The sequence below is a fragment of the Urocitellus parryii genome, chromosome 11 (assembly GCF_045843805.1).
Source record: "Urocitellus parryii isolate mUroPar1 chromosome 11, mUroPar1.hap1, whole genome shotgun sequence".
NCBI classification, from domain to species: domain Eukaryota; kingdom Metazoa; phylum Chordata; class Mammalia; order Rodentia; family Sciuridae; genus Urocitellus; species Urocitellus parryii.
Genome location: NC_135541.1, coordinates 67,361,397 through 67,433,485, shown reverse-complemented (window position 1 = coordinate 67,433,485; position 72,089 = coordinate 67,361,397).

Below are 72,089 nucleotides of genomic sequence, written 5' to 3'. Positions count from 1 at the left end.
AGTCCATTAAATAAGAAAATCTTTTTTAATTTTTGTATTGATTTTTTAAAATAAATGACAGCAGAATGCATTACATTTCTTATTACACACATAGGCCACAATTTTTCATATCTCTGGTTGTTTATAAAACATGTTTACACAGATTATTGTCTTCATGCATGTATTTTGGATAATGATGTCCATCACATTCCACCATTCTTGCTAACCCCTGCTCCCTCCTTTCCCCTCCCACCTCTCTGTCCTATCTAGAGTTCATCTCTTCCTCCCATGCTCCCCCTCCCTGTCCCACTATGAGTCAGTCACCTTGTATCAGAGAAAACATTCGGCATTTGTTTTTTGGGGATTGGCTAACTTCACTTAGCATTATCTTCTCCAACGCCATCCATTTACCTGCAAATGCCATGATTTTATTCTCTTTCATTGCTGAGTAATATTCCATTGTGTATATATGCCACATTTTTAATCCATTCATCTACTGAAGGGCATCTAGGTTGGTTCCATAGTTTAGCTATTGTGAATTGTGCTGCTATAAACATTGATGTGGCTGCCTTCCTGTAGAACGCTGTTTTTAAGTCCTTTAGGTGTAGACTGAGGAGAGGGATAGCTGGGTCAAATGGTGTATCCATTCCCAATTTTCCAAGGAATCTCCATGATGCTTCCCCTATTGGCTATACCAACTTGCAGTCCCACCAGCTTGGAGAAAAGATAGCCTCTTCAACAAATGGTGCTGGGAAAACTGGAAATCCATATGTAACAAAATAAAATTAAACCTCTATCTCTCACCAAGCACAAAACTCAACTCAAAGTGGATCTAGGACCTAGGAATTAAAACAGAGACCCTAATAGAAGAAAAAGTAGGCCCTAATCTTCATCATGTAGGATTAGGCCCCAATTTCCTTAATAAGACTCCTATGTTGCAAGAATTAAAATCAAGAATCAATAAATGGGATGGATTCAAACTAAAAAGTTTCTTCTCAGCAAAAGAAACAATCTGTGAGGTGAATAGAGAGCCTGCATCTTGGGAGCAAATTTTTATCTCTCACACATCAGATAGAGCACTAATCTCTAGGGTATATAAAGAATTCAAAAAGCTAAAAAAAAAAATAACCCAATCAATAAATGGGCCAAGAAACTGAACAGATACTTCTCAGTAGAGTATATACAATCAATCAACAAATATATTTATTTGATTGATCGTATATACTCTACTGAGAAGTTCATCATCTGTAACAATTAGAGAAATGCAAATCAAAACTACTCTAAGATATCATCTCACTCCAGTCAGAATGGCAGCTATTATGAAGACAAACAACAATAAGTGTTGGTGAGGATATGGGGAAAAAGGCACACTCGAATATAAGGAAATCTTAAAAATAGAGGTACAAAGAACCAAAGTGCTAACAGAAAGATGCAGAAGACATAAAGAAATAATTCATCCAAAAATAGAGATTGAAAACTGTCTTCAAACTTGTGAAAAAAAATACTCAGACACATGATTTTAAAAATTCTTTTCTCACCTATTGAAATTCTTTCTCTCAACACAAACACACACACACACACACACACACACACTCGCACTCAAATACTTTTTGTTGGTAAAGCTTATTGGTGAAGCTATGGGGAAACAGGCATTGTTGTTATACATTCCTGGTCAGAATGCAAACCCTTACTTCACTTCTGGAGGGAAATTAGACAATATTTAACAAAATCATTTATGCATTTTACTTACCCTAGTAATTTCACTTCTAGGGTATGAATCATCAACAATACAAAAATACATATGCATAAACTTACTCCTTGCTGTACTGATTGTAATTGCAAAACACTAGAAACAACATAAATGTCCATACATGAGCAGATTGATACATCCACAAAATGGAGTATTACACAACTGTATAAAAAAATCTCTAGAACTGATTTGTTTTGTTTCTATAACATATATTAACTGGAGGGAAAAAACACTATCTAGAGAATGTGATTCTTTGTGCAAGAGATCTGATCTAAGAAAATACACAGGTATTTCTCCTTTACATAAAAGAAATTCAAAAAGATCGACAGAATTTGAGTAAACTCAAAATATCTGCCTCAAAGTACTTATCATCTCCAAGGGACAAACAGTAAAAGCTGTTCCATGGAGAAACCGCCAGCCACCAACTTCCCAAAGTGATTCAGGTAAACCTCTCCAGTGATAAGACAAAGGAACATTATGATGAGTCCTTTAATAAGGTGTACTGGAAAAGAATGCAGGATCATTTCTGGGATCAATCATAAAAACATAGTAGACAAACCTAAATGAAAGGTTCTACCAAACTGCTGATCAGTACCCTTCATGTAGTGCCAAAGTTGTGAAGGACAAGGAGACGGAGGAACTGTCACAGATGGGAGGCACCTAGGGAGAATTAACAACTAAATGCAATGTGTTTGGACAGGCTCCTGGGAGAGGAAAATGGTATCTGCTGCGCCATTAGTGAATTTTTTTTCATCAGGTCTGTAGCTTAGTTAATAATATTATATCAATGTTAATTTCGTGATATTGATAATTATATCCTAATGAAGGGAAAGATTAAATACAAACGGAAGCAGGGTGAGGGATTAAGAGAAACTCTCTTCTATATCTGCAACTTTTCATAAGTCTAAAATTAGTTTGAAAAAAAAACAAGTTGTTTTAAAAACCATAAATAAATAAATAAAATGGATCTCTTGACTTCTATTAAGGGTTTTCTGGAAACCTCCCTCCCTCTTTCCACAACTCTCCTATAAAAGTTTCAAAACATTTCTAAAACCACTTACTACCATTCTTATGCTGGCAGTGATCAGGAGAGCAGCCTCACAGGTTGCCAAATTAGTGAGGAGGATAAAGCTAGAAGAGACAGGGGAGGAAGTAGAGCATCTGAGGCAGAGATTTTTCAATGACCTCTTTTGTGTTGCTAAATTTATTCATATCCTGGAAGGGGCTACAACCATCACAAGGACACAAAGATTGTCAGGTAAATTCAAGGGCTTTTTAAAAATGCGTCTAACCACCTCCTGTCCAAAACATTGGAGCTTAACCTTCTTCCTGAAAATGCAATCTGCTCTTTAACAACCTGCCCGCATAGCAGACTCTGAGACCTAGATCGCTACAGGAGCAGAACCATCACCTTGTCCTGATTCGATAGGTTCTTGTTACATTATCAGCTGGAGATCCTAGGGGTATGTGGAGATGTGCCTGCTCATGGCTGAAAGACTTCATGCACAACTTATGTCCTTCACACAACTTTGTCCTTAAAAGCTATTTTTGGAATCCATTTCAATTCTGTTTTCCCCACAAAGATATTAGGAGATGACTCGTTTTTGCCTATTAGAAGTAAAAAGAGAGAGACGGAGATATCCAAATGCTTGAGGTGCTCACGATAAAACCTGAGCAGTAAAGACAACACCAGACCTAGTATGTGCAGCTTCTGTGCCTTCAAGTTTTGGTCCAGGGGACTGTGCTGCTTGGCAAAGGAGTGTGAGAACAGTGACCACAGGGAATGCAGCTGTCACAGACAGGCCATTCCCTTCAAGTAAAGTGACACACTGTGGATATGTGGCTCTTTATATTTTTCAAAGCCCTCTTTACACATGGAGTTTAATTTGATCCTCAAACCACACTGTATCCTGGATAGGATGATATTTCCTTTGTTATGCTCAAATTTGGGACCCCCAAAAGACCAACAGAGACCAAGATCGACGTAAGCAGCAAAGAGGTGTTTATTGCGAGCTAGCTCGGTCCTCTGTGTGCACACAGCAACTGGTGACGCTGAGAGGCCTCGAGCCCAGGGTTTGCAGCAGTTTTATACACTCTTTGGGGAAGGCAGGGACTTCACATACATCATAGCATCTTTTAACAAATCATCATACACTGTGGGAAAATCATAAAACAACTCTAAAACATGATTCGCTGGTGGGAACAAGTTGGGTAAGGGTGATTGGTTAGTACAAGAGGGGGATTTCTTTGAACTGATTGGTTTAAGCCACAAGGGGAGTACGTGCTGAACTCCATGGTTTCCCAACATGTTATCAACCACCATAAACTACTGGGAGGGTCATCTGGCATCCCAGGTAGTTTCCCTGTCTAACGCTGATTGGTGGTTGCTAGGGGGCTGCTCTGGGTCCTCACCTAGCCTGACTGAGTCAGGGACACCTGGAGCTGCAGATCTCTCCTGTTATTTGTAGACAACTCAGCAGGGTGGGTATGAGCTTAGGAGTTCTCTGTGGGTTTTTCCAAGGACAAGGGTCACGTCCCCTTCCTTGGACAGGCTTTGCTCTGAGGTAGAGGCTGGTTTCTCAAAAATGGTGTCACATCCGTTTCTCAAGAGGAAGACAGAATTTAGGGACAAATCTTCTGACTCACAATCTAGTCATCTTCCTCCCACTAGGCCACAGCTGCATAGCAAAGAAGGAGCCAGTAGAGATTCTGGCAGGACTTCCAAAGCAAGCCCATGAATGATGTCATCCCAAAGGGACTCTCATGGGAGGCTCTGCTCAGCAGATCCCAGTGGAGCTGAGAAGAAATCGACTAGGACACAGAGCATGCAAGGAAGACCAGCCCTGAGTTATCTGTAGGGGTCTCTGTGGATCCTCAAGGGACCCTTCCAAGGACTTTAGAAGAGCCAGCTGTGTAAGAGGGTACCTACACGAATCCAACAATTAAAACTCTGAAAAAATTCATTAGGTATTTGATATAGGAGGCGCTCAAGCATAGGGTAGCTCCTGTTATGTAAAAAAATGTCATCGAACCCTCTCTCTATCCTTTACTTCTTCCCCCAGCATATCTTACAGATGTGACCTTCTCCCTGCCAACCCCAGGAAAATTGGGTTTTATAACCTAACAGGACTCAAGACACATGTGTCACCCTTCAGCATGCAGCTAGGTTCCTTGGTGTCCCAGAGCCTGATGGTGACCTTATGATATCAAAAAGGAATCAAGAAACTTTAGATGACCAAAGAAATGCAGGAATGAGCTGGATGTGCAGAGAATCACGTGCTCTGGTTCCGGGTCCACCCCAGGGGGAAACCTCTGGCCATCCCCCTAACATTCCCACAGGTCAGTTGTACAAAGTGCCCTACTCTGGCAGCTGTCACTTTGCTTGCAGGGACATCAGTAACATGATTGATTCTGTCACCAAAGGCCTACACTCTGGAAGATGTCCCAGGTGAGGCCAGCATGTGCAGGTGAACATGTCCATGTGGCTTCTGCCGTGAGCTTGGGAATTTGTGTTTCACCCCTGTTCCTTTCTATTGGGGGAAATTTCGCATGTGCAGAGCAACCTTCTGATGCCGGATCCTGAAGCTGAAGGTCACAAGGCAGAGACCCAAACTGGGAGACTCAGGGCTGTTTGGGCCCGAACTTGTAAATCCAAACAATCTCACAGTTATGAAATGGAAAGTTTGTGGGGAAAAAAACAAATGCTTTGGTTATTACAGTGTTACTACATTCATAAAATATATTTCATTGGGGGGAGTTTACACAGGGGGTAATGAGATTTTTGCTTTATACATTATTTATAACCGCTTAATCCAGGTACTGTGGGTTATTTTTTTATTCCTTCGTTTTCACAGCTACAAAACACTTCAGTATTTCTAATTTATTTCTGCTTACAATACAGATGTTCTCAATTGTGTTTCTAACTACATTTCAACCGTTATGATCGCGTTTATTTGTTTGTGTCAGCACCCATGCAGGGGTTTGAATGTTCAGAACACAATGGTAAGGCTTCCAGAAGCCTGGAAAAAGGCCTCTTGTGCTTTCGTTATCAACAAATTAAAGTGTGTGCGCGGCACTATCTTTATCATCGGTGGATTTCATCTTGGGGCGCACCCCTGCCGTTGGGTAGGCAGGGCGACAGCCCACGCTCTGTGCAGGAAGGTTGCATGCCTGGAAACAGCACTTTCAGGTTTGGCCATTTGGAAGCAACATTTGGAGAACATTTGGGTTATGTCCTCTAACTGAATTTCCAAGCTGTTGGTAACGGACTAAGGAAAATGCAGTCTGCACTGAATACGAAGAAACGAGAGTGGAAGAGCCTTGAAGGTCATGTGTAAATATTGACATTTTAATTTTATTTAGCATACCAAACTGGGGCTCTGCATTGCTTATCTTGCCATAAAAACTCCTCACCCACATGCACTGCCCTGCAGATTGTTGGGGAGAGATCCCATCAGAGGAGCCGTGGGTGCTCTTCCCTGACTTTGCTAACAAGGCTGAGTTTTGTTTGTGCAAAAATCTGAGTCAGAGGGGCGTTCCTCCCCTCTCATCCCCACCACGGACTGATGCACCTGATTAGATAACAGAAATTTGTGGGTTGAATGTGCATGTAATGACATGAAAGCCAGGATGCACAAACCGTCAGGGGAAACAGCCTTCCTCACGCTCACATGTCAAGTCAGGTGTCTAAAAACGAAAGTTATTTGGGGGACCCAATAACTAGCTAATTTATCCAGAACACGTGTGTGTGTGTGTGTGTGTGTGTGTGTGTATGTGTATGTATGTGTGTGTGTGTGTGTGTGTGTGTGTCCTCAGCAGCAGCATGAGCAAGAAATGTCCTCTGGCTCTGTACCCTTCTCACAAACCAGGGCTACACCTGCAGAGCTTATTTTAATCAGGTCCCAGTTCTGAAGGTGAGATGCCCGTAACAGCCAGTCTGCCAGCCAACTGCAGTGGTTAGGACTCCCCACGCACCTAACAACTTCTTCAAGACAGTTGAGCGCTGACCTGCAAAGACATTATTTCCCGTGCCAAAGCAAAGAGACCTGCTTATGTAGACTAGCTTGGCAGCCTGGTAATCTGCCAGAGGCTCCCGTCCCTTCAGTGAGGTCACTAGAATCATTTTTCCCCCCGATCTGTTGATTGGAATGCAGGTCCAGCAGAAACCAGGGGCCGGTGAGTTAAACACTGCAGAACAGGGCCACCTCAAATGGTCTTTGCCCTAAAAGGTTTTTTGTTTTTTTTTTTCCTAAGTATAAAGAAGAAAATCGAATGCAAAAGCCAAATGATCTTTTAATGTTTCATAACTCAAACTCTGACATACCTTTAAAAATGGGGAAATGGTATAAGAAACTGACACCGTTTTCTGCTCTCCCCATTTATGTTTGAAAGGTGCTCCTCAAACCTTAATGGTCTGGCCTCTGTGCCCAAATAAATGTCATGATTTACAACTCACGCTTTTGGTTGCAATGCTAGTCACCCTTTCCTACCCTGACTTTGGAGTAGTACAACAACTACTTGTCCAGTTCAACAACTGAAATAGTACACTAGATTAAAGAACTCTCAAACATTGTTGTTTTGTTTTTAAGCAGTACTGAATGTGCTGAGGTTTCAAGTCAAAATGTTCCCCTCCTCCATGTTCTCTGTGCTATTCTCACCCCCTTAGGAAACCGCCCATTCATTCTCAGACAAACTCGCAAGGTTCTTCCAATTCCAGTAATCCATTAGCCACTGGAAAAAGAAGCTGATAACCACTTTTATGTACTGTATGGGCCTTCGTGGGTAAGTTTTGTGTTTTGCACAAATCATGAGAATTTCCATTTTAAGGGAAGGAAAGAAAGACAAAGGAATGAATCATTACAGATGGAATGTCAGACACCACGGCACCTCAATGAAGCATAATTTGGGGCCTGGGAGTATATGGATTCTGAGCATCCTTACAGTAGACAAACCCATCAAGTCAGTACCCATGAGGCAGACTTGATGGATTTCAGGACAAGGCACTGCCCCCCTCATTCCCAACACACACACCCCTTCCCACCATGATGTTTCAGCTACAGTGTGTAATAGACTTACCTATGTACTCAGAACTTAATGTATTCACCAGAAACTCACCTAACATTGTCCTGGCTATTCTCAAGACCCAACTAACTGCCTGTTCACAACCGCCCCCCACAAAAAGGAGCGGTGGTTAAAAAAAAAAAAAATCTGAAATGGATTAAAAGCATGCTAGAGTTTCTCTGGAACCTTTAAGTAAAAGTGGCATAATTCACTGGTTTTTATAAAGAAATCGGTCCCTCTGATTAGCAGTGATTTGTTTTGACCTAAAGTCTACAGTACCTTCTTCCAGGGTGGTCTCTTCCAGTTGCTCATACTTGAGTCTACAGGGGTGGGAGGGGAAGAGGAGAAGACTTTTATTTGAAGTTGTGAAATGATGGCTTTCATCAAGTTCAATGTCATACGTTTTCAAGGAAGAAGATATTTCCTAGTGAGCAGTAGTTCTTACTAGATAGAAATTGTTCCTAATTCTTGGCAGATAAAGCATTTACTGAGACAGAGGTGTTCTCCCCAAGTCACAAAGAATACTGTGATGGTCAATGTGATTGACTATCCTAAACTTCAACAGCTAGTTTCAGACTCATGTCCTGAAACAGGAGAGAAGAACACAGACATCTTAGATGACCACCATTTTCAAAGTTGTTATTAAAAGTAAGAAGTTAATAAGAACAAAAAACTTAGGCTCCCTTTACTAGATTCATAAATAATCCCTGCAAAAAAGGGGAATTTTTTTTTATTTTATGTAAAGTTTGAAATCAATGACCGTCAGGCATCATTTGCAGGCATATAGACTAGTGAATTAGATAATGTCAATTAGTGTGCACCTCAGAACCACTTGGAGAGTTGTTTGGGCTTGGGGTTTTGCTTTTTGTTTTGTTTTGTGGCTTGTTTGTTTATTTTCAAAATCTGCAGTAGTACCTCACCACAAACCTACACCAAAATAGAATTTTAGAGTTTGTGTTTAAGAAATATGATCCTTGAAAAATTCCCCAAGTAAATTCTGAGATTGACACCTAATACAGTGACACTAATAAGACCTCTTAACTCTACCTCGGAGTGCCGTAACAATTGATCCGTCTTCTGGTCTGAAACCTGTCTATGCCTTCTTAATTTGGTTCATGAGGACACAAAAGGAGAGAGTTTAAATGCTGAAGAAAACTTCAACAAAAGTGAATACAAGATTAAAGGATTTGGAGCCCAAAATAAAAGAAACAAAGAACAGTTATCATCCCTGGGCTCTGTTCGCTCTTCCTTCTTCTTTCAGGGTCGTTTGTGGGCCTGTCTTCCTAGGCTGGCTCTGTAAATGTCTCTCTCTATTCGATGGTTCTCTTCTTTCGCCCTGAATAATTGGCTAAGTGATCTCACTTGTCTCCTTAGCTTCAACCTAGACACATTTGGCTCCTATATTAGTTTGTTGGGACTGCCATAACAAAGTGCCACAGACCATGTGGCTTAACCACCAGAAATGGATTTTCTCACAGTTCTAGTCTACTAATCCAAGCCAAGGTGCTGAAAGAACTGGCGTGTTCTGAGGCCTCACTCCGTGCCTTCACCCTGTGTCCTCACGCGGGCTCTGCACAAGCTTCTGAAGTCTCTTTATCTGCTTATAAACACACAGTGCTACAGGACTGGGACTCACCCTAACCATTAATTTAAACTTGTTACCTTTTTAAAGGCCACGTTTGGAGACTAGATGGACATTTGTTCTGTCTTCTAGTGTGAGAAGGTCCCTTTTCCCTTCTTTGAATGTGATGATTTAATGAAGTAATGTGAATTTGTGAAGATCAAATCAAGATGATCAAAATAAAGTGGAAAATCTGATGTGTCCACAGTGTGTCTACAAACCAAGCAAAATCAGAGACAAGAAAAAAGTTTAGATCTTAAAATCATTCCTTCTGGTTTAGTTAGCTTTTGCAGCACTGTGACCAAAAGATCTGATAACAGCTTTGAGGAGGAAAAGTTCATGTCGGCTCATGAGTTCAGAGGTTCAGTCTACAGTCAGAAAACTCGACAATTCTGGGCCTGAGGTGAAAGAGACCATCATGTTGGATGAGCATAAAGAAAGCTGCTCAGGACATGGCACCAGGAAGTAGAGAGAGGTGCTTCCAAATTTAAACCCCAAAGGCATGTCCTAGTGACCTCCTTTCTCCAGCCACACTCTACCTGCCTACAGTTACTTCCCAGTTAATCCATATCAGTGACTTAATCCACTGATTAGGTTCTACCTTTCATCATCTGATCACTTCAACTCTGAACATTCTTGCATTGTCTCACACATGAGTTTTGGGGGAGCACTTCATCTCTAAACCATAACATCCTCCCTGGAGCAATGCAATAGCAAGCCACATAGAAGACAGATGTGAACATATCAAAAATGCTGAGGCCCAGGATAAACCAACTCAGAAGTGTCTTTCTTAGGATAAAACCATCATTCGGCAAATAGGTACCCATCCTAGTTTAAGTGGAGATCTTTCTGAAAGAATCACACAGGTCAGAGCCCTGGTAGCAACATCAACAAATCTGCCCCAAGCCCTGCCTCACGTGGTATGTGCCTGAAAGTCACTTAGGAGGCTATTTGATCATATGTGTCAGCTTCAACAGACTAGGAATTAGAAGACCTGACTCCAGGTCCAATTCTTCTGATTTAAGGTAAATCATTGTCTTCTCTGAGACCCAATTTCCTCATCTATGAAACAGGAATAATGTTGCCTATCCTAGCAGCAAGCTATAAAACTTGACAGTACGGTGTGATTTAGCTATGAATTTGCTGTGAATGTAAGCCACACGGTTTAATTTATTTAACTATAAATTATGGAGTACTTTTCAAATGTATAGTGTTATACTTTCACTATGTTTTTCTATTTGCCTGAGACAACTGCCAATAGTGTATTCTATAAGTACAAGTGTTCTCACTATTAGATGGGATACAAAAGTCTTTTAGGGATGCTCTTTGACAGAGAGAGGCAGGCTTACCAGTCATACTGGGAAAAAAGAGTCCAGGAGAGACTGTCAGAATATGTAAGATACCAGATGTGAAGAAATTCCCTTCGTTAGGTATGTGGTCTTAGGTTCTCTCAATTTTAACTGCAGTTCCAACATTCACTGAACATTAGCTCTATCCAAGATGCTTATTGAAAATAAAGACTCTACCACCCTTGGAGTTCCCCCACTTCTCTACCATTGATCATATGTTTCATTAGGACAACACTCGGAAAAAATACTTTCCTAAATGGAGAATTCAGACCTTCAGAGGAAGAATTCCATGCTTCATGCAACATTGTGCAGGTTTTGCAATATTTAGCAGGTTGGGGTTCTTTGGACAGTATGCAGGGATGACTGGGGATTTCATTAGGGTTCCTCTCCATAATCTCCATCTACCTAATTCCAAAATATGTCAAAATAGACACCCAAGCTAAACTGAGTGCTTATTTAGGCAAAGTAGCTTCAAGACAAGGCCCTTGATCTTCCACTACCCATCTTCTAGCCCTTTATCTAGAAATTAGGGATTTTCCAACTGCTTCAGAGAATGAAGCCCACACAGTGTGATCCACGTCAAGTCCTGATGAGCTATGAGGGAGCTGGCATGGGAGAACTGCCTCAACTTCTAAGGGGAGCGCTCTTGGCACAGGAAGCTTGGATGAATGAGCTAGAAGAATGAGTGGAACAGTCAGAAATCAAACCTGGAAGGTAACTCTAAAGACCCAATCCTGAGTAAGAAACAGAGACATTTGTAGGAAACTTTGGAATTTTGTTCCCTTCCTGCACCCCACTAATTACTGTAACTAAGCAGCAGGACCAGCTTTTTCAGGTCATTATCACTTGCCACTGACATGCTAGACTCACCTGCTACATCTCCATACCATGCCCAATCCTATAAGCGTGGCTACACGCAGTCTGTGTTTCTGCACTGATAGCCAGACCCACCCAAGTCAAGGAAAATACTCCAATCAGTGGAGGAAGAACTAATACCATGTACTACTTTTCAGGAAACTCTTGTATTCCTTACTATTTCTGTCTTTACTAAGAAGTGTATTTGTAACCTGATCAGTATATGTTGAGCTCTTTCATAATATTCTTGTAGGAATCGATACAGTGTAGCCAAATTGGTGTCAATAGGTTACATTCTTTATTTGTCATTATTGAGGTTTTTCATTTCTTCATTGAAAAACTATTGGTTTATATCATGCCATTTGACTCCAGGTTCAAGTGCTTTCAAAGAAACTGATTTCTTAAAATGCATCCTTGAAATCCTAACAGTCTGACAGCTGGAAAATCTAAGTCAAGACAATAAGGCAGAGTAAAGAGGGGTAAGATGGGAAGAACTGGGGATAAGCAAGGAGAAGGTTAGTAAGTATACAGAGATGTTAGCCAGTCAAAGCCATAAAAGCAAACGGAGCAACCAGTAATCAAAGGTAAACAAGCACATTTTGACTTAAATTTTTAAAAGTAGTCCAATATCCCGATATTTTTTCCTTTAAAAAAAATGTAGCTATTCAAGGAAAATGTATGCTTGTGTGCATATATGTGGAACATTAAGAAAAGAGTTCCATTTCCATTTTGGAGCCTCATAAGCAATCATCCTTATCATCTTTTCATTTGTACAAGGTTTCACAGTCTACAAAGCACTTCCAAAAACATTATTTATTCATCCAACAAACATTTATTGAATTCTGCTTTTCACCAAGCACCATACTGGACACTGGAGATACAAATGGAAAGAGATAATCTTACCTTTAAGAAGCCCATAAAAGCAATCTCTTACCCTGAGCAAGTTTAAGGAAAAGAAAGTCTTAGCAAAGAATAGAATGGGACAAGGGTTTTTTCTAGGATTCCAAAATCTCAGTAATGACAGAAAAGAAAAAAAGATCATAAACTTTCCCATATGTTGAAAACACCTTCCTCTGTTTCCCCTTCATTCAACTCTATTGCTCACTTGATCTCATCTATCAGTTCAAAGGGGTATCTCTCCTAAGCCTTTTGAAAAGTTCCTAGTCATGTCCTAAGCCTTTAGACATCGCCACTTCCATACACCTGGACTGAGAGGGAGTGGTGTTCTTTCTTCTAAATAGTAACAGGTTAGGTATTACAAACAGACCTTTAGTCTATTAACTGAAAAATCAATTAAGGATCACCCATAATGTGTCATGCACCATGACTGGAATTACAAATTATAAGTAAAACCATGCCTCTGACCACAAGGAGCCAAGCAGGGAAGAAATACATACAAAAAGCCAAATAAAGTGTAAAGCAAATGCTCTGGAAGACTGGGAAGGGTTGTATCCTCTGGTAGATCTTTTTAACTCGCTAAATTTCCCTGCCCTTATCAGTAATGTCCTCACTGGACTCTGCACAGTGGGAGGAGAGTGTTGTCATAATCTAGCCCTGTGTGCTGTTTGCATTCAAATCCCTCAAAATTCTAGAACAGGTTAGGAACACGTGTCCTTTGGGCCACAAGGAAAATAAGCCAGCCTAATTTCACTTAGAAAAGACATCACATTAGATTAATCTTATTTTGATGGGAATGTTGGATAAATTGAGTAGATGCAATAGTGAATGCTGACTTGAAGGATTCTGAGAAGATCTCAAGATTTTCTGCTGGTCAAGACAAAAAAAAATAATAATTTGTACCAAGTGATACCACCCAAGATGAATTCATAATGTTAACTGCAGTGCTCTAAGGGTGCTGGCCACTCTAGAGGAACATTTCTAAAGACTTCCCTGAGGCTGTGCCCTTAGTTCTGTGTTGCCCAAACATGATACCCAAGAATTTAGATGAAGGTGTAGAAATTGTGCCCTATGGAAACTCTAATGAATTTTTTTAAAAAAACTCAAAATACGACAAATACCTGGCACTGTGCCTGGTCCGTGAAAAATCTGTTTTGCAAAGTTTCTGGAATGAACGCATTCATGAATTGCACCAGTTTGAAAAAGGAGATACCATTAGGAAGATCACATGTAATGGGATTCGTTTAAGATCCAGCACCAAAGTCTAAAAACAAAATACCAAGCCATAAAAGAGGGGGTGAGATTGTACTGAGCAGTTTGATCATGGCAGTCATCCGCCTCACCCCCACCCCAGAAAACCCATCAACAGAAGAACTCACTACTCTAATCTTAGATTACATCCATTGAAGTATAAACCCTAGAACAAAGAAGATAATCGCCTACTTTGCACTATCAGGCCATATCTGGAAGGTTTTGTTCCATTCTGGATGTTACGCACCGAACGAGAAGAGAAATAGAACGTTGAATAGGCTAAACATCATGTCATGTGAGAAATAATTTATTACGTGTGATTATCATAAAAAGAACTGAGTGCCAAGTGCGTTGCAGGCATTTTCTCTTTGAGTTCTCACAACTTTATGCCTGTGAGGCAAGTGCTATTATTATCCCCATTTTCCAAATAAGAAAACAGAGTCTGAGACAGGCAAGGCAATTTGACCCAAGTCAGACAGGCAAGAGGTGGGCGGGGGCGGGGGGGGCAGTCATGAACCCCAACAAGCTTTCCTGGTTCTGGGACCTGTGCACTTCAGAAAAGGAGACAAATATTGGAAAGACTGGCATGTGGAAACGGACTGAGGCACATGCATCTTGGCTTTGAGAGGGAGCACTAGAACCAAAGAATAGAAGTTACTGGGAAAATTGGCTCATTATATGAAAAAAATGTATAATTCTTTTAGGTGTCTCACACAGATTCCCTCCCAGGCTTTTCCACTCCATTTCAAATCAAATTGACTATTTCCTTGAATGAGGGTGATTATATTAATTGCAGAGTTTTCTATTTTCTATCTAACAGGGCTCACAGTTCAGATTTTTAAGGTGGTGTCTTTGTGTTGGCCACATTTCTTTTTTTGTCTGCCTGTATTTCTGTTCCTAATAACTACTGCACAGATCTGAGTAATGCAGGTATTAAAGATGTTTAGCTTTGACTCTACAAAATACATCAGCTGTGGCTGCCCTTGAAAGCCAGGAATCGCTCCTTCCCATAGTGCCACCTTGAAACCAGAATGGGAGATTTACAAGTCACCCTAGGTTTTGAAAAGAAGCGATCCATTTCCAAGTTGCAATCTACTTGAAATAATCTCCCAATTACATGGAAGTAATTTACTCTATATTTACTTTCTGCATTGGACTATCAAATATCTCTTGCTCTCACCCCCAGGGGCAGCAGCTGGGAATAAAACTTCTCCTACCTGCTTTGCTGGTGCCTTATTATTTAACTCTTTCATTGCCTACTTATGAATGGGAAAAGTTTCTACTGACTAATGTCTCAAGGCCCCTCTAAGCCCTAAAATATATTATTGCTATATTAATCTTATTTATTTTAGATGCAATCTATTTTAAAGACTGTTTATTATTTTTAGTACAAATTCTTTCTACAGCACTGAGGCTGACCTACATCAAATTAAGCAGTTGAAAGCAAAATATTTAAGTAACAAGTTCCCCCATGTAATGCCAAACAAATTAATGGATGTGGTGTTTTGTACCGGCTGAGGGAGAACTCTAGTACTAAAACTAGAGACCCTGTCATCTGGGTAAAGAATCACCTTTCCCCTCACCAGTGGAGGCTCTCAAAGCACAGAGAGAGGGTCCTTTCCTTCCTAATTCCCTGCCCTGGGGCAGTCTTCCAAATCTCAGCACTTCCTCTTATCTAACTTCTTATGAAAAAGAAGAAAAAGTCTTTTAAAAAATAAATCTTGACCACTCCAGAATCATGGGTGAACCTGAATTTTTTGTCTTTTTTTTTTTTTAACATTGTTAGTTGTGAATAGATGCAATACCTTTATTTTGTTTATTTAATTTTAGGTGGTGCTGGGGATTGAACCCAGGACCTCACACCATGCTAGACAAGTGCTCTAGACAAGTGTTTGTTTGTTTTTTAATAGTAGATTTTATATTGCAAAGTTGCTTTAGATTTGTTAAAAAAAAAAAAAGAACAAGAAGAAAAAGAAAAATTGAGCAGAAAGTACAGAGGGATCCCCTCTTCTGCTTCACCCACCAGGCTTGCTCCCCAGTTTCTGCCATTATTAACAATCTTGCAGCCAAAGCAACTTTTCAACAAGGCAGTCCAGGTTTGCTCTTCTTAAGTTCCCTGACCTCCAGATGATAAAGTAAGAGGTCAAGCTCTTCCCTGTCCCAAAGAGAACTCCCTCCATCAACTGCTGGGACCAGCCGCTCTCCTATTAGGAACTGTCTGCCACAACAGGAACCTGGCCCAGAGGCAACCTTCCCTAAAAACAAGCCAGACAGGGGCGCGGACAGGGAGCAGGCATCAGGAATGGGCTCTGGCAAGAGCCCGAGGACAGCAAGTTTCAACAGGGTACTTTTGAAGAGATTGTTGGCTACATTATCTTATTTAATTACAGTGGGATAATCCTTACACGGGTAAAGTATTTATTAAAAACAAGGCCGTGTGGCAATTCGGTCATCGTGGTAGTGCTGTTATCGGGGAGAGTGGCCCCCACAAATGGCTCTGTCGTGGTGTGCTGTACTGGGAAGGACCTCTTTCTGATGTCTGGCCCTTTTCCTGCATCAGCTTTTAATTGCTAATGAATTAAACTTTCCAAAGAGATAAGAATAATGTTGTTTTGTTTGCACTCAGACTGCATGACTAACAAGGACGATATAAATAAAACCCTTCCAAGCTTTATCTGCGGGTGGACGAACAGTGCCTGTGTTCCACTGAAGCCTGGGATGGCTCCCACACGAGATTAGGCTGTTATTGCGGAAGCCGAGGCTTGCACACTGTTAAAAGCCCAAGCTAATATGTTCACTTAAGACATTAGGCCTAATTATGCTATTTGTCAGTAGGCGAACCTGTTCCCCAAACCTTAAACCATCCTGATGCACCGGTGTGGGTCTGAGCTCTGTAAATATGCCAAGTGGACTCTGTAGGATTCTGAGCTAACTATGCTCCATGATGTTTATGAAAACAGGCAAGATCTAGGCCTGTGACTTCTACACCTCCAGGATGGTGTGTATTTCCACTTGGTCCTGTAGCTGTCATCACAAGTGTGAGGAGAAATGCTTGTGCTTTTATTTTTCGAAACTTACAGTAAAAAAAAAAAAAAAAATTCCTATCAAATACTGAGTTCTTTGTCCATCAAGTCGTTTGTTCCTGGGGAGGGGTGTGCTTATAGATTAGGTTTGTTCAGGGTTCAAAAAAAGGAATGCCTTTGTGAGCAGGATAAATGGCTGAAATCTAGAGTTTGAGTCATGATTTGGGCTTGGCTCTCCAGTTTTGGGAGAGTCCAATGGCTGTGGTTTGTGTTCCTTGTCTATAAGTGGGTATGGTACACTGTGATAACACCAACCATTGTTGTATGTTGAGTGAAAAAGTCCTCTGATGATAGAAAACCACTCGGAATGGCCAGAAGTAGTGTGTGTTTGTGTCTGTGTGTGTGTGTGTGTGTGTGTGTGTGTGTGTGTGTGTGTGGTATAAGGAAGAAAGCCAACTCAACCAGGGTAGAAATCGTCATCTAAGAATCACTCACCAACAGTCAAGTCATTTATAAAACTAATTTGATTCATCCGAGATGGAAGTCATACACAAGGCCTTAGGAAATCTCATGGTGAACTCAATCAAGTGCATCATTTCATAGCTCCAACTTTTCCTGTGGCTTCCAGAAGGAATCCCTCGGTTCAGCAGTTTATGAGGCAGTTGTTCAGCCCCAGCACATCTGGATTCTGACTCCAACAGGCAGAAGCTGTGTGCCCAGACATCCCCACCTTTCTTCCCAACCCCTTTTCAAATACTTAAAAACACTCTGAATATCCCTCTTATCATTTAACATTCAGCATAAGCACTTAAGCTCATTTTAAAAATTTTTTCACCTTACCTAATATCAAGATAATTTTTCCCTAAACAACATCCTTTCCCAAGTAGGCAACATTTCTTGCTATAGGACTCAGAGTCTCCCTTTTCCCTCACATGGACTCCCACCAAAAGGCGGTGCTGCTCCTGCCCTTTCACATCCCATTCTTTATTCTTCCCTATTCTTGCTTTCAGCAGAGCATGTTCTTACCCCCTCAGTTTTCCCAGTCTTCCCCCATTCAATCTATTCCTACTACTATGTTTATCTTACTTATAAACTCAATCAAAAACTCTGTCTGTGTGTGTGTGTGTGTGTGTGTGTGTGTGTGGTGTGTGTGTGTGTGTGTGTGTGTGTGTGTGTTGCTGTGGACTGAACCCAGGAGCACTCTACCATTGAGCTACATCCCTGTGCCCACCTTCCCTGTTTAATTTAATTTTAACACAGGATCTCAAGTTGCCCATGCTGGCCTTGAACTTGTGATCCTCCTGCCTCAGCCTCCTGAGTTACTGAGACTACAGGTGCAACATCACACCCAGCTCAACCAACAACTTTTTAATGTTGTAGCATGTTTCCTGCCTCTCTGCCAATCGAGCTGTCACTTTTCCTATTATCTATTATTTAGCCTTTTATCCAGTAACTGTCTGTCCATCCACTCATGTGTTTTTCAAGCATTTATTGAGCACCTGATAAGCACCATGTACTTCTTTAAGCATTGGGAATTTTTAAAATGGAATAGGATACAGTCCCTATTCTCGAGCTCACAGGGGAAGATGAACATGTATGTGTCACATGGCAATGACCCAGTGTGGTAAAAGCAACAAGAGGAGTACAGAGGACCAATCGAGAGCATGGATGGAGGAAGAATCACGGCAGCCATCTCCTCCCCAGCAGACTCACCTCTCCCCTGCAACCTAACATCATGCCTTTGCATGCGTCTTCCCAAGTACCATACCTGAAACATCCTTTCTATCCAAATCTTGTCCCTTTTATAAGATCATAATCCCTCGGGTTTCAGTACTCATCTCCAAACCCTACTTACCTTTTTCTTTGGGAAATTTTGGACTTACCATTCATTGAGACCAATTTAGGAATTGTTTCACATGTGTTGCTTTGCTTTCCCAAACAGATTGCGACCACTAATTTGAGGGGAGATGGCTGTGTCTCAGTGCTTCGTTGGTATTCCTCACAGTGTGGAACACAGGCACTTGATTGACAAACATCAGATGGAAAAAAAAAAACAGATGAACAACTGATAACTAGAGTTTCCTGACCATCTTCCCCTCCTTTTATCAACATGAGTAACACAGCCTCTGTACATAGTAGGCACTTAATAAAAGGAAGACAGTGTGAGATATAGGAAAGCATAATGACTGTAAAGTCAAACAGGCTCAAGTTTTAAATCACCATTTAATGACCCTGCTTGTTAAGTCTTGGCCAGTTTAGCTTTACTGAGCTTCAAGTTCTTTAAATGAAAAGTGAGAATTACTAAATACAAATTTTATTTCTATTTAGGGGGTACTTCTAGGAGTCTGTGATGGAAAATGCCTAGCAGGCGAAAATTTGGCAAGAAACAATAGAGATATTTAAAATGTTAATACCTGTATGCTTTTAATTGCAAAACAGAGGTCTAACCTTTTCTCAGACACCCAACATATAGCCTCTTGAGGACCTAGGTTGTACTTATCATGCCTGGATTATTCTGAGGGAAAATACTGGTGTCTATATTATTTATTCTTCTTATGTGGGCATAAATGCAATAAGAATTTTGCAAAGTTTCAGCTCTCTAGCTCTCGAAAACATGGGGCACACTGCATTTGAGATTGCCCTTTATTCAGTCAGATTGAATGTGAGACCCAGGGAAATCTCTGTGCACTTTTCTCCCCATGGGAAGGGTTAAACATTCCCACTACAAAAGGACTCGGTGTTCTAACTCTAAATGTCATGGGAACGTGGCCTGGAAAAGCTGAGGGCCATTGCATTATACAATTACCTATTTACTAGAGACAGTATATTTAATAACTAATCATCTAATCTAATAATACTGAAGAATATCAGACTCAAAGGTCAAGTGTTTAAGATTAGGGAGAAAGCAGCCTCCAAAGTACATTTCAAAGAGCCTCACAGATCAACAAGTCAGCCTTCGATCCTACCGCACCACCACCACTCCCAGGCTATTAGGGGGCTCAGAAATGTCACTATCTTTCAAACTCAGGATATCTATTATATCCATGCTACTCACAGGGGTTTTATTCCATGAAGTCTCTTAGCAATTTAAGAATATTATTTCACCTCATAGATGGCATATTAGTTCTATGGGGGAAAATGTTATACCAGGAGCCTTTTTGATATACTCTTTAAAAATATTTTGTATTTTGAATTGACACATAGTAATTGTACATGTTTATAGGTATAGTGTGACATTTCAATACATGTGTACAATATGCGGCGGTCAGAGCAGGGTAAATGGTTGATGCACTCTTAATGAGAGTGTTCACCCAAATTGTCATTTTTACCTTGGGGATTTCTTGTGTTGACAAGTTCTGTGTGCTTCCATTTGCGGTTTGCACTTTTGCACCTCTTCCTCAGAGACCTAAGTGATCCTCATTCCTAGCGATGCGCGTGGTACAAATTCTTCATGTTTTAAGTTTCCTAGAAAAATCTCATATGGAAAAGTCACACTTTGTTTCTCACTTTGGAAAGCCCGGATGGACACTCCTCCCCACTCTTTAACAGAAGAAAACTCTTGTCACAGTTGAAATTCCCTGGCTGAATCCTTTGAAGAATCACATGTAGTGTTGACTCTCCCTAATATCTGATAAAGCAAACTTGGCGGGCAAGATATTTATTTTTATTCCAGGCATTTTAGTCATTACGCTTAACATTTTCATAAATTGATCTCACTCAAGTCGCTTCCCATTTTGGTACTTTGCTCACCATTTCTCAGAGTCGAACATCCTTCAAGAAAGATCTAGATATCTGCAGTTCATCAAGAAAAAAAATAAAACCACAAAAACCTTATAACTGTAAGGATGGAATGGGTTATCCTGAGATAACAAATTAACCCTAAAATCCCAGTGGGTTATCAAAACAAAGGTTTATTTTTTGTTCCAATATATGCTTACTTCGGAATAATGAGAAGCTCTACTCAAATGGCTACTCTGGCACCCAGGCCAAACTCCACATAGTTTCTCAGAGACCCAAGCTGAAGATCATACTATTTGGCCATGTCCCCACAGCAGAAAGGAGACAGTGGATTTCATCAGCACTCTTGTATGCCTAGACCATGAATGAAGATCATCTCACTGCAGCATATAATCCATTACTGGAATGAGTCAGAATTCCCCAAAGCACCAGTCTCCTCTGTGTGTAGAAATAAGAGAACCAGGACTGTCCATCACAAACACTACCCACCACCACGTCCACACAAAGACTTCAAGAAGAGTGAAGCCTGCAAGAGAGGTTGGACATAGAGGAAATCTCTAAGGCTGGTCCCCAGCACATCCAAATAACCAAAACAGAATTAAAATGCTAACTGCGTGCACTTGTTGAAATGAATGTGAATTCTCCTGCCGCTCTTAAGTACTTGATTTTTTTGAAAAAAAAAATTTAAAGATTTTTGTCAAGGTTTTTCACTTTAGAAAATAAAAGAACTTCCAAGGAGGAAGATTGATAATAATTTAAAAGTTTAAGGTCCATTACCACTTGGTTCACTTTGAATTCCCTAGCAAATCCAAGTTACTGAGTGGGAGCGTGTGATCTTTAGTTTACTTCTTTGCATCAGTTCCTTGGCTTGCTTCTGTCTGTTGAAAACATAAATTCGTACTCAAAATAGTGCCTAGTGCAGTGTCTGACATTTATGTAGATGCAAAGCATATGTACCAACGCTCAGGAATAACAAGCCAATGAGTGCAAAATTAGAAGCATCTATACCAAGTATTTATACAAATTTCTAGACTTAAACTCAATACCACCATAATAAAATCCAAAATGAGTGTTTCTTAAATACTGCCTATGATAAGTATAAAAGTGCAGTATAGATTGCAACAAAAGAATAACTAAGAAAAAGAACAGACACTTTTTTTGTTTTCCTGCAATTTCCAATCTGTCCCCATTCTCCTCCACAGTTGCAGAATCTTATGATACACTTTTCATTCTTCAAGGAAGCAATGTCACCCCAGCCTCATACTAGGGGACACAACTCTGCTATTTTTCATTGCCTGTTTGAGGGTAGAAAGCCACCAACCTTCCTTGGAACATGATGCTTTATGGAAAATAATTGTGAATGTATAGCGTCTCTTGAAGAAGAAAATGCTGGTCAGAGTGTGCAGTGAGATTCCTCTGTCTTAGAAGAACCTGACATAACTCAGTCATTCTCTGTCACTTACATAAGAGCAAAGCCATAACCAAAAAAGCAGTCAAAATGGGACCATTACCAGAGTGGTTAGAGACCTTCTGATTGGACCTTTCACTTGGCAGGAAAATAAATAATAATGTAACATGTGTGCTGAGAACTTCTTTATTCCAGGTTAAGAGCTGATCACATTCCATGTATCACAGTTCTCCAAAGTGGGGTTATTCACCCAGGATTTGTGCCTGATGAAAAGAAAATATTAGGATAGCTATTTCTGTTTATTTGGTAATTTCATTAATTTCTTTCTTATGTATTCTATTTTTTTGGTACTGGGTATATAACCCAGGGGGGTGTTTTACCACTGAGCCACATCCCTCTCCCTTTTCATTTTTTTTATCTTGAGATAGAGCCTCCCTAAGTTGCTGGTTTTGAACTTGTGTTTCTCCTGCCTCAACCTCTTGAGTCACTGGGATTACAGGCATGTGTCACTGCACCCAGCTACATATTTTATTATTTGTATAATATATAGTAAAATGGTACCTGTATGAAATAAATAGGTAGTGTACTCACACACATATATTGAGAGTACAAATGATAGTTTGCTCATTTTTAAAAACTGATGAGACAGGATCATTATCATTATTATTAATCTCATTTACAAAAAAAGGAAACTGAGGCTTAAGGAGGTTAAAATGACCTGTCTAAAGTGTCAAAGCTGGTAAATGGCGAGCTGGAACTCCAAGTGTCTGATTCTAAAGTCTATATAGTCTGGCATGATCATTAAAGGAATTCCTTGTGTTCAAAGACTGCTGCTTGAAAACTAAGCTCATTTGTGCCTGCAGAAATGCCAACCTCTGGGGTAGAAGAAACTCCATACTTTGATCATCTTCCACACTGAATTAGAAGGAAATGCAGAAGAAAAGAAACGGAGGGGACCAAAGCCAGACAATCACTAGGTAGTCAACGCAAAAGAATTTAAAGAAAGTAAAAATCAAAAGGAAATGCCACAATGTTTGGTGGGACACCCTATTCCTCACCCATCCTCTTACTGCCTCTCTGCAGAAATCAGTCTCCCGGTTCAGGCAATCCATTGTTTAAACATGCAGTAATGGACACATCCAGATTCCTAGCACTGGGGAGTTCAGAAGCAATCAACATGGATTGAGACACTTAGATCCTCTGTCTTTGCTGATTGAGCACTGAGGGGTATGGATCCCCATGTGGTCCTTAAAAGCTACACCCACGGGAGAAGCATTTTACGTTGTTCAAAATACTTGGAGCTATGGTTGTTATCTTCAATTTTCTTAACTAGTAATGAGTGATCCTCATAAGTGTTAAACCAAAAAGCACTAGACTCTGTAGGACATTCATTATAGAAGGCTTTGAAGCTTAGGAAGAAGGTAGGAGTTTAGAGAAAAAAAAATTTTTTTAAACAACTCTATATTGGATACATATTTTTTTTAAAAAAAAATAAGTGCAATGGAATTCTTTAGAGATAATCAAGTTTCTCTGGGTATCTTCGAGGCAAAGATAAACATTTAATTTTTTTAAAATCACTATTGAACCTCTTCGTGCAGGATTTGCGTAAGTTCTCAAACGATGGGACTGTTTTCAGGGATACTTCTTGTCAAGGAGATTCCTGCCTTCTGGAAACAGTAACCAGTTGCTTTGTAGAAAAACATTTTATCGCCTCCCCCTGAAGATGCTTTGGGCTAACGATTTAAAAACTGGTGTTGCTTGCTTTGGTGTTGGGTGATCCGTGGCTCCAAATGTGAAAAGAGAAAGTGGGGCCTTTCCTTTTTACTTAATTACTCTAAGACTGTGTTTGTTAACCAGATTTTCCAAGTGCCCTAGAATCTGGAAATCCCTCCACAAAACCTCAATGATCTAGATGGTTGATGACCCCATTGCAGGAATGACCACAAAAAAAAAAAAAAAGATTCACAAACACACATCAGATTCCAGTGAGAAGTCTTTCTGTGTTTCAGAAATCCGACTCTTCTCTAACTGCCCTTCCCACCTTTTGCAGCCAGGAACAGGGAGTCTAAAAATCAGCACGAATATACAGAAAACCGAGGTCTGTCAGAATGACAGAAATAGCACAGCTGTGCATGGGGAACACAGTTTTCACTCCTCTGAGACTTGACTGTGAAAGAGAAACAACTCTGCCCAGCTTTTAAGTGTCCCCCCCCACCCAGATATTTCTATCTAAAAATCATAGCAAATCAATTAATCTGCCTTTTTCTCCTTCCCACTCCCTTCCACTTTCTCCCCTCTCCTTTATTTTTTCAAGGACCCCCGAGTTCCTCAATGCCTGAGTACCTACGGTATTTCAGTTTACTACATTATGATTTTTGTTGTTGTTCTCAAATTCCAAATTCTCGAATTCTCCTCTATCCACTTGCAGGGAATGCGGCTTCTTGATCATGCTTCAGTTTCAAAGAGGAAGAGCTCCCACTAGGTTGGATTACCCATGGTCCTCAAGGCCTGTGGCACAGAAATGTCAGTGCCGATGGCAAAGTTCAGGACATAACCATAACTGCCAATGGAATCATTTACCACAAACTGCCGGTTATCCTCAATCTTATGTGCTGAATACTATCCCTATCAAGAAGACTTCAAGGATCTGGGTTTTAGTAAATTTATATATATATATATATATATATATATATATATATATATATATATTTCCCCCCAAAACCCTAAGGCCAATCTTGCAGCACTTGAAGAGACTACGGTCCAGCATCTCTGGCTTATGCTGTTGACTTTTCTCCCTGCCTCCCTGTCCCCCACCAGTCCCCCAAAGGACTTCACATCCAGTCCATCTCTAGTTTTCATTTTTTCTGTGATTTTTTAAAAATTCGTCTATGTCTCTGTTTCGAGGACTCCACGTGGACACTTAGGAACAGGAGATCTCTCTGCAGGAAACTAGTGGTGGCAGCTAGTGAACTGGCCTCATCCCCAACAACACATTCTGCTTCTGTGCCTTCCCTTACTTCCCAGACACCTGATGTATTACTGGAGAAGCAAATACAACAAGGCCAGGATGTCTTCATTTCCCATCAGAGCCAGGCCTCAACTACAGCGGGATCGAGGCCCTGGATGTCCACGGCCAGCCGGTCAGAACCCGTCAACAGCTGTGGCCCAACAGGGCTGAGGTGGGAACCCGAGGAGGTGGAAGGCAGCTAGGCCGAGCCTGCAGCTCTGTGTGTGACTGTAGCAGAGAGAGAGGCCGGGCCCGCAGAAACCCCAGCAGCAAGGGAAAAACAGATTGACTCTCAGTGACTCATTTAGCTCCTGGATTGGACAGATCTCTCCCCTGCTGGCGATTTGGCTCTGCATCAATAGTTCGGATACCAGGCTGAATAGCTTAAAATAATTAGGGGGAAAAAAAATCTGCAAAACTGCTAGCCATCCAACTCTTCACTCTGCTGAAAGACACAGGACAAACGACATCTAGGTTATTAAATATGAAGTCACTGGATTTGCTGCCCATTTGGTCCAAAAGCAGAAAACTGGATAAAACTCAAATTTATAATTCAGCGTAGATGGCCTGTTTGTCCTTGAGGCAATCCATGAATTTTGGCTGGGCAGGCACTGTGACATGTGGAAATAATGTGGGGGGGAAAGGGGGGATGAACAATGTTTGATTTCGACCCCACTCAGCTTCCACCCCCTGGGGAAAAAAAATGAAAATGTCAATAAAGAGTGTGAATGTGAAGAGAAATGGAATCTGAGCCCAGAGTTTAGTAGCTGGCAGTTTAAACTTTATATACTTTAGGCCGACAGGCGGCTGGATTTCCTGTACTTTATATCCAATGTACAAAAACAGAAGCAACAGGCTCATTTGGTATCAGTAAAGGTCAGTTAAAATTATAGAGACATCCTTTGGAGCAAATCCCCAGTCTTGTATTTGCATATTTATGAACTAGAGATTATGACAGGCCATTCCATTTATTAGAGCAGTGCTGCTATAGTTAATAGTCTGTCAGCATTTCCATTATAAACCCCGTTTTTCAGTGTTTTAATATCTCAGCTGTTAGAAATCACATCAGGCTGAAAAGTGGTCTTCAGCCTCTCGGGCCCACACGGGGTGAGCGGCTGCTATTGGTGGCGATGGGGCTTTGGAGGCAACAAAGGCATTTAAATCAAGCCAACGATTTTTACACTGGACATTAACAGTAAATATAAAATCAGGGATTTTCAGAAGGGTGGTTGAGTTCTTCTCCTGCCCCACCACCCCCAAATTATCTTTCCTCTGTCTTGTCATCCTTATCCAAATCAAGACTTTCATTCTCTATTTAAGACTGGCTGAGATTTTTAAGGCAAAGATTCAAAGTTTTGATTTAGCAAAGTAGTATCCTTCGTCTCATTGCAGTTGAAGTTGGGAGGGGGGGCGTCAAAGAAAAGTAGAGAAGCTGACGATTTTCATTCATTCATTCCTAAGGAATTGGCTCACACAATTATGGAGTCTGGCAAGTCTAAACTCTGCAGGGTAGGCTGGCAGGCTGGACATCCAGGAGGATTTGATGTTGCAGTTCCAGTCTAAAGGAAGTCTTTCGGCAGAATCCCCTCTTCCTAGGAACAGGTCAGTGTTTGCCTTAAGGCCTTCAACTGATTGGATGAGGCCCGCCAAAGCGATGGTACATAAAATTCACCATCGCAGAGGGTATCTGCCTTACTCAAAATCTACTGATTTAAACATTAATATCATCTAAGCAATGCCTTCACAGCAAGATCTAGACATGTTTGAGCAAATATCAGAGTACAGCGGCCTAACCAATTGACACATAAAAAATTAACTATCACAGACATGAACCATAGCATATTGTAAGCACTCCTATATATCAAGTCTGGGTTTGACTCTAGTAGTACAAAACTCAAGATATGGTCCTTGTCCTTAAGGACCTTTAGCCTAATATCTCACTGGCCACCAAGTTTCCACAACAAAATCACCAAGATGTTTCACAACAAAATACCAGAATCCATAGTTGGTTCTATCCCTTCCTTTCTCTCCCCAATGCCCAAGCTGCACCCTACACAGAGGCTTATTGGTGGGTGCTTCTCCCAAGTGAAGGGACAGGTGTCTAGGGTCTCCTCATCACTCAGGAACACAGCCTGCTTGTTCCACACCAAATGGTCATAATTTTGACCAGACAGTAAGCTGCCAGATAATTCAGTGATATGTGAAGCTCCCTTAGGATTTGAGGAGAAAAAAAAAATAGAAAACAGGAAAGAGGAAGCAGGTTGCTTTCTCACTAATAAGTCATTCATTTAAAAAAAAAAATGAGTATTGACTTCTATCGTCTGGCTCCCTGATCACTCCAGCAAGAGCCACATAAGGGCATCTTCAACTGGATGATGTCCACGGGGCAAGATCCTCACACCATTGGTGCTTTTCAGCATTCCACCATATAAAGACAGAAGAGCACAAGGAATCCCCATAAGGAATCCCCGGGGAACAGCTGTCCCTGCTCACCAGCTGTCTCTGACTTTGGAAACTGCATTAAACATTAGAAACCTCCTGCCCTCTCCTCTTGTTTTCTTCTTGGAGTTGATGAGCTTCAATTTACCCAGAATGTGTCTCATCCTGGACATATAGAATAAGTCCTCTTAGGGAGGTAGACAATTTCACCACTGTATCACTCAATCTTACTTCATTAAAAACATATGCAAATACACAAATTTCAGGTGTTGCTACTGTTACTTGATGGCTGGGGGTAAAAAAACCTGTTGGATGAGAAGGCCTGAATGTGTCAGTTCCATCACTGAGAGTGTCACCTGATATCAGGAGAGGCAACATACCAACCAACGGACTATTGCCATCAGTGCCTATGAGCTTGGCTCTATTTCACTTCTACCATTTAGATGCCACGTGCAATGGACAGCAGTTACGTAACAGCTTTCAGCAGCCTCACTGAATGGGAAGAAGAATTACATCATGAGGCGCACACCAGGTCGTGTGTAATTGTGCAATAGCAGCCTGCCTCGCTGGGCTAGGCCTGTCGCCAATAACCACCTAGTCATGCTATTACATTACCAGAACGCATGCCCTGAGGCATGGTGCAATTATTCTGAGGACTCCTGAAGGAATATCGACTGATCAAAGAGAATCTCAACTTTAGAAACCAGAAAATAAATAATTTTTAAGAGTCTGATAGTGATTCCAAACATAACAGAAAAACAAAGCCTATAGCATAAAGGGATTGTGCTGAGATTCACTTGTGTCACCATGAGATTGAAGAGGACAGAATACCAACCAAAAAGAAACAGACTTCAGGTGACATGGCGCCCTGCCTATAGCTGACCAGAGTCCTGACTAAAGTGGAACCACTTCTCAATCAAGAAAAGCCTCAGTAATTTTAGGGCCTCCTGTCCCCACACAGACACTCCAAAAGCTTTTAAACTTGACACAGTTTGAACTTCCTTCCTGATGTTCTGATAGTCATCAAATAAAAAATATTATCTAGAAATGTGAGAGGATGACGAGGCTTGGTTTTACAGTTGAACTTCCTCGTTGCTGCTTTCCTCAATGTTAACGTCTGCACTGGGACAAAGCTCCCACACCTTGTCACTACAACACACCCTCTGATACCCAACGCTTCTGTATATGCAAACCCATCACCTTCCCAGCTTTCTTACTCTTCTTACCCATTTGAAAGGAATAAAGCCTATTGTGTCCACCAGGCAGTACAAGACAGGGGGACTAGAGAGGGATATTTTTTGTAATTTATAAGATATTAGATGGTCATTTCTTACCTGAGGCCATACCCACTTCATAAACAACACAAGTTATCATATCGAGGCAAATAGAAAAACACATGTGCAATATGCTTCAAATCCACAATGGATTTTTTTTCATGGTGCTATTAAGGCCTTAAGGTATAGAAGTTTTAATAGTCGTTGTCATGGGCTAAATTGTGTCCCCACCACACACCCCAAATTCAGATGTTGAAGTCCTAACATCTCAGAATGTAACTGAATTAAGAGATGAAGTCTTTAAAGAGGTAATAAGTTAAGATGAGGTTAATAGGGTGGGCCCTAGTCCAATGAGAGGGAATTTGGACACCCACAAAGTGACCCTGGACAAGGATGATCATGTGAGGACCTAGCAAGAAGGTGGCCATCTGCAAACCAAGGAAAGAGGTCTCAGAAAAAAAAGTAATATGAAGACACCTTGATGTTGATGAGAGAAAATGAATGTTTTAAGCTACCCAATCTATGGTGTTTTGTTGTCACTCTAGCAAAGTAATATAGTTACCAATTTATTAATTCAACATTTTCTGAACAACACTATTTAAATAATGAGAATATAATGAGAAGCAACACAAAGTCCATGTTGTCTTGGGGCTTACAACTACCAAACAATTATTTCGGCAGCACATACATAGAAAAGGCACCAGATAAAAGCATGGGTTGGAATCTAGAATATGTGTGGCATTTTCAAAATACCATCTTAAGCTGATTTTAAATATTTTCAGTGATCTTAAAGGATATCAACTGAGTATTTCTGTCACCTTAAAAACCAGAAGTATTCAATGATTCAACAAATGGACTCCAAATAATGACTTCATCTAAACCCAATCTGAATCCCCATTGAGTTAAGTTTGAGCAAACAGAATTATGGGTACCTCTCTGTAGGCTGGGGCTCTCACTCACTTCAATTATGCACATATCTTCCCAACACCTATTGAGTAATATCATGCAAGTCATTTGAAGTTGGCCACAGTGGTGTTATTTACATCACAGACATTGTGAAAGGCTACACATCAAATCCCCCATCCTCCAGAGCCTATTGTTAAGCCTTTCCAGCACACCCCCAGGCAGGAAAGGGTCCCTGTTGACAAAGGCATTTAGAAAGCCAACCCATGACGGAGAATATTACAGGAATAAAGTTAGATATAAAAATATAGTGCAAGAATCTAATATAATAAGCTAGAGGGGTGGTTCTCAAACTTGTTGGCCCATGTCCAAACCATCCAGAGATGGAAGTGGAGCCAAGGATTTGCATTTCCAGCAAGTTCTCACAAAATACTACTGCGTTGGATTACCAGTATGGCTATTTCTCTCTCCACTAGTCCAGCACTTCTCTTGCTACTTGTTTGGGAAGGGGTGGAGATGCTTGGCAGGTGTGGCTAATTCCATTGGATTGGCAGCTCTTGTTAAAGGAAATCAATGACCCTGTGTAAATAAAGTTTAAACTGCAGTCAAGTGAAATGCTCCCTGGAGACCCACAAGGGGCTCACAGCCCAGGAGGCAATACAGCCCAACATTGCCCCCGACATGGAGAATGCATATGCCACACAGATTCATCTAACCCTGATTGTTTTTTTATCATGCCTGTGTAGAAGGCAATTTGACCAAAAGTTTGAGTCAGCATCTATAGGAAGATACAATCTTGGAATCACAATTATTTGCTTCAAAGGCAGGACCCCTTTAAGTCACTGAGTGCCATTGTTTATATTTGGGTTGCCATTGGCAAACCATTCCCAAGAAACAAAACTACAAGCCCCAAAGATGAAGAGAGAATGAACATGACACTGATGAGATGGGTATGTGGGAATGTGATCTCTCTAAATAAGCGTGATGAAATAATTTCACTGTGTTCATCTTTCTTAACCTCCGTAAGGTTGAAAGCCTAAAATTTGGTTTGTGAATAGATTGGCAATTTTTTAAATTGCATTTTGAAGAAACTGATAAAAGTCGAATCCTGGTTGATATTTAGCACTTTTATAACTATTAGAACTAGGCAGTTACCGAATAGCAGTGATAACACTGTCAGAAATGAAAAATCATAGATGATTAATAAGAAATTGTTCAAAGCAATGATTCTTGCCAAACGAAACATCAGTGAGATCGAAAATAATTTTCATTGACAAAGCGTGTGCCTGTTGGGCATTCTAGAGAAAGGTGATAGGAATAAACTTGATTGAACATTTAAAAGAGTTTTTACTTGTTGGGTCAAATCTTCCTGATAAATCCCTCAGTGTCAAAATGTTTGTTCTTTTGAACTGCTTTGGGTATGCCCCCTCATAAACTCTGCTGCGTGAATCTGAGGACTGCATTGTAAGCAATCACCCAGATGCTCAAAAATCCTGGGCTATAATTCTGAATAGTCTTCTGTTCACCCAGCTCCTTTATGAGACTTTTAACCAAGGAAGAAAGGAAGGCAATGGATAGAAGGATAGAAGGAAGGAAGGAAATTAACCTCAAAAGCTAATACTGGGACCACTGCCATGGGCATATCATGTCGTCAACATTTCCTGAAGAAGCTGTGTGTGGACTTCACTGCTCTTGTGTGATAATCTGGAAACCAGAAAGAATTTTTAAATATATTTTATTGTAGTAAAGATCTAATAAAAATGAAGTATTACAAATATTAATAGTACATTAATTGTAAGTTTAAACAACAGTATGATACTCTTTCTTCCAACCATAGATTTTCCAAAAATTTTTAAAGTAAGAACATAGGCTGGGTGTGGTGTAGGCAGTAGGCTGAGGCAGGAAGACCCCAAGTTCAATGTCGGCCTCAGCCACTTAGCTAGGCCCTTAGTAATTCAATGAGACTCTGTCTCAAGATTTAAAAAAAAAAAAATTAAAAGGGCTGGGTATGTAGCTCAATGGTAAAATGCCCCTGGGTTTAATCCCCAGTACAAAAAATAAATAAATAAATAAATAAGAGCATAAGATCTGCTAAGAAGATGATAAAATGGTTGAACTCTCAAATATAGTTTGTAGAAGTACAAATTAATAGGAACTCTTTGGAGAACTTGACAGTATTTATCAAAATTCCAAATATAGCTGTCCTATAAAGCAGCAGAGTATAAATGATTTCAGCCCAGACTCTAGGCTCAGAGAGGTTGAGTTCCATTCTGGCCCCATCACTTAGAGCTATGAGACCTCATAAAAGTTACTTAACTTCCTGGAGCCCAAGTTTATCATCTGCAAATTGAGATAACAATAGTTTATCTATACCTTGAGGAGTTGTTCTGGGAATGTTTGTCAAGCACTTCCATCTGAGTCAGCCTATAGAAAGCACCATGTAATCTAAAACCCCAATTCCAGGAAAACATTCTATAAAACTTCTAGACAGATGTCTAACTTCAAGGCAACACAGCTTCTCCCAGTCCATAAATGGAAACTAACTCTAGATGTCCATCACTGAGAAATTATGTAAATAAATGATGGTGTATCTCTGTATCTGAATAGTTTACAACACTTTAAAGAATGATGGAGACCTACGTGCACCCCAAAAACAGAATACTGAAATGATAAAACAGTATTCTGGTATATTCCCACATTGTAAAAGCAACAGTCTGTGTGTCTGTGTGTGTGTGTGTGTAGGGGGGTGCTCCTGTGTGCACTGGTGAGCATGGGTGTGTGCTTGTGTGTCTGAGAAGACACATATATGCTTTCTTACCAATCAGAACCGCCAAGGAGTGACATCAGAGCTAGAGAGAAGGGACTTTTGATGGTTACTTATATTGTCCGAACCTTTGAAAATGAACTCAACTCACTTTTATTATTAAAAAAGGTTTTCAACTATCAGTATGAGTACAGCTTAAATAAGTATTCTCTCTCTCCCTCCCCTCCCAGCCCCCTTTTAAGATTCAGAGTCACAGCCATGAAGTGGATGCTACTGTGATCACTGACATACATGACCAGCCAGGAAATGAGATTGTCTGAATCCATTTAATTAAATGTTTTGGCCACTGAGGTCTATGTGAGCACAAAACATGGAATCATTTAGGAAATAAGCTTTTGTTGTATAGTAAATAGGGGGTAATGAGATTCGGTCAGTCTATGAGAGATTTCAGCCTACCCAATCCTGAAGAAAAACAGGCCGGAAATATTTCCAATGTGAGATGATACTAAAAATCACATTTTAAAATGTGAAGCCAAACAAGTCAGTTGTTTTAGTTTATTGTCTTAGGGAAAGCACCGTGCTGTTCTCAAAGGACAACCAAGAGGAGAGTTGACATTCCCAGCACCTGGTACTTTGATCTAGTGTCCATACTTTGATTTCCCAAATTATCTTTAAAGATATTGCCTGACTGAAGTGCTTCTGCAATGAAAGTACCTCCATGTTTGTCCATGGAAGCAGAGATTGATGAAGTTGAAAGAGGGACTGAGGTATAGCTCAGAGGTGGAGCACGTGTCTCCCATGTGCAAGGCCCTTGAGTTTCATCCCCAGCTTGCAAAAGGTAATTGAAAATAAAAATCAAATTCAAAAAGGCCTTGGAGTTCATCGAGGCCAGTGTTCTCACTTCATTGAAGAGTTCAGGAAAAGTCATGGAACTTTGTAAAAACAAAACCAAAGTGTAGCTCAGGTCAACTGACCATCACTTTGACGTAAATTCTTTGTGTGTGTGTGTGTGTGTGTGTGTGTGTGTGTGTGTGAAATTGGAGAGTGAACCAAGTGGGAAATCTAACATTGACATATATCCTCAACCCTTCCTTTTAATTACTTTTTTCTTTTTTGTACCAGGAATTAAACCCAGGGTCACTTAACCACCAAGTCACATCCCCCAGCCCTTTTTAAATTTTATTTAGAAACTACTTGCTAAGTTGCTTAGGGCCTTGCTAAATTTGAACTCATGATCCTCCTTCCTCAGCCTCCCAAGCTGCTAGGATTACAGGCATGCACCACTATGCATTCTATTTATTTATTTTTTGTTTTGAGGCAAGGTCTCACCACGTTGGCCTTGAACTTGCAATCCTCCTGCCTCAGCTTCCTGAGTACCTGCGATTATAGGCATGCTCATCGGCAACTGGCTTAGGGTGTCTTCTAATACTCAGCTTTCCTAGCACTTCTTAAGTTTTAATGTAATGCATAAAAGTATGTATGTACATGAGGGAGGAAGTGAGGAACTTTGATAGATGGTACTAAGTAACAATTACATAGAAGCAAAAAGCTCTAGGCTCCTATTGCACAGTATGGTGACTATAGATGATGATTATGTAGTCTATATATTTCCAAAAGCTAGAAGAAAGGATTCTGAAAGCTTTCCCCACAAAGAATTGATAAATGTTTAAGGAGATGAATATGTTAACCCTAATGTAAACAATGACACAATGTACCTAACATTACATGGCATCCCATTGACATGTCTAACTTCTCGGTTTTTATGTATTATTTTTTTAAAGCAGGTTCAGTCGGATAATAATTATCAAAAGAGACTGCCAAAATCCTAAATTTGTCATTCATTAATTTAAATCTGATGTAACAGACATGCTTTTGGGAAAAAAATCTATTTCTTGAGATAAAAACTATTAAAGCTAGTTTAACTAGCCTCGCCTGGCTATTACTGCTATTAGGAACTTTGGCTACTATACTTCTTAATCTCCTAGTAAAATTCACCCAGATTGCAACCAGTTCCATGGTTAAGAAAACAGCATTAGAAGGATTTCAACTCATCCCAACAACTGAGACCAGTCTTTTCTGTGACCCCAGGCAGAGACTTTAGATAGTTGGCTAGGCAGGGTCATTGTCCCTTGCCAGGTGGAAGCAGCCAGAGAAGACACATCTTTGCCCTTCCTCCACCCTTCAGAATGAGGAACCACAAGTCTATGGGGAGAGAAAAAGATAGGAATTTGGGGATGCTGAAAAGGGAAGATAGACTGAGTTTCAAAAGAGAAGCCCCCACAAGCCATTGGAATTCACGAAATGTAATACAAAAAAAAGCATTCCTGAGGTTGCAACCTCCACCAGAATCCTTGACCCAGGCCCTTGCCTGCAGAAAGTAACCTGAGGACAATGCACAAGCACTGGAAAACGGGGGACGAATTGTGTAGCTATACCCTGGCTCCATCTCTATTCCAGCCCCTTGTAACTGTCCCCTCCGTAAATACGAACCTCTAGACCCACAGGTTGCTTTCTCTCTCTCTGGAGATGGCCTACATTTTCCCTTGAATGTGTATTCCTTGCCTCACTCCAAAAGTTTCTCACTCTCAAGATGGACAACATTCTCCCCTAAACGTGTATTTTTTTATTTTACCCCCCAGAAAAGTCTCTTCCCTGAGAGAGCCCACATTCTCCCTTGAATGTATAATATATATCTTCTTTCCTAAATAATCTGCCTGCGTCTATTAAAAAAAAAGAAAAAAGTTCATGCACATGGTAAAAATAAACATATATACATAAAATATAATCTAGAACACATATGTTCCAAATAAGAAAATATGTTCCAAGAGAAAAGTTCTCTTCCTCTCCCTGAACTTCAAGTTCCAGCTCTTTTCCTCTGATATAACCACTGCTAGCAGTTCCTCTATTAATCCTTCAGAGATACTGTATGAATTTCTCAGCAAATGTGTATGAAAATATGTATGTGTGCATGTATGTAGCATATTATATACACTATCAAGTTTCTTGTTAATTTTTTGTTTAAATATGTCATTGAAACTTCCATATCTACACACATAAATCTGCCATTCCTTTTAATGTTTGCATACTTACATTGCATAATATATCAAAATGTATTTGATCAGTCTATGTTGATAGATATTTAAAGCATTTGTGATTTTTTTTATTACAAACATGCAACCATCAATGAATATCCCCATAGATATATCTTTGAGCACTCGGGCATATATAGAGAGTATATATCAGATAAAGTCTCTGTTTGAAATGATTTAATTTAAGGGTACTTACATTCTTAAGTTTTACAAGCATTAGCAAATTTTTCTCCAAAGAGGTATATTAATTTACACTTCCACTAAGAAAATGAAGAAGCTGAGCATTTACTGTATATGATGCATAGTCATTATGTAAAGTTTTATTTGAGAGGGGTATGGTGGCTCACACCCCAGCTGCTAGGGAGGCCGAGGCAGGAGGATGGTAAGTTTAAGACCTCAGCAACTTAGCCAGACCCTGTCTCAAAGTAAGAAAAAAGTGGAAGGGGGTCAGGTACTAAACTGAGAGTATAGTTCAATGGTATAATGTTTGCCTATAAAGTACCCTGAGTAAATTGTCAATTAAAATTAAAAAAAACAGTTTTCATTTTTGTGTTATTCTTCACCTTGAAAATGATAAGTTCCTTGGAGACAAAAGGCATAAGTTATACAACTCGATTCCAATGCCCATAGCCATTCACACGGGCGTTCATTCAACAAATATTGTCTGATAGAACTATGCTAAAGACAAAAATACAAAAATAGAGTTCTGTTTCCTAAAATGTTAAACTAGTTGTCTCAGATTAAACTCCTTGCTAGGAAAAAATAAAATAAAATTGGACATTATTTTAAGTCCAAACATTCCAAAAGCACCAGAATTAACCAAAGAATGAAAAATTGCTCAGTTAAGCTCTAGGAGAAAACAGAAGTTCTATAATCAAATCTATTTTGCCCAATAGCATTTTCCTATCTGGAGAAATTATTGTGAAACAGTATTTGTTTTTGGAGGTCTTTCAGGGCAAAGGGAACAAGACTCAAAGATGAGAGTCCACCAAGAGTTAGGACTCAGACATTAATACTTTAATGAAGAACACAATAAGGGTTAGGGTGAGCCAAAAGTAAACCAACCCTCTAAAGACTGCAGCCAGCTTCCCATCAACTGGCTCATTTAGGATGGTCAGCCTTGAACTTGGATTAAGATAGTTCTCCAATGGTAGTTTCTCTAGATACCTTGCAGAAACCTATTAAAATATTCTATTATAGGAGATACTATCATCTTATGTCTCAAAGTATTCCTACATTGTACATCACAAAATGAAAATAAGCACACAGGAAGCAAGACACCATGAGCAAGAACCAATCAAAACAACAAAGCCTTCATATATAGAAATTATGAATACTCAACTATAAAACAACTATGCTTACCAAATAAAAGAAAAAGGAAAAGCCAAGTCTAAAATATTCAAGAAGACACTGGACAGAAAGAGGAAGGATTAATACAATTTTGAAAAGGAAAATAAAAATATAACCACTTAAGAATGAATTAAATGAGTTTAATTGCACATTAGATATAGCTGAAGAGAGAATTATTTAACAGGAAAATAAGCTTTCTACAATGTAACACAAAAATGGCATAAAGGATAAGAGAGGATACATGGAAAGGTCTAGCATATGTTTAATTGCAGACTTAGGAACAAAAAGAGAGAGAGAGATGGGGCAAAGAAAATATTTACATTTTTATGGCTAAAATGTCAGAATTTTTCAGAATAGGTTCAGAAGACTCAAGAATCTCACACAAAAAAAGAACTTATGACCAGATATTTGATTGTAATATTTAAGAAAACTAAGAGTAAAAATCTTAAAAGTAGTTACATAAAAAAGACAAATTTATTTCTTCAAAGGAATGATAAATTTCTAAAGTAAAAAAATGAAAACCAAGGAAAGGTGGAATAGAATTTTAATACTCTTAGGAAAAACATAAACTGTCATAGAATTTTATACCCCCCAAATATCCTTCAAACATGAAAGTTAAATAGTTATTCTGAGAGAAAAACTGAAATAACTCAGAGCCAACAGAGTAGGCGCAAGGATCAGAGTTGTAGGAAAAATTAAGAACTAAAAAAGTGGTAAATATGTGGGTAAATATAAACACTGGCTTTAAAATCTATAATATTAATGTCTTGCCAAATTAAAAAATATGTAGAATTAAAATTCATGACAACTACATGTTGCCAACTATAAATGTGGAGGGGCAGGAGAAAGTGAGAAATGCAGTTAAATTATTCTAAGATCTTTGTATTCATTTTAGAAAAGACTAAAAATATTGATTAACATCAGACTTTGCTAAGCAAAAGGTGGAATGTTGTGGGCTGTGGATGTGGCTCAAGCGGTAGCATGCTCGCCTGGCATGCGTGCGGCCCGGGTTCGATCCTCAGCACCACATACAAAGATGTTGTGTCCGCCGAAAACTAAAAAATAAATATTAAAATTCTCTCTCTCTCTCTCTCTCTCTCTCTCTCTCTCTCTCTCTCTCTGTCTCTCTCTCTTTAAAAAAAAAGGTGGAATGTTGTAATTTTTGGAGTAACCACTAAAAAAAGAGAAAAGAACATATGATGTCTAGAGAGAAAAAAAGAAGTTAATTTTAAAAATTAAGTCCAAAAATATTAAGAACCGTGAGAAAAAGAAGCAAGATCTGGTGGATTTAAAAAAGAAATCATAAAATAAGATGGTTAATTTTTAACATATATATGTGAGTAATTACATTAAATATAAATGGATTAAATGATAGAGTTAAAATACAATGACTGTTAGGATAGATACCTAAAAAGTTAAATTAAATGTCATTAACAGGGGACATGCCTAAAATATAACAATACAGAAACATCAAAAATGAGAGGATAAAAAATAAAATAAACCATATAAACAACAAAAGAAAGAACATATTGCTATGCTAATATTAGACAAAATAGACAACTCTAAGTAATGATTTATCTCCAAAGTTTTATATTGGAGAAGAAAAGGAAAAATACCAATGTAAATAAGTCAAGGCTCCTCATCTACAGTAATTTTTTAAAAGTGAGACAGGCATGTGTAAAATGCTTTGACGGTACAGAAACAGAAAAGATGTTGTATTAATTATGCCTGACAGTTAAAGATGGCTCCTTAGAAAAGCTTACTTTTTATCAGAATGTTGATGTATCAAGTTATCGGGTGGTTCTGAGTGAGGGGAGAATGTCCCATGCAAAGAAAACAAAACAATATGCGCAAAGTAGGTGTTTGTAGGTATCAGTTGAAGGTATTGCTAAGAACCGTGCGGATCGAATAAGCAGGTGCTTTATCCATCTGGTAGGTATGGTGATGCTATAAGGTACTTCCCAGACCCCTCCTTCCTTCCTGAAGACTTTTCTTGTTCTAGCTGTGACATGTGCTACCTGCTGAGAGTAAAGAAGGAACCAGCCTTGCTTGATTATGGTTCCCCCCTAGGGGAGCCTATGTGTAGTAACTGGCCAGTGCAATGGCTCAAAGGCCTGGCCCCCTTGTCACGACTCAAGACAGTTATGAAAGATGGCCTCTGTTCCAGAGTTCCCAGTGGGATCTCCTGAGGCCCTTGTTATAGCAACATTACCCTTCATTTCCTTCTCTCCACTCCTGCTTCCCTCACCCCTCATAGGTATTGCTGAAAGCACTCATCACCAAACCTGCATGGCCATCTCCAGAGTCTGTTCCTCAGGAAAACTGGTGCACCATAATACCCAAGGTGGAAAAAAAGCCTGAGGATCCTGACTCCAAACCCTGTGTTTTCCCCAAAAACTGGGCCGATGGTGGGTGAAATTTATGTGATCATCTCTGGGACCAAAAGGCTAAACTGGTTACTGCTGGTATTTTCCTTGTATGTTTCCCCTAATTCTATCTCAAACTAAATGACCAATTCTACTGAGGATGAAACTATTCTATCCTGCATACTTTCCTGCAGGCAGCAAAGAAACATGGAACTAGAGAGGGAAAACCTGCTCATTGAATATCTATGGCCTGCAAATTATTTTCTACATGCTTCGGGGTAATTAAAGGACCAATCCCTGCTCCCTTACCTGCTCAGTGGCAGAGCTGACATCTGAACTTAGCATCCGATATTGTTCCATCTCTACAGTTGCCTGCCTGAGGGAGGAGCATGTTTAAAGTGACCTAAATCAAACAGTGAAGAATGCAAAAGGAGAGAAATAGAGAATGTTCCCTAATATCCATCAGATTTTGCTCAGCCTGGCATGGGCATCTCGTCAGAGGTGTCTTTTAGCCCACCCTGCTCTCAGCCCTGAGACCAGGCTATATTGAACCCTTTCAGTTCCCTTTTGCTCTTATTTCTTGGTAAACTTAAGTTTCATGTGGCTTATGTCACTAACAACATTTTTTGTTGACATTTGATTCTACGGATGGGCTTGACAAGTCATTTCATAGTTTAGTAACCATTTAGACAAAGAGAGTTCTTGATACCAAGATATTAATATCAACAATTCCTTTTATTTTTTTCCCCATTACTCCCTCATGCTCCCTCTCAAGAACTGAGGTAAAGTTGGGATTCTGAGGCCAGCCCCAGGCCCACTTGTTGTGTGTGGCAAGGTTTGGGAAATGAAAACCAGAGGCATCTCAAAGAGGATTCTGTTTGGGCTCCAGGGCAGGGCCTGGGCACCCTGCCAGAGCAGCTGGGAACTCTGGTTAGGCACTTTGATGCAAATGCCCAGCTGGGCCCTGTTCATTCTTTATTTACCCCACAGGGTATCCACAGGGTATTTGTTCTCTGTAACACTGGAACACATGGAGCCCATCATCCTCCTGCAATATACACTGAGCACTAACAACATGCCAGACTATGGAGCCAGGCTGGATGTTTACCATCCAGGTAAAGAACAAGGTCTTTACAGTTAGAAAACCCTTGAGTCTGAATCCCAGCTCAAAAATGGAGAGGGGTGGGAAAGTTCCTCAACCTACCAGCCTCAGGAAACTCACTTATTTCATAGGATGAAACCTAATCTATTGATGGAAAGGCTCAATGAAGTCATGAATATAAAGATATTAGCTGGGTGTAGTAGTTCACACTTATAATCCCAGCATCTTGAAAGGCCTAGGCATGAAGATCACGGGTACAAAGCCAGCCTCAGGAATTTAGGGAGGCCCTAAGCAACTTAGCAAGACTCTGTCTCAAAATAAAAAATAAAAGTACCTGTGGAGGGGCTAGGGATGTGGCTCAAGTGGTAGCGCACTCGCCTGGCATGCACGGGGCGCTGGGTTCAATCCTCAGGACCACATAAAATAAAATAAAGATGTTGTGTCCACCAAAAACTAAAAAATAAATTAAAAATAATACCTAGAGATGTGGCTCAATGGTTAAGCACTCCTGAGTTCAATCCCTGGTACAAAAAATAAAATAATATAAAATAAAGATATTAACACAATGCTTGGCTCATAGTAAGTAGCTTAATAAATTGTAGTTGTTATAGCCAAAGAAACTTCCTGCTGCTCACACCGGCAGACAATGCTTTACAGGCACTCTCTGTTCTGCTCTTCTTCCTTTAAAGCTTGTATTTCCTTGGTAGTACCCTATTGTGGGATAAACAACATCATTAATTCTAGAATTATTAAAGTGACCTTGGGCTCAAGCTCTTTTCGTGCCATCTCTACTGATGAAGTTCACACATCCACCAAATGCAGATTTTTTGAAAGTCTATTCTCTTGATAAAAGTAAAATAAGGATTGTGAGAAATGTTAACATCATTTTTATCATAAGAGGATTTTCCCTGAATTAGCCAATTATGTGCCTGAATTAGCCAATTATGTGCCTCCTCTTCATGGAGGTTGGCAGGAGAAGTCCAAGTCTTAGTGTGGCATTGAGCCCATCAACTTCACTCCAACCTTCTGCACTGAGAAAAGGTGTTGAGCAGTGACTTCTGCAGAAACCACCTCAAAATGCTCTGGTGTGAAGCAGAGCATGAGTATAGATGCTCATAATAGCTGGGTAAGATGAATCGATACCCCTGACTGTCTCAGGGCACTCTATATCTTCCAAATATACTTCAGTAATAATGCTGATGATCAAAAGCAGCACCTTTGATGTATTTCATTTATTTTTACCCCAAATTATGGAAGCGCAAAAGAATTTACTGACTGCTTGGGTTTTCTGACTAATTGGGGTAACTCTATGTTATAGCCATTAGGAGATTTAAATATAGCTCTTCTTGAGCAATACTCTTTATTGGATCCCCTGTTATCCTTTAAATATCTTGGTGTGCAAGTAGATAAAATTAGAAAGAATTTGTTTGCTTTAAATTACCAACCTCTGCTTGATAAAACTATTAGCGATTTAGCTAATTGGACGGCTCTTCCATTATCATTAATTGGCAGAGTTAATACTATTAAAATGGTTGTTTTATCTAAATGTTTGTATTTATTTCAATGCTTTCCCATCAAGCTACCTAAAAATGCTCTAAAGCTTTGAATTCTGCAATTAGTTTTGTTTTATAGGCTACAAACAGAATTAATATTAAATCTTAAAGCTCCCGACCACTCTGGGGGGTGGGGGCAAAGGATCAATTCATCTTTCTCAAAAGGTAGGTGAATGTTGGACTTTCTTGACCAGGCTCTGTCTATTGTTCATGGATACCCGCAGTAAGAAGTGCCTAAGTCCAAAAGAAATTACAGAGGGATTCATGTTGATGTTCTTAATCTAATAAAAAGTTTACAAGAGAACTTTATGTTCCACTCATATATGTAATTGATCACATATTCATTCATTTAGCAAGTATTTATTGTGAATCTCTTAGGTGTGCCAATCACTACATGGGACATCATGGAAGATTTTTAAAGTGAATAAAATTCAGTCCTGGCCTCAGAAAGTTCAAATATTGAGGATGAAAAGGAAACAAGTAACTATAGGTAATGTGATAAGTGCTAGAACAGGGTAATGACCATTTTGCTGGGACAGCCCAATGGGTGTTGATAAATCTGCCTGAGAGATCGAGAAAAGCTTTCCAGAGAAGCTGACATCTGAGCCAAATATTGAAGGATGGGTTTCTTACATTGCCTGTCCAAGGTTTAAAAGAATACTTCAAGTGTTTTGTCTTGAATGATGAGTCAACTTTATTTGTGGGACATTTAAAATGGTCCACTCAGCTAAAAAACAACCACTTACTCATTAGTGGATCGGGGGAATTCTGTAGACATATCAGAACTCCAACCACACATTTAACTAGGGATTTCAGGATCTCTTTGAATGTCAATGTTGGGACATGTGAGCACCAGTGGTGGCACAGGTTCATAAAATTCTAGCTGGTTAGAAAATGACCCCCAAAGCATTAACTACTATGTTAATGGTAACCAAGAGAAAGTTCTCCAGCCATGTACCAATAGGGGCTCTCTCTGGCAGTATGCTTTTCCCAGTTTTTAGTACCTGGATAAGGACATAGAGGTATTCTCAATTTGCAGATGATATAAATTGAAGGTAAAGATAGTCAACAGACTGGTAGATCAATCAAGAATTTATAATTACGTTAAGAGGCTAGAATACAGAATCAAAGTCAATCACGTGTAAATAGATGGGAAAAAGTAATGTCCTTCCCAACTTTCTCTCACTTGCTGAAGCACTGGCAGGGAAGCCGTGGCTTATTAGGGCATCGTGGGTCAACAGAAAATGCTTCAGATGTGGAGTCAAAGGGCCAAGTTCAAACCTCTCTTGGCTAAATGTGAGAAAGGCAATTTCAAGTATTACCTTTAACTTTTCCGAGCCTCGGGTTTTCCATCTTTATGGACTGAACATTTGTGTTCCCTCCACCAAATACACATGTTGAAATCTAATCCCCAATGTGCTATCTTAGAAGGAGGGCCTCTGGGAGGTCATGAGGCTGCAGCCCTCAGGAATGGGATCAATGCCCGAGTGCTATCCTACACTTTTTCTGCCATTTCTTCTCAGCCAATGAGAAGTTGGCAGTTTGTACAACCTGAAAGAAGTCTCTCATCAGAACCCAATGTGCTGGTGCTCTGATCTTGGATTTCCAAACTCCAGGACCTTGAGAAGCAAATTTCTGTTATTTGTAAGGTACTTTCTTACAGCAGCCTGAGACACCATCCATAAATTAAAATAATAACAAAAGTTTACAGAGATGCTATGAGAATTAGGGGTGTAGAAAGAACTGTGTAAATGATCCAAAATGTATCTTTTTATAATACTTGAATAGTAATGGTAATGATAATAAAAATATTAGCTTGTATAAAGTCCTGAGATCTTAGTTAAATTCTAACACAGAATAAAATAATAATATGAGGTAGCTTTCAAAATAGCCAGTATACTGTATGACTAGGACAATGATGTCAGAACTACGTCTCCACTAGATTCACCTAGAACCTGTCTGATGTCCTGGGCTCAATTCTGGTCACTGTGGTAGAGCTCATATCTAAAGTAGAATTTGACACATGATGGGTGCTCGATCTTTGTGGATTATATCAATTTTAATAAAGATGTTGTAGCCTATCTGATGTCAGATGATGAATATTCTAAGAATATGGAAACCACAAAAAAATGCTTTTAAAAGTGGAAACATTTTGTATGAAAATGAGTTGATTTATGGGTCATTACAAGTGAAGGCATAGGTTAAGTATGTGGCCCATCATAGTCAGGAGGCAGTCCCGTAGGGTCAGGAAAACAGGCCTGACATTTGCTGAGCATCATCTGCAAGCTGCACATTTGAAAGAATTCTTCTGTTGCTCTGGAGGACAAGCTGGGATGAGAGGGTAAAGGTTACAGGAAGTCATAATTTGGCCCAATAAATGGAAGTAATATCTAAAATTAGGAACCCTCCAACATGGGAATAAGCTGGCTTTTGAGGCAGAATATTTAAGCAGAATGTCCTGGAAGAGATTTCTGAGATGTAGGAGAGCAGACTAGGTCACTGATTTCCAAACCTGCTCTGGTACTGCCTGTGAAGCTTGTTTAAAGTGTAGATACATAAGATGGAATTAGAATCTAAGGGCATTATACCCACTAACCATCCTTCTGTATTTTTAACAATCTCTACAGATAATTCTGGCACATAGGACCCACAGGGCTGAGAATCACTAGAACAGGTCTGTTTAAACCTTCTCTGATGATAAAAATACCACACCATTCAAACAAATATAGTTTCCCAGTCTCATCCTTAGAGATTCAAATTCAATTGGAATGGTAAAAGAATCAGGAATTACCATCATCCAGAGAATCCAAAAGGCACTAGGCTAGACAGAAGATCTCTAATATTTTTCCCAGCTTCTAAGATTCTGAAGATCTGATCCAACTGTAGTCGCTCATTGGTTCTGAATAAGAGTTTTGATATATTTGAATTACAATCATCAAGCCCTAAGTAAAAATATGTACATCTGTAGTTTGTCATGATATTCTTCATGTGGTGTTTCTAAAGAATCAAATACATTTTTAAATAAACTAAATAGCAATAAACATGTTGACTTCCCAATTGGCGGCATTTTACTATTTTGGCTGATTCAAAAAAATAAATATATGTACACATGTATGCAAATAGCAAGTGAATCGTTTCAGTTAAAGAGTTACTCAGTATAAACAGACTTTAAGGCTTTGATGAATTAACAGTTGAATATGATATAGTCAAACCAACATTTTATAAACCTTCAGTTGAAACATATTCTGTCCTCTGTTCATGTGTAAGTTACTAGAGTTTCCTTCTGGACACATTCTCTTTTCTCATCATTTTATTTACCTAAAATAGAGGTGAGAGCGTGTAAATCAACTCATTTTCATACAAAATGTTTCCACTTTTAAAAAGCGTTTTTGTGGTTTCCATACATGATCTGCCATCGTGTCTAGCATTAGTTTTTGATAGTCACACCTGAATCAGTTGAAAAACAATGCTCCACCTCAGCAACACAAAGTCCAGATCTGCAGGTCCTCTCTTCCTTCTTCATCTCCTTGCAGGTTAGCACCAAAAGGTAAAGCTTTCTGTGCATTTTTGAGAAAGTGACTGGGCAGAGGATGGAGAGGAAGTTATTACAAAGCAGCTACCATGTGATTTTTTTTTTTTTTTTTTTTTTTGCATTTAAGCTTTTCTTGCAAAATTCAGTTCCTTGCAGAGGAAGGTGGCTCAGGCAAGCAGCTGCAACCCCAGACTGTTTGCACCTACCTGGGGTAGGTGATGCTCTGAGGGACTGATAGTCTTGCATACTCAGCTTATGAGATATAGGTTAAAGATAAAGATGGAGAGAGATAAGCAGGCAAGAACAAAAGAAGAAAGCTGAGTTTCAGAAAACCCTCCATGACTCAGAGAATGGAGCACGAGCCCTGCCTTTAATTTAACCCTTTGTTCTTGAAAAGGAAGTGTTCAGTTTCGAGATTCTTTAGCCGATAACAGTGGATTCTATTCCAAAAATGGTGAGGGTAGAGGGGGCAAATCAAATTTTCTGGGGGAGAATAGAGTCATATTATTTGATGGAGCCAGTGAAATTATCAGAGGAAACATTTTGCATGATTCTTTCTCAAAATGTACTCAAGGAGAATACGCTAGGTCAAAAAAGACAAATTAACAAGGAAAGCATTCTTATCATCAAAAATGTTTTACTCTAATCATCAAACAGATGCTTTGGTTTAAGGACAAATTCAGTAAGCAAATCTTCCTCCCAAAATGTGCACGTAACTCAGATCTCTCCCTACAAAGGCCATCCCTTCTCATCCAGGTGACAAAGTTTGCAGGTTTATTTATTTATTTATTTATTTATTTATTTATTTATTTATTTATTTATGTTTTACTCCCTCAAGAACACAGCTGGAGAATCCATGCTATTCCCCCAAAGAAACTAAGCTTCTCCAACTTACAGAAGAAGAAACAGCCTATAAGCAACAGAGGAGAAAAGTCTCATCACTGTTCCTTCCTCTGAGAGAGGGCATTAGAGGGAGATCCACGGGGGGTAAGCCCAACTTGCTGCCACCAGCCTGCAGGAGGAAGGGGCCATGTGGCCACCCCTGCCTATCACAATTGCTCTGAACCATCACCTACTCTGAGAAGAGCTGGGGCCTCTCTCTAGTCCTCATGTGAGCTGTCTCAAGACAGCACCCAGAAACACTGCCCCCTGGGGAAGTTCAACCAAACTGGACAGCCATTGCTTTTGCATTCACTTGACTCATTCACCCAAACCCTCCCACCTCTACAATTCAGTACACATTTGTTGAGCCTTTACTATGTGGCAGACTCCCTGAAAGAGCAGTGGCACACACACATAGGTATTTGTTCTCTTCCTCCCTTGGCCTACCTGCACAGAGTAACACAGCTCATAATAAACACAGAGTAGACAGAGCCAGGACCTTTGCCGAGGATGAGTGGATGTGGAAGCAAAGTTGGGTTTCAGTGCACCAGGTATGACTGGAGAGGATTTTTGCCTCTATGATGACAATATAATAATCTGCATTTGTGCAAAGCTATAGAGAGTTTACCAAATCTTCTCATATATGTGATCTCATTATGAAATACTCAGAGTTGGTTTTTCTCAAGCAATTTACATGTAAGAAATTTACAACTTATGAGGCCAAGAAGAAGTAAGTTTACACTGTACTAAGAGATGTTACAAGATAATATTATTCAATGACCCATATAAAAAACATAAGACTGGCTCCCCATTTTAATATGATATACTTTTAGAAGGAACTGTAAGTGCTTCCAAAATACAACTTAAACTACCCCACAGGGTAAGGTTTGGAAAGAAGAAGATGCCAAGTATCATGAGCATAACTTGCTCATGGCAGGGGACTTAAGTCACAGCCTTCACACAGTGCCCCGGCAGGAAGATAACACTACCCAGTGTCTCATCTGGAACATCCTTCTGGGGATCACTGTGGTAAGGACCCTGCAGACAGAATTGAACATGCATTCTAGTGACTTCCACATCCGAGCACAAGTCAAAGACAATGCTCATCCGAGCACAAGTCAAAGACAGTGCTCATCGAGCACAAGTCAAAGAAAGTTCCCCAGTCATGCAACTCACTGGGTAAATGACTTAGCAACTCGGATTTAAATATCATGCCTCCATGAGGGTAGAGATTAATAAAAATGTCTTTTAGGAAATATAACTTTGCTAAAAAGTGTGGGAGCTGAGGAGTTATTACTTTCCACGCACCCATCTAAAAAAACTATGCTGTATTTGCTGGATATGCCAAGCTTTGATGAGGCCTTTAGGGCTAGGAAACCAGCCCACGCACATTGAAATGGGTTGAAGCTCCTCAGATGAAAGACATCTCTATAAGACATGTGGATGTGTATTTGATAATCTTTGACATATGTTTAATATTTAGATTTCCAAGATTACTCATGTTAATATCCGCTGCACATCTTACTTTTTTTGACTTTTGTGCACACTGGGAGATGTGGGTTTGGACACATTTCAAGCCAGATTTGTTCCTGTTGCTTTATTGCTGCTAACCACGGGGTCACTAAAATGGGAAAATCATCTGCTTCTTCTTCTACTGAACTTTGAATTCAAAACTTACAATTAAAAAAAAAAGAGGAAAGAAACATGCAAATGAATAATGAGTGCGGTGAAAATAAATGTGTGGTTCTGGGCCCCATTTAATTTTTCTTAAATGACAGTGTTGTTAATGCTATGAAATATTTTCTCTGATAAATGTGAGGTAGCTAATTTGCATGAATGGCTAGTCTGTCATTATTTTAGTCTGTTGAGTTATGGGTTTTTTTTAAAAAATGGGTTCTTTTCTGTATGGCTTTTAATACATTGTTATTATGTGTGGTCACTAAGCTTTCCAAAGCACATTGAAAACATAGGTTTCATCTTTTTTTAAAAAAAAAAAAGTAGAAATTAATTTTGAAGAAGTCATTTGTGTAATAATGAAGTTCTCCAGATTAATGTATTTATAAGAAAAAAAACCCATTTACTCATTATTCAGTATTCCTTTTCAGTTTAAAAAAAATCTATTTTCTGTTAAAGTCTCTTCACAGAAAACTTGGAACATTCAAAATTAAGCTGCGAGGGTCTCCCTCCATACTTAAGCTTTGGTGATTTTTCATGACTGGGGAAAATAAAATGTGTTTTTCAAAATCTCCCTGTGCACCTGAGCTAAGTAAGCTAAGGGCTTAAGAAAGGTCATTTGATTCTGAACCTTGGATTTTTGTTACATTCTTGCAAGTTCAATAATAACGCAAATGGAACCTTGAGAGAGGTTTCAATGGTCTTAACCGAAATAGAGCAGGTAAAAAGAGAATGAGCGTTTGAAAGGCAGAGGGAAGATCCAACCATGGCACCCCAACCATCTTCTTTTTATAGTCTAACTGGTTTTAAATTAAACTAGGGAGCCCTTGAAACCTTAAGACCTGTGCCTCAAAATTGGCCAACTCTCATCAACAACAGCATTCCCCAATATGCACCTGTGGCTATAGGAACATGAATAAAGTTGTAATCCAAGAGGCAATTACTTCAGTCTTGAGCTTTAGAAAAGAGTGTGCCGTGACTCCGAAGTGCCATCTCAGCAATCATCACGGTGTAAAGCACTAATGAATAAGAGCTCGATGCCTGCCTTGGCTCGTAAGTGACAGGACACTAAGATGAAAGAATGTTGGGCCTGATTTAAATCCACCAGTCTTGGTAAAGCAGAAGTGGGTTGGTGCTGCAGAATGGCCATAGCCCAAGATTTTGCATCAGCACAAAGTGGATAGGCCTTGGACACCATTGCGTACGTTGATACAGCAGGAGTAGGAGCCCTTTATTGTAGGACAGGAGCGGTATATATACATTCCACACAGCTTATCTAATTAACATAAAATAGATACAGCAGTCAACCAATAAGGAATCTTCACACTTAATGGCTAGCTTTTGTTACTTCACAAACCACTCCCTCTGGCATTTTGCCAGGCGCCATCCAGACTTGTTTACAGACTCTAACACCCAGTGGGTACTTTCTGCTTTCTTGCCTCCTCTGAGCGGTTTTTCCTAGCAGAAAGTAAGCTCCTTATGTCAGCTCTAGTTATTAATGCATTTATAAAATGGGGGTAATAAGGCCCACTTTATAGCACTATTTTGATTAGAACATTCATAAATCCAAACAAAATACATGGCATTTAGGTAGCTGCTACTCTTTCTATTATTGTGTCATTACCATTCGAATTATAATGTAAACATTAACCAGAGCAAGGATGGTGTCTGTTCATGTCAGCGGTGTGTCCCCAGCACTAAGAACAACATAGAATAGTTTGCTCAGCACTAACTGATTCAGATCGTATCCAATGTTTGTGTGTTTAAGTGTAAGTCCTTCATTTCAAAACAAATTGAGTTAACTCAAGCATCCTGTGAACACTGAGAATACTGTGGTTGTATGGCCAGTTCAGAGTAGAAGTAGATGAAGGGCAGCTCTGGAATTACTGGATCTGAGGTTCGGAAGCTCTATAACTAATGGGGACAACTAAACTTTTCTGAGCTTCAATCTATTTTTCCATGAAATGAGTGATAACAACAGTATGGCTTACTTACTCCCATTACATTGTTTTGAGGGTCAAGTGAATGAGTGAATGAATTAATTAGTTCAATTATTCAGTCCTTTGCTCTTCAAGGGCCAGATTAAACCTTCAGAAACCACTCCAATCCAGAGATCTCTTTTGTGTCCTATAGTCTTGTCTTCTTTGGGTCCTTTCCTGGCCCAAAGAAGACAAGACATAATGCAGGGTTTTCAGTACTCCTTTTTTTTCTTGGTAGGTACCAGAATTGAATTCAGGAGCACTCAACCACTGAGCCACACACCCAGTCTTATGTTGTATTATTATTTACAGACAGGGTCTCACTGAGTTGCTTAGCACCTCGCTGTTGCTGAGGCTGTATTTGAACTCATGGTTCTCCTGCTTCAGCCTCCCCAAATGCTGGAATTACAGGCATGCACCACCACCCCCGGATCAGGTATTCTTGAAATGTTGCCCCACACTCCATTAATAATTGCCCAGTTGACTCATTCTTTATGTATTTAAATGTTGGTTCTTCTAAATAAACTTCCCGAGTGTCAGATCCTGTGTGGTTCCTGGCCTCCACACCTGGCTTCCTTTTAAAAATTCAGCACAAAAATCTATCTGCACTTTCAGCAAAACTTTTAAGCCACTTTAACCCCAGGTCCCAATGTGGAGACACTCTCACTGCTGGTCTGCCTGGGACTATAGCCCCTCTGAGTTCTCACCTGCTACCTTGAGGCTAAGATCCCTCCTTTGCCCAGATTTTGGACACTAACATTCAGGCTTGATCCTCTGTTTCTGGGCCCCAGTCATGGTCATTTGAGTTTAAGCCTTGCTCTCACCTGGCCCCTGGCCATGGGGTGGAGTACCCTCTTTCATTGCCAGCCTACATCCAGAGCTGCATGGTCTGTCTTCCACCTCTTACTGTGGACAGTCTCCAGCCTGCCTGACCTTTCAGGCAAGTGCTCTCAGGTCCCCACTCTTGGTGTGGCCTGGACACTCACCTGCTCATCTTGGACCATATTTACATTTATTTTCCAGGACAATAGATAGAGTCCCTCTGGGCTTGATTCCCAGTTCCTCTAGGATATCAGGCTTTATCCACTCCCTTAAGCCACCAAGCCAAGTTAGGCCAAAGTCTGAGATGTGGAAGAATATGTGACTCATGTCCATCTGGTGCTTGAACACTGTAGGCTTGTCAGCAAGGAGTCATTGGTTGATCCAGCATAAAAACTAGGCTAAAAGAGGGTCACTTATAAGATGTTTTATCTGTTTCTTATATTTCCGATTGTGTGATTCTCACCCCATCAGACCCAACATCTTTTATAACAAATACTTTCTAATACCCCCTATACAATCCTGAATATATACATGTGTATTATATATTATAACATATATACTATGTGGGTGAACATATATATATAAAATCCACAAATATATGTTTAAAACCCTGGTATAATGCCCCAGATGTAATATAAAGGAGAATAAAAGATTAACTCATAATAAAATGTATATTTAAATTAGTGCATTTGGGAGGCGTAATGACAGGGTCAAATGCTTGCATCTATATGTGGAATCACAGCCATAAATGCCACTGAAATATCAGAGCAGCATTGCTGCTGGTGATGTGATTTTCTCATTGTCCAATTCCTGGCAAAGTCCTGAGCAGAACAAAATACAGTCCTCCTGCAATTTACATGTTAGTTGTAAATTCATGGAAAATTTAGTGTATTAAAATTGGGCCACAAAACATGTAAATTTGAGTTAGATTTTAGGCTTAGATAATTATAGACAGGCTCACCTATGTGAATGCCTAGCAGGACAATCTAAAGTCATGTGGCATGTGGCGCTAAATGTCGTGTGGGGCTGTCATGCGAATGGAAGATGGACAGCCTTCCTGGCTTCCACCCAGTTTAGTGACATCTGGAAAAGGCTGCCAGGAATTCCCAAAGCACTCCATAGGAGGCAGCATAACCTCCATTGAGAACTATCGGTCTTTCTCACGGATTAAAAACTGTCCTGCATTCAGAACCCCTCTCAGGTGGGGCAGCTCTTCTGACAAGAGACCCCTAGGTGAGGAGTTGTACTGAGGGCTTGTTTTAGGGTGTTGGCACATTCCAGACCCAAAGCTAAGGTTGGATAAGGCCAATACCTAATCTTGAGGTATAATATACTGAGAAGAGTTTTAGTTGTACCGCGTTGGAAATACTGCAGATTTTCTTTAGATTTAAAAGTGACACCCCTGGGTGTGGTGGTGCACATCTCTAATCCCAGAGACCTGAGAGGCTGAGGCAGGAGGATCACAAGTTCCAGGCCAACCTGGGCAACTTAGGGAAATGCTTTCTCAAAATAAATAAATTAATAGTTAATAATAATAATAATGACAAGGGATGTAGCTCAGTGATAGAGTCTCTCTGGGCTTGATTCCAAGTACCTCCAGAAAAAAAAAAATCCACTAGCATTTCCTTACTCCACTTACTCTCCACATCATATACTCATTTTGCTCTTTAAATCCAGAGAATGTGAAGGTTGACAGTAAATCTCTCCCTCTGCGTGCAGCGTTCAGACTTATCTTGATGTTCTATTTCTTGTCTCTCAGTCCCACCCTTTCCTTCCCATCCCTCTTTAGTTCCTCCTAGCACACATGCGCAGCAACACCCCAACACCAGGCCCTCTTTTCCTGACATTGAAAAGTTTAGAACTAGCCTTCCTACTTCCGGGTATGCCACCTCCAAGCCTGCAGAATTTCCATGGGATCTACGAAGCCAGACTGTTGCCCCATTGCACGCATCCCGCTTCACTTTCCAAAGGAACCCAGAACGGTCTCCCAGGGCTCACCTCTCCTGTGAGGTGCAACCTGACACCCCTGAATGCATGCTATGCCCTTTCCTCTTCAGCACCCACCTTCTGTTTCTGTAAAGTGGGATCTCTGTGCACATGGCGTCTCCTCCATCTTTTTGGTCTTTTCTCTTGCTTCCACATGGAATGACTTTTCTCCTTCCTTTCACCTATCCAGTCCTAACAACTATTGAGAACCAACTTAAACACGACCTTCTCCAGGAAGCCTTCAAGAACGTTCTCTCCCTTGAGTTCATGTGCCGTTTTCATGGTGAGCCTCTCTTGCTTTAACTGGAAGACAAAGGTCATTTTTGGATTCTTTTCTGTCAATAGTGACACCTAGAAAACTGTCCCAGCAGCTTGATTTCCCAGTATATTCTCATAGTTTTTATGAACTCTAAAAAAAAAAAAAAAAAGGAGATGGTAGACTGATCCTCTGGTTTCCCCTTCAGACTCACTTTCTTTCCACTCAACTAACGTAGAATTCCCCTGGGGAACCCACTGGCTCAGGAACACGCGCCCCTCTTTTCTCCTGCAACATTAACGTACTGAAAGCAGACATATAACTTCGTGGTGGCTCTGAAAACATTAACTAAGACAATAATAAATTAACACAATAGTCAACTAATAGCACTGTGATGCTCTCATGTATGAATTGGAATGTGAACACTGAGATTTTCATTTCATGGTTGAAAAATACATGAGTTGACCCAAATACTAATTTCTGCATTTCCGTCATTTACATATCATGGGTCAGTAATCATTTCTTGCCTAAATGGCTTTCCAAATGAAAAGCTGTAATATTGTAATGGTTTATCATATTTACAAACATCGTATTGTGCTACCCACTTGGTGCTCTGGATTCGCAAACAAGCAGATAGCACTCCCCAGAAAAGCAGGAGTGGTGCCTCAGCAGAGTGAGCAAGTTCCCCGAGGAGGGACCCATTTGTTTGCCCTCCTCAATGTTCCTGAGCCCAGGAACCTCAATTCCACGGGGACCACTTCCAGCCACCTCTTTTCTCCTGTGTGCTATTTGGTCAGCAGGGCCGGGGATGGGCTCTGCCTGTGTTACAGGGATCCTGTTCCTCTCTGGGGCCGAAAAAAAAAAAAAAAATCTAGCTGCTTTGAAAATGTCTCTTTAGGAGGAACTGCCAAGGGAGTTAAATGTGATATTTGGGAAGGGTAATGCAACCTGATGTTTTTTTATTACAGTTCCAAACAACATCAAGTGAAGTGTCTGAGGTGATCTTTTCTCTCATTTTAATGCTAGGATAAAACAAATCAGTACATGACTTAACCAGTGTTTCATTTAAACCGCACCCTTGTCACTGGACTTCTTCACAGGGCCCTGAGTTAACTGCTACTTTAGGAATCGCACTCTTGTCCTTGGCTACTACATCTCTTGAAAATCCATGTTTTTAAAGGATAAAAGGCTGAGAGCACAGATTAACTGGGAAGCTGGCATAACAATGACACGGGACCTAGTAGGGTTAGTGCACACATCTACCTTGCTCTTTAATTATAACGCAGGGTTGAATGTCGACGGCAAGCACTTGCGGGGACAGTTGCCTCTCTGTATTCACACATGCACACACTCAGCTCCAGGTGCTCTCTGACCAACGTCCCCTTTGCCAGGCTTCTGGAGCTCCTACTTTGGCACAAACTCTTAAGAGGAAACTAAAGCTATAGTGTTGAGGTCATTTAATAGGCTCTCCTATGGATTTGGTTTCAGGTCTCGAAAGGAGCACCATAGTTGTGTGATTTATAAAATCCCTCTCTCATTTACATTTCCTTTTTTTTGGGGGGGGGGGTGGTAATGTGTAACAAATGAGTTAGTTAAAAATTGACCTGTCACAGTCTACCCTGCCACCTGTGTGTCTTAGAAAAAAAAGCACAAAAACAATAACATGGACCAGAGAAGGTGGAGGGATTTACTATTGGAAATTTCCCCTTCAGACTCTCTGGGGGGGAAAAAAATGTTACCTGAGAATGAATCTTTCTCTCTTCCTCTCCTTCCCTCCCTGGTCCTTACGTTTTCAAAAGGTTAAGATTCTGTATATATCTCTGTGTGTGTATGTGTTTCTGTGTCTCTGTGTGTGTGTCTGTGTGCATGTGTCTCTGTGTCTGTGTGTGTGTGTGTATCTCTGTGAATGTGTTTTGTGTGTGTGTGTGTGTGTGTGTGTGTGTGTGTGTGTCTGTGTGTTAAGCAGAGCAGGCAAAAAGGGAGGGGACTGGAAAATGATTGTTATCATCCCAAAGTCTTTTTCTCTAGCTGGCTGCAGCTCTGTTTATGAAATGCCATAACAAAAGTGAGCTCACGCCTGTGTGCTTCTATCTTGCAAGGTTCCTGGGTGCCAGATGGGCACTTTGTGACTGTATGAGCGTGGATTATTTCATTTCCTGCATCTGGGACTCCAAATGGCTGCCCGGAATGCCACAGGAGAGAGGCACCGCTTTTCAGCTGGGGGAACCTACCTTCACCAGGGAGCCCAGTGAAGCAGAGGGGAAGAGTCTGGGAGTTCCCGAGCAAAATCTGAAAGTTCATGCACACCAGAGCCATGAGAGACCCTTCAAAACCCAAAACAAGATCGAAATTAACAACAACTAATAATGTATGCCAGCTGCAGCTTATTTTTTCTTTCTTTCTTTTCTTTCTTTTTTTTTTTAAAGGACAAAGGAATGAACAAATGAAAACAACCCATAAGCATTGGCCTAGGAAGAAGATGTTTGAGAACAATGTTTCATTTCAGCTTTGATATTCTGTTGTGATCTCCTAGTCAAACACCTCTAGGTAATTGCTAGTGGTACAGATAAGTGAATCGGAGGGTCTCAAGGATGCTGGCATACACCACAGCCTCTGGACTTCTTCATCACTTTATTTTAACTAATGGAATAGGGTATGTTGGTTGTGAAGTAACAGTGAGGACATTTAATTTTTCCAAGTACTGTACCAAAATAGAATGTACAGAGAGGCAGCGTGCTTCATACAGTTCAGAGGAAGCCAATGCACAGAGCAGTCATCCAAACCGAAGAATCTTAGGTTTGTTGTTGAAGACCTTCACCATCACCATCGGTCCTACCCCTCACAAAGAGTTGTCCAAATCACTCAATTTGTCCTCTGGGGGGAAAGAAATTTTTAATGAGAGTATGTGATTTAATGTTTTTAAAAAAATCTGACAGTTGACTTAACTATTTTGCATAAGATATTTACAAACCACAGCAGATTATGGGGTGGGGGGTGTGGGATATGCATTTTCATATCCTGCTTGGTTTAAAGCAGCAATTTTCTGCAAGGACAACAGAGAAAAAAAAACATGCTTTACACTGCTTATATTAATTACATTTTTTCATTACCCGTCATGTTTTCTGCAGGCTTGTGTATTATTACTGCAAAATGTAATGAAATAGAAAAGGAAAAAAGAATGGACTTCTGGGAAATTTTCCAATTCTTGAAATGCAATGTTAATTGAGAGCTATTTTTAGGGCTGCACAGATAGTGCAGGACCCAATGCCATCAGTACTAACGGGTCCGGTCCAGGTGCAGCCTCCCCAGTGACAACCCCAGGTCTCTGCTGCTGGAGAGCCCCAAAACATCCATCTCACTTGATGCCAAGTCTACTGAAGGGCATGGAAGGATTTCTACAGATGAGCCACTCACAAAGGGAATAGAAGAAAGAAGAGGATAGAGTCCTTTCAAAGCTCAGACCCCAGGGGTGATAGCTCATGTTTCCCAGCCCATCTTTAACCGTTACCTTGTCCCCCAGCCCACAACCCCAGAATGAAAGACAAATTATTTAGTATTTAGGAAAATGGTGACACAAAATGAAATAGTTTCCAAAGCCCAAAGTGCTCATGGAATGGTAACAAGCAAGATCCTTTGTCAAGAACCTTCACCAGCTAGAGAATGACAAGGTCTTAGCCCTGAGTATGTCCTACCAAAGACTTGAGAGAAGAACCCATGAATTAGAGAAATATCATTTCTTTAATTACCAAAATGAACAGACCACAGAACTAATTTCCTATGATTAGTCTGGATGGGTGACCCTCCAAATCTTTTTTATTTAATATACTTTTTTTTAGTTGTAGATGGACACCATACCTTCATTTTATTTATTTATTTTTATGTGGTTCTGAGGATTGAACCCAGTGCTTCATGCATGCTAGGTGACCACTCTACCACTGAGCTACAACTCCAGCTCCTGACCCTCCAATCTTCCAAAGCCCATATGAATCAATTCTGTGCCCCAGAATTCTACTTCCTGATGTAGTGGTGGAACCATGCCTGTTAATGACAGGACAGACACATAGTAACCAAGATCACGGGGACCATGTTCTCAGCACGGCTTCAAGAAATTCAGAAACTCTGAGCTCATTTGAAAACTCCCTGTCTCAACCTACCACGAAGCACTTTCATTCCCACCATGCGTCTTAGCCACCCCTAGACATTAAGCTCTTATAAACTCATTCTTCTAAAAACAATTTAAACTATGACTAAGCCCCCTGAAATTCCTATAATTCTTACTGTTGCTTCTACTTTCACAAAATAAACACAAATGCCCATAAAAGTCAAGCCAAAACTTGCTTTACACTAGCAGACTTAGAAATCCATTTCACCCAGTTATGAATTACAAGAAAGAACAACGGGAAATGCTGTGCAGCCATGGTCTTCCCTGAGTTTGAGGCTGTGCCCCACTGGCCTATCCCAGCTGCTCTGGGCTGTCCTTCCAAGGTTAGTGCCATGGGCCTGCTCTCAAATCAGTCTGTTGTGACTACTTTCCTGCAATGTTGCCATCAGATGTGAGTTGGATATCTGCCCCGAGACTATTGCTTTAGCCCTGACTGACACATTCTTCAGGGGAAAATGTGTAATAGAGAGATTGTTATTCTAGGAGTTTTTTTCAGTAGCAAAATCAATTACAAGTTCAAGTGGTAAAAATTAGTGGTACATGGAGTCAGTGGGCGAAATGAAAGCAGTGTATGTGAACCAAACATCCATTGATGGGAAGAGGGAAGCATGAATATCCACTCTCCCCAGTGCCTGGATTCAAGTTGAGAAGATTAACCCAGATCATTCCTGTCTAGCCTGGCCCAGGCTCAGTAGTATTCAAGACTGGGCAAATCAGCTGCTAAATATTTCTGATTTGTGCCTGCAGATCATCACTCAGGTGACAATGGGTGATCTTTTAACCCCTTGGTAGCTCCAAGCTACTTCTTTTCTTGTTCACCAGCTACTCCAGATTTTGCCTCGTTGGACTTTTGTGTTTGTTTTAATTGCCCAGTGAAGCTCATGTGTACGCTCCTAATATGTAGAGCATGACCCTGAAAACAAATGAAGCCCATTCAACCCCCTGGGTGAGAAGATCTTTCCCGTAACCTTCACAACTATCCCCACTTTTCTTACCAGCTGAAACTGCCTAGAGGCACCCAGTTTTCTTATAATACAATGCTACAATCTCTTACCTCTTTCCATCTCATGTCCAATCCCTTTCCCCATAGGTAATCATTTTTAATAATTTTAGTTTATCTGTTTTATAATATTCTGGTGCTTACCAGCTTACCATCTTAATTCTAATAGAGTTTCATTTCTACTTTCCTTTTTGCCAACTTTAAACATTAACTATTCACTCCCTGGCATGAATGATATTTAATTCCCTTATAATTTCTCCTCCTTTACTCTACTTTCCTCTTCCCAGTTGCTAATACTTATAGCTTAGGTTCTTTTATTGGCTACATTTGTGATGTTAAATAATATATCCAGTTTCTATTTCTTGTTTCTTCAATGTACCCATATTAGACAAATATATTATTTTCCTATCTTTCCTTCTTCTTCTATACCTCTATTCCATATTCTAGTATCTAGCTATTCTGTGTCAGTCAATTTCTCATTGCTGTGATCAAAAGCACTTAGAGGAGGAAAAGTTGATTTTGCGCTCACAGTTTCAGAGATTTAGCCCATGGTTAGCCAACTCCATTTCTCTCATGATAGCAGAACATCATGGCTGAAGGATGTGGCAGAGGGAAGGTGCTCCATTCATGGTGGCCAGGAAGCAGAGAGAAAGGAAAAGGCTACAAAGAACATGAACCCTTACAGGGCACACCTCCCATGACCCAACTCCTCTAGCCAAGCCCACCTACCTGTAGTTACCACCTAGTTAGTCCATTGTAACTGATGGACTGATTAGGTTACAGCTCTTATAATCCAATCATTTTGTCTCTGAATATGCCTGTATTAACACAGGAGCTATTGGAGGACAACTCATGTCCAAGCCATGACAAACTCAGTTCATACATTTACATTGTCAGAACTGATAATATTGATGTTCATCTCATAGTCATAATTAAGCCTTCTGTGGGTTTAACTCAAATAATCTATAAATCTAAAAAAAAGTTCATATAATTATATAAATAATTTCATGAACCAATTTTTTTTTCTGACACATCCTTTCAGGTGTCTCCTAATTTCTGCTCCATCTTGATAGCTACTTCTTAGCCAACCAGCTGTCATCCAGGGCCCACTCTCTCTTCCCTTCTAGGTTAGAACTTCTGTTTCTTACGTCAAATGCCTCCCTCTTTCATGGAGTTTCAGATGTCTAAACTGTAATTTCTCCTGTTTTTACCTCTCTAGTTGACTGGTATTTGACTGGGGATATAATTCCATTATCAAAATTACTTTTCCTCAGGACTCTGACAGCATCGTTCCATTGTCTTCTAGCATCCAGTGTTGCAAAAAAGAAGTCAGAAACTGTTCTGATTTTCACTCCCCAGAAGGTTAATCTGCCCCCCAACACACACTTTTTTTTTCTTTTTAAGTATTGGAGATTGAACCCAGGGGTACTTAACCATTGAGCCACATCCTCAGACCTTTTTTTGTATTTTATTTAGAGACAGGGTCTCACTGAGTTGCTTAGGGCCCCACTGAGTTGCTGAAGCTGGCTATGAACTCGTGATTCTCTTGTCTCAGCCTCCTGGGATGCTGGGATTCCAGGCATGGGCTACTGCACCTGGGCTTTTTTTTTTTTTTTTCCTTCCTGTGAAATCTTTTATGAGTTTCTCTTTTTCTAGGAAACCTAGAATTTCACAGGTATGGGCCTACATATTGATAAAATCTGGGTTTAGGGAACTTTATAGAAAGACCTGTTTCTATCTTTCCTGATAGAAGTTAGGAAGCTGAAGACACATTTTAGTTTCTGAAACTCACATTGATATTAGGAAAGGAATAAATAAATCATAATCACATTCTAACACAATTTTCTTGGATCCAAAAAAAATGAACTTAGAGTGTGGAGTTGAAATATGTATAACCAAGTCAATAAACACATCCTCTAGGGACAAAGTCAGAGTCACTAATTTTATAATTTAAATAAAAAGGTCCTCAAAGGCTAAAAAGATGTTACCCTTTTCTTATTCATGAAAGTAAAGAAAGAGGCTACTTCAGGAAGAAAGAGAATGACTAAATTTTTCATATTTTCTTAGATTTACCAAAAGCTCAAAGAGAGTAGACTATGTTCTAAGAGACTGATAAATATAATTAAAAGAGTTTAAGGAAGAAAGAGTTTAAAGAAGTGCTACTTTGGATAGATTTTTTTTTAGGAGAACTTTATCATATAGCAAATAAATCTGAGTTTTAGAACACAAAGACATGAAAAGCAACTTTGGTTCTGCCGTTTTCTGATTATGTGAAACTGATTGTGCAAAGTGCTTAAACTCAATGTTAGTTTTCTTCCTTACTTACCCCCATCTCTATTGGTTCAACACTGAGTTTTAAGGAGTTATAAATGTATCCAGTGCACCATGACAGGGTAGGAAGGAAACATTTCTAAATGTAACAAGATGTTAACTTGGAAGTTTTGATTGATGCATCAAGATACAATTCCAAAGGAAGTCCTAGGCCATATGTAGAATTTCAAAAAAAAAAAAAAAAAAAAAGAAAGAAAGAAAGAAAGAAACAGAAGAACCAGTTGCATAATTCTTGAAATCTGTCACTTGAATTGAAGATATAAATGGGTCCACAAAAAATAAATTGAGGAAGCCCTTTTTGAGAAGGATTTTAGAAAAGAACTTTTGGGATTCTGGGACTCCAGTCCCCCTGAGGAAGGTCAGTGGAGCGCTTGGAATTTAATGTGCCTCTTCAACCATTGAGGAACAGGATGCCCGTGCCAAAATTATATCTAAAGAAGCTAAAATGACCCTTGGAAACAAGGTAATAGACTATGCTCAGAGAGCAACTACTCACCAAGCTTAGTGACTGTCACTAAGAATTTGATATAGAAGGCTCAAGATCATTCTAAAAGGTATCTAAGAGGGTGGTTTCATACACTAAGGACACACTTGGGAATATAATTAAAACACTACCATTTTGAACTACATCACACTTATTCACAACTTCCTTTTTTAAGTCTATATTGCTCTACTAGCCAGTGAAAACTTCATCATTTTACATGTACAATATATCTGTGGCAGTTTTAAGTTATCATCTAATTAAAAATAGTAGCCGCTATGTACTACTTTGTGTTTCCCCAAAATCAGTATGGTAAAGTTTGACTATATTTGGAGATAAGACTTACAGGAGAGATAATCAAGGTTCAATGGGGTGGGTCATAACGGAGGGAGAGATTTTTCTCTTGGCCATATGAGGACACAGGAGAAAGACAGCCTTCTGCAAAGCCAGGAAGACAGATGTCAACCATGCTGCCATCCTGACCCTGGAATTACAGTCTCTAAAACCATGAGAAAATTACCTTCTGTTATTTAAGCCCCAGTCTGTGGCATTTTACTACGGTAGCCCAACTGTTACCACAGCCCTCTCCAAAGACTGCTTAAGAACAATTCCAGAAAAACGAGTCCCTTTCTCCCTTTAGCAATGGTAAAAATCGCCATTTTTACCATTTCAACAAATCTTCAAGCCTGCAGAAAAGCATGCTGACTTGGTTAGCCTCTATAAAAGAAATAAGAAGTAAATTTCAGACCTCATAGAATCCCTTCAAAATAAGGGTAGCATAGCAATGGAATAGAGGAGGAAAATAACAAGTAAATACGGTACTTGGTGTCCAAAGCTGGCCATTCATCAAGATGTGTCAACAACACCAAACTTAAGTTTGATGAGTTCAATATTTTCAGGACTAGCAGAACTTCTCGTGACCTGTATAATTGAGCAGAACTTCTTGGTTAAGATGGGCCTGGGGCTGAACCTCAGCTCTCAAGGCTAAATTTCTTCATTCCATAGTTCTTCCAGGTCACTGTCAAAACCATTGGTAATTTTACACTGCAGTGATCTGTGCCTTTTCCTGGCCTGAGGATAAATAGAAAACTTAACAGTTCTGAGAGCTGTTGACACCATGTACTCAGAAACACAATCAGAAAATGTGAAAGGAAACCCTTGAAGGACATGAATGAAGGATGTGGACATTTGCACATGGAAACTTTTCACATGATGCTGCCTTTACTCCCCAGCTCTCCCCAGCCATAGAAAAGAGCAGGTGGGGGTGGGGGGGATGTGCCATGGGAGGTTTTAACAGATTGCAGTACCTCCCAAGGAGTGCTCCTTGCAAAATACTCCTCACAGAGCTCTCTGAACAACAATTTTCTGGTAATCACAAAACTCTAGGGTGCTCCAGAAGGTGATGATGATGATACAAGGGATGCTTGCAGAAGGATTGTGGGAAGTCGAGTTCTCCCCAACCACTACAAAATGTGATTGTTTGTTAGCTCTTCTGTTTGACAAAAACCTTGCTGCATTAAAAACAACCAATGAATGAACGAAATGTCACTTTCCCCTTCAAGTATATTACCCAGCCAATCTAAATTCACATCCTTAAAGAAAAAGAATAAATAAATGAATGAGATGGGATGAGTTCTCTGAACCCTAGGGTTGGGCCCTTGGTCTGATAATGAGACAAAATATCTGAACTGAGGACAAACAGAAAAACATATCTCCATCAATGTGAGCAATATGAAAAAGGGGGAAATTGGAGGTAGAGGGGAAGTGAGATGTGAATCCCTGTTTTGAAACCTGCACAGACACCCAAAGGCTCACATCTAAGCACCACTGCAGCTCTGGGCCCTGCTCAGGCAGGCAAAACAACACCCTCAGCCCAAGAGTCTTCTCCTCTTTAAGGACAATGGAAGGCATAGTTTTTAGGTTTTCCTCTCACAAACACAAGAGTTTCATAATGCTTCTCCTCTTATTTGCCAGGGATAGATGCAGACAGCTTCATTCCCAATTTAATTACTGTTCACTCCATATAAATGTCATTCTTTCATTCGGTTCCTTTTACTCACTCACTACACAAACACGAGGCACTGATCTAGGTACAAGAAATTCACAGATAATTAAGCCAGAGCCCTAGTCCATGGAAAAAAACAAGGAATGTAAAATGTGCTATATGTGAAGGCAATAACAGAATGGGCACATGATGTAGTGACAGCAGAAAAGACAGGGTGATTAAGTAGAAGGGACAGGATCGAGACCCAGAGTATTCTAGTAAATAATGACCTTGAAAGAAGAACAAGAAGGGTCTAAAATTTTCCTTCATTCGCGGACTGTGTATGTTCCTGTCTGAGCCCTCATCCTGATGTCAATAAGGTTTTTCCTGCAAGCACTGGGATTCAGACGCACTCAAGAGTCTCAGGGACAGGAAAAGAAGCTGTTTAAGCTATTCTGCAAAGTTGGATAAATTGACAGTGGAACAATGAGCAGTAGCCTTTGACAAGTCCTCATGCTCTGCTCAAGTGCAAGGAAACATTGGTTGGTGGGGAACAATACACCTGCCAAGGAGCCTATCCTGGAGGTGGAGATGCTGTCCAAGAGTACCCCTGGGCTTAGCAATAGGCACCCTGAACTCTGCACCACCACAGGCAGAGCCATGGACAGGATTTTCATGTAGCAGCTGAAAAGGGATGATTAAGAGGCAGTGTAAGGCATATGGATCCTGTCCTAGTATTATGTTCTCTGAAGATAATGATGATGAAGGAAATGACGAATGAGCTATGATATTCCTATAAAAACGCTCCTGTCCTCTCTCTCGCCTGCTCTTCTTTTCCTATTCTCTCTCCTGTCTCCAAACCCATTTCTCTAACTCTTTGATGATCTAACACCTTTCCTTGTACAGACAATCTGAAAATGTCCTCCACAGCACTCCTGGGCCACCTGAAGCCCGACTGCCTTGCTAATGACGAGACCTATCCCAGCTGACATAAGCCATTTTTAACATGGAGTATTTGATGGTTCTGTGTTTTGTTCTGATGATTGTTAGAGCTCTTTTGGTTCATTGGTGTTGGAAATAAATCACATCTAACCTCTTTTGTACTAAAATTAACTGTCTCCTTGGACTGATTATCTTGCCCTTGGTCTCTGAGGAGTTGCACCCACAGGATCTCCAACGTGCTTGGAAGCCCAAGAGGTTTGCTGAAGTTATGTGTGGGGAGAGCAAGGCCAGCTTTCCCAGGCTCCGACCAAGCGAGCTTGGCTCCTTCTGAAAACAACAGAGTTCTCTAGCAACGTTCAGAAACCAAAGTATTAAAAAAAAAAAAAAAAAGCAGAACCCTTCCACAAGTCTATGTAGTAAAGGCTCTGACAGAATAGGAAACTAGGGCATTTTAGTATGAATATATCCATTCTTCTGTTTACCAAGTCAGTGAAGAAACATGTGGTTGGTTCTCCAGATAGATATGTTCCACTGATTCAACAAGCTACAGATCAAATGTATCTGGTGGGGGACAGAGAGGACGGCATCTGCACTAAATGTGTACAGACTTTTTAATAGTTATTTTTCCCAAACAATATTGTATAACAACTACTTACACAGCATCTGCATTGTATTGGGAATTTGAGAATCTAGAGATGATCTATAGTGTAGGGGAGGGAGGATATATACGGGGCATATGCAAATACTATGCCGTTTTGTTATAAGGGACACATCCAAAGACTGGGTATTGCTCACCTCCAAAGATTGGGTGTAAGTGGGGAATCCTGGAACTGATCCCCTGTGGACACTGAGGAACAGCTGTGTTGTAATTCCCCTTTGGAACTTATTGGCAACATGTTTTTCCTGGTAGAATTGTGTTTCTTGAAGAAGGAAGAGTTAGCATAATTACACAACAAATTATTATTATTATTTTAAATCATGGCCATTTTTAAGGTACAAAACTTCGTTACGATTTAGAGCACCAGCAGAGATTTTTTTTTTCCCTCTCTAAGAGTAGAGAAGTTGATGCTCAGAGAAAAAAACCAGTGGCTTCAACAGGGGAAGAACTGGTGCATTGAAGGGAGTGGGACAAGCAGCTGGCCCATCCTTATTTCAAGTATTGACTATAACAGAAGAGCCATCAGCCACCCACCCTTTTGGAGGCAAGGATGACCATATGCTGACCTGAAATGGCTCTCTCCCCATTTCTTATACCGTTTAGATGCTCTCCCAACCTGGACTTCACCCTAGTTCATTCTCTCTCTCTCTCTCTCTCTCTCTGCAATTCCCTGATTCTAAATGTGGGTGCTGAAATTAAAGTCGGTATAATCAAAATCTGAGGAACATTAAAGACTTTCTAAAAACTTGTTTTACTTCCTGATTTTCTGATTTCTATTAAGTGTGTTACACACGTGTGTTTAAGATCTGCACTGTGACTAAGACCCCACCCCAGTCCGCAGTCCTCTGATTCAACACCCCCTTCATCATGATCCTCTCCTGCAGAAAAAATCATGGATGTCTCTTCATCAGCTCCTATGAACAATATCCCAATTACTTCTTTATGATTCTATCATTCAGCCTTGGTGTTAAGGGGCCTCTACCCATATTCAGGTCTCAAACTGCTACAGGAAACCTCAACTCCCACCAGGTTTGTCTTCCAAAGACATCAAGCCCATTATGATCCCGGGTCTTTGTTCATGCTGTGCCTACATCTTGAATGCCTCATCCTTCTCTCCATTTATTTAAATTTTTCCCATTTATCATTATTTACTTCAAGACCCATCTTGTCTACAAAGCCTCTGTGACAACCAAATTTACCATAGTCACATCTTCCCCTGAGCCTCTATAGCAATCAGAGTGTATACCTCTTCTGGCACATAGCATTAGGCCAGCAGACCCTCGGAGCACCTTCTATCTCCCCTGTAACAGGCTCTGTAGTATTTGCTAATTGCAAAACTATAAATAAGATATAAAAAATTTGAAGGAGGAAAGAAAGACGGGGGAAAAGCTTGATGAACAAGCAGGTCCAAGAGAAGAAGTCAAGAAAAGAGATGTGAAGATGTCCTACACCAAGGAAGAAGGACCCAGTTATTAAGTTGTTACACCTCAGCTCCAAGCCTGCTCTTTTATTCTCTTCCTTGGGGTGCTGCAAACATCATTTTTGCTTTGCTAGCCAGCTTCCTGTCAGGTTCTGTTAATAGAGCACCAGCGGAAGACTGAGGGCTGGAAGAGGAAGACAGGATTTGCTCTTTCCTGTCTGCTACCTATTTGCTTCCTGTGGGCTTCCTGTGTGTTTGTGGTTCCTATGACAGTCACCTCAGCAATACGTCTTCTCCCCTTCCATGGCAGTTCCTTCTGGTAGCAGAAGCAGAATTCAGTTTGCAGCTTTTCCAACTTGTGAAACAGCCTCATTGAGCACCCAGCACCCCCGCACCCCCCCCCCCTCAGGCCCAGCTACATACTGGCCAGCACCTCCTCCTCAGAGTCCAAGTCCCAGCCTTTTCCTTACTTAGAGATACCACCACCAGCCATTCTTCTCCTCAAAAGGTCTGACTTTCACCTCCGTGGGGCTCCTCCTTGAAGTCTCTATTTTTTAACATCTACTATCTCTTCCCTTTGTTCTCATAGACTTAAGGGCAATAGATGTTTTCTACTTCCATGATTATTCCACTTCTTTTTCAGTTACCCAGGTCACACTTTTTTATATTAAGCTCCCTATTCAACAGCTGATATGGTTTCTATCTCCTTGTAGGACCTGGGGTGATACAAAAGGAACTTGTTAGGAACATAGATTAATGCAAAGCAGTATCACTAAGAAGCCAATAGGCAGATTGACTATTAAAACAATCCAAAATAAGAAGGGAAAAGAGAATGAGAGGGATAGAATTCAGAGGGAACAAACTAAATCCAATGACATCACTAATTATATCAAATATCAATGGACTAAATGGCCCAGTGAAAAATACGGAAACTATGAGTATAGATTTTTCAACGAAAAACTTTACAATATTCTATCTACAAAAGACTCACTTTAAATAAGATGACACACATAGGTTGAACGTAAATGACTAAAAAGTAAGATGTGTTATACAAACAAAAAGCATAAAGACTAGAGTGGCTATATTTTAAAAAGAGAGAAGAGACTTTGAGGCAAAAGATGAACACAGACATTTCATAATGATTAAAGAATAAATTCATCAGGAAGGCTTGACACTGATGAATTTGTGCCTAAAAACAGCCTCAGAGACATGAAGCAAACAGACAGAATTAAAGGGGGAAATACACAATTCCACAATTACAGCAGGAAATGTAAATATCCCTCTCTTTCATAAATCAGAAGTTTTATTTATTTATTGCTATAATTTGGATCCAGAATTTTCCCAAAAGGTCATGTGTTGAAAGCATGGTCCCCAGTGCAGCAAGGTTCAGAGGTGGGGCTTTTAGGCAATGACTGGATCATGAGGGCTCTGGCCTCATCAGTAGATTAATCCACTTGATGGATTAATCCATTTAATGTTGAATGGACTACTGGGAGGTGGGACCCAATCGGAGAAACTAGGTCACTGGGGGTGTCCCTTGAAGGGTTGTTTCCTGGTGCCTTCCTCTTTCCCACTTCTGCTTCCCAGCTGCCATGAAGTAAGTAGCTCTCCTTTGCTATCACATGATGTTCTGCATCACCTCAGACCCAAATGTATGCAGCTGATCAACCATAGACTGAATCTCCTGAAACCTTCAGCCAAAATAAATCTTTCCTCCTCTAAGTTGTTCTTGTCAGATATTTTGGTTACAGTGACAAAACCTGGCTAACACATATTATATTTTATTTTTCCTTTGTGGTGCTAGGGCTCAAATCCACACATGCTAGGCAAGCATTCTACCACTGATCTACATCCCCATACCCAAACAACTACATTTTAGAAACCACTGCATACATACAGGAGGTAAATAACATAACTAACCTAATCTAGCTGATATTTATAGATATTTATAGAATCCTACACACAATACTTTCTTTTCAAGTGCAATAGTATATTCACCAAGATAAAAAAAAAATGTTAGGCCACAAAACAAGTCCAAATAAAGTTAAAAGAATTGAAAACCATTTTAAGAGGGAAGGTTTAAACAACTGATGAAGTTTGAACTCAATCTCAAGAAGTAAATGATAATAACAATAACATCAGCACCAACGTTTCTAAGACATCTCCTCCACTGCCCAGACCCCTTTAAAACATTTCACCCCAAAGTACATTACTGTAAACGTTTGCAATACCAGAGATATAGGATTAAGAAGCAGATCACAAAAACCTCCAGATGGGGAAAATTAGGCCCCTTACAAAGAAACCAATCCAACTGGCATCAGGCTCATTGAGAGCAACACCAGATGTTGGAAGAGTAGAGCAAAGTCATCAAAACTTTCTATTCCCAGCTTCTTGTCTTGTGGAGGTAAAATGAAGACATGTTAGACATGCAAAATCTAAAATGCTATCATATTTTAGAGAGTTATTGGGAAGTATGCTTCAACCAAACAAGAAATAAATCAAGAAAAATAAGGGCATGGCATCCAGAAAATATACCAGGAGAGAGGCAACAACAACAAATAATGACATCTGTGCCATCTCCCAAGAAAGAAAGAAGTCAATACTGAAGCAGGAGGGAGAATGTCTGGGACTTCTCTAGAAGCCTAGAGTTGCTCAATATGAGTCAATGGACAAACTTTTTTATTGGATTACAGTACAGAGACTGGAACATTTGGGAAATTAATCATAAGTATATAGAAAGGAAGCATTGAAAATGAGGCAATTATTAGCTCTAGGAGAAACAGAGGGGGCAATACAAGGAAGAAAGCGAGATCATATTGTATTTAGCTGATCCTCAAACAGTATCTGCATGTGCATAACAAAGAAACTAAAATTGTTTTATATAAACAAATAGGTAGAAGGGGAAATAAGAGTAATGGAAGAGTTAAATTCATATTTATTATGGAAAACTACAGTCATGCATTCCTTAATGATGGGGATATGTTCCAAGAAATACATCATTAGGCTATTTCCTTGTGCTAACATCAGAGTGTACTTACACAAACATGGATGGCATAGGTCAATCGCTTGACATGGCCTCTTGATGCAAATCAAGAGACAACCCCTCATATAAAGTGATGGTAAGGCTTTGGAAACATGATCTTGGACTTACTAAGCAAGTTAGAAATGTTCCTTCTCTATTTTGTTTGAATGTTTGTGGTTTTCTTGATTAGTATTGTTAAAGTTTCTACTTTTTATTAGACTTTTAAGGACATATTTTATAGGTTTATGTTGTTTAAATTTTTCTCTAAATTATTATGATTTGTGATTAATAATTTCTTCTTTATGCCTTTCTCTCCAAAACCTATTTGCCTTTTTGTGTGCGTGCGTGTGTGTGTGTGTGTGTGTGTGTGTGATGTAAACTTAAATCACTGATTTTTTTCAGACAATTTTCTGTTTTAACATTTTAATTTAAGGCTTTCATTCACTTTAAAGGTACTTCATTTCTTGTACTTTATCAATTTGATGTGCAATTTTTATATTACCATTTGTTCATTTTGTTTGTGGTTTTCTTCTTTTATTCATCGGTTACTTATAAAATAAAATGGTTAAATATTCCACACCAAAAAAAAAAAAGAGAGAGAAAGAGAGAGAGAGAGAGAGAGAGAGAGAGAGAGAGAGAGAGAGAGAAAGAGATGCAAGGTAAAAAACACATATGAGGTTCTGCCAGTATCACATGCCATGCCGTTTTACAATACACATTTTTTAATAATTATATGGCACACTCTGTAAAGTTATAATGAAAACTATAGTGGAAGAAATATATAAACCAATAACAGTCATTTGTCATTACTAAGTATTATATACTGGACATAATTGTATGTGCTATGCTCTTCTATGTCTGGAGCACAGTAGGTCTATTTACATCAGCATCACTACAAACACATCAGCAGAGCATTGCACTATGACTTTATAATGGCTGTGATATCAAGAGGAGAGAGGACCCGCTCAGTTCTATTATAATCTTATGGAACCACCGTGGTAAATGCAGTCCATCATTGATCAAAATGCTGTTATACAGTACATGACTCTACCATAAAATATTCCTAAAGCTTATCAGTCAAGAAATAAGCATGCTATTTAGATTAAATGAGTTAATAGCACTTATAACAGTGACTACTGCACAGTAAGTAATGTTAGCTATTATTAGAAATCTGAATTTAAACATCAAGAAAAGCAGCTAGAATTGTAAGTGGTTATCTCTTGGGCAGAGGATTCAGGATGAGAAGGAAAACCATTCTGGTTCATTACAGGCTTTTTAGTACTACATTACTTTTAAAATAATGCCCTTGAATTGCTTTTGTAAAAATAAAACTTAAATTAATAGTAAAACAGCTATATTACAGAATAAAACATAAACATAAAAATGTTAAGGCATTGTAAATAAGAAAGTAAAAAGTAATTTATAAGTATGGTGAATATAAATTTTAAGGAACAAAGTATGTATTATAAAAAAGACACATTAAAATTCATCATACACTATTAGTAGAGTTACAAAATAAAAAGTTTTAAAAATTATGATTAAAAAGAGAAATATACTCCATAAGCATACAAACACAAAATAAGAAAGTCTCCCTAAAAAACAAATATTTAAAAAGAGATAGATTGATGGGAAACCAGGGAGTTAAAAGAAAACCAAAACTGAATATATAATACATAACACAAATACAAACCACCCATGTGAAATCAGAAGTCAGGATAATGTTGTGTAGCCATTAATGTAGCCAAAGTATAACTCTATCCATCAGACCAAAATTACAGCCAAAATGAAGTCAATAACTTACCCATCAATAGGGTTATGCAATGAGTTCCTATAATACAGCAGGACTCCTGAATTTAGAGGAAAGGCCTTGAATTGCATCAAACCTGTAGGCTGACAGACCCAAGGCACAGCTGTAAGTGTTGATAAGACACAGTCTGTAAAACTTGGGCAAGAGCAAGCATGAAATCATTCCCATAAGGAGGTCATCAAGACCCAAGAAAATAAAAAGATGAATTCACTAACAAAACCATAATGTCTGTTTTCAAAACCCAAATCAAGGAGAAAGCATTAATAAAGCAAAAAAGCTAAAAATTAAGCCCAAGAAAGTTGAGATAATGGAGCACTATAAAAAGAACTTTAAAATATTTTTTTAATTCTCAAAGAAATGAAAGAAGAAAGATCATCTATAAAATAAGACCAAGATAAGAAAGTAAAAACAGTTTAAAGATTTAAAATATTTATAAAGAAAAAAAAACCAGATAAGTTAAAAAGGCGAGGCACAGTTAAACTGGTAGAGAGAACCAAAAAAATCATTCCAAAAAGTTATATTAAAAAGATAAAAATCTGGGGATAAAAAGAAGAAAAAATTAGAGACATGGAGAGATGATTACAAAGTTTCAACTTGGACCTGGTAGTAGTTTTGAGAGAATGATAGGGGGAAAGGAAGTGTAGAGAGATAGCAACTGGAAACCTTCCAGAACTGAAAGAGTCAAGAGTTCTGAAAAGGAGAAAGCCCATTCCATGCCAAAAAGGGCAAAATTTTAAAGACCCATACTCAGATACATCATAGAGTAGCTAAGAAGAGAAACAAAACAATCAGAGAGAGAAAACCTAACCTATAAGGAAATGATAATAATATTGACAGCAGACTTCTCATTAGTAACAATGGCTATAAGAAATTTGTGGAGTAACTTTCAAAGCACCAAGAAAAAATTGTTGAGTCTAGAATTCTACATGAACTACCATTCAACAGGTTAGCTTGAGAAAATCATTGATCATAAGCTTCTCCCTTAAAAACAAAACCAGACTAAAATCTCCTATGTGTTCAATAAGGGGGAAAAAAAAACTCAAAGGAAGAAGCAAATGTATAAGGGAAAAATTATAAGACATGGTAGCAAATCTAAATAAGCACTGATTATGAATAATAGTACAAATAATTCCTGTCTTAAGAAACAGGTGGAATTCTACTACTAGATAAATCTAATATAGGATTGACGGATGGTCATTCATATAAGAGTGGAAGCTTCTAGCTAGAGAATGATAGACATATAGATTACTTTAAGCTTTGATAGGAAAAAAAATGTAAATTCAAATATGTATGTTAAAACTCTAAAAAATCATTAAAAAGATAAAAATAGTAAGTATAAGCTCCAAACAAATTAGAGAAGAAAAAGAAAGAAA